At 44.4% G+C, this 63,647-nt stretch overlaps 3 protein-coding genes across 8 annotated transcripts; 1 reads left to right on the top strand and 2 right to left on the bottom strand.

Annotated features, from left to right (window-relative positions):
* Window positions 1-6,836: 6,836 nt before the first annotated feature.
* On the bottom strand, window positions 6,837-10,095 carry TNFRSF9 (TNF receptor superfamily member 9). 2 transcript variants are annotated; one of them, XM_074892604.1, is made up of 7 exons: window positions 9,818-10,083; window positions 9,624-9,740; window positions 9,196-9,333; window positions 8,619-8,685; window positions 8,377-8,513; window positions 8,021-8,155; window positions 6,837-7,145 (listed from the first exon to the last, which is right to left on the bottom strand). In XM_074892604.1, the coding sequence occupies exons 1-7, from the start codon at window positions 9,930-9,932 to the stop codon at window positions 7,018-7,020; spliced, it is 837 nt and encodes a 278-aa protein (XP_074748705.1). In that variant the 5' UTR covers window positions 9,933-10,083; the 3' UTR covers window positions 6,837-7,017. The 2 variants fall into 2 exon arrangements, with proteins under 2 accessions (XP_074748705.1, XP_074748706.1); XM_074892605.1 differs by lacking the exon at window positions 8,021-8,155 and having other exon boundaries at window positions 9,818-10,095.
* Window positions 9,613-20,072, top strand: PARK7 (Parkinsonism associated deglycase). 4 transcript variants are annotated; one of them, XM_074892608.1, is made up of 7 exons: window positions 9,613-9,736; window positions 13,164-13,298; window positions 15,234-15,335; window positions 15,999-16,058; window positions 16,904-16,973; window positions 18,622-18,708; window positions 19,609-20,072. In XM_074892608.1, the coding sequence occupies exons 2-7, from the start codon at window positions 13,209-13,211 to the stop codon at window positions 19,767-19,769; spliced, it is 570 nt and encodes a 189-aa protein (XP_074748709.1). In that variant the 5' UTR covers window positions 9,613-9,736; window positions 13,164-13,208; the 3' UTR covers window positions 19,770-20,072. The 4 variants fall into 4 exon arrangements, with proteins under 4 accessions (XP_074748709.1, XP_074748708.1, XP_074748710.1 ...); XM_074892607.1 differs by lacking the exon at window positions 9,613-9,736 and adding an exon at window positions 10,400-10,799; XM_074892609.1 differs by lacking the exon at window positions 9,613-9,736 and adding an exon at window positions 10,845-10,967.
* A 13,445-nt stretch (window positions 20,073-33,517) lies between these two features.
* Window positions 33,518-44,000, bottom strand: ERRFI1 (ERBB receptor feedback inhibitor 1). Of its 2 annotated transcripts, none has more exons than XM_074892830.1 (4): window positions 43,897-44,000; window positions 36,881-37,069; window positions 36,686-36,762; window positions 33,518-36,084 (listed from the first exon to the last, which is right to left on the bottom strand). In XM_074892830.1, the coding sequence occupies exons 2-4, from the start codon at window positions 37,000-37,002 to the stop codon at window positions 34,886-34,888; spliced, it is 1,398 nt and encodes a 465-aa protein (XP_074748931.1). In that variant the 5' UTR covers window positions 37,003-37,069; window positions 43,897-44,000; the 3' UTR covers window positions 33,518-34,885. The 2 variants fall into 2 exon arrangements, with proteins under 2 accessions (XP_074748931.1, XP_074748932.1); XM_074892831.1 differs by lacking the exon at window positions 43,897-44,000 and adding an exon at window positions 43,294-43,380.
* Between the last annotated feature and the right edge of the window lie 19,647 nt (window positions 44,001-63,647).

The following is a 63,647-nucleotide window of genomic DNA, read 5'->3' as shown; positions in this document are numbered from 1 at the left end:
TTTTGTAAATGAATGCATGTTTCTTGGCAGTCAGCCACACAGAATCTTCCCTTCACTGTTTTAAGAGATGGGTTCCAGTTTATCACATAATTCCTGCTACAAGCATTAACTGATTTTCTCTGGTGACTGACTGATGTTCTGACTGATCTTGACTAGAGTGGAAAGCTGTCCCTGGGGATGGGAGTATCAAGAGGAGTAGGAATCAACAAAGGTGAAGGAAGCAGATATCAGATCTTTGTCTTCTGATTTGGCAAGTTGAATATTTCTTGCTACACTGGAACTAAGTAATGGGAGTGAAATCCTCTTCCCTGCAAGAATTCCCAAGGCAGATTTACGATAGAAGAGAATTCTGGAGAGCAGTCATTATTTAGCCTGTTACTCCTATTCCTTTGCTATGTATGCATTTTTTATGAGTAAGGCTTGTAACAGACAGGATCAACTGATTACTTCTCTTCCGCAGACTCTGCTCAGATATGGAAATAGGAAAAAAATCACCTGTGCATGGAAGCATATGGTTTCCATGCTTGGAAGAGTGGGATTAGGACCTGTATCACAAGGGAAGGATGTATATGGGATGTGCTCATTCTAGCATGGTCCTGTCTTTTCTCTCATGGTCTTTCTGCCACCTGTGTAGCTCCTTTCTTCTAATGTCCAGAAGAACCATCTGGTTAAAAAGAACTCTCATACAGCAGGAGGTGAAGGATACATAAGACGAGGAGAGGAAATGCTGCAGAGCTTTGCAAAGAACAACACTCGAACTAGCTTTTAGATGCCATTTATGATGATCCTAAAGGGTTTTTCCAACCTAAATGATTCTATGATTCTACGATTCGTGCTCTCATTCCATCCATTTCTCCACTAGTCCTTGTGACCATCCTCCTTCCTCAAGCTGGAGAGGGTGATGGGGAGGTATCTCTGGCTGTTTGTGACTGCTCAGCTGTGTTCTTGGCCTTTTCAGCTGAGGAAGTGGGTTGCTTTACAAAGCCTAGAGCATGCATATAGTATCCCATCCCAGCACCAGTGTGGCTTTTCTAAAAATCCTCTACAAGACAAGCAGGTTTTATACTTAGAAGGAAATATTCCATTGACAACCACTGTCTGTGGAAATAGATTAGTGTGGGAAGCCTCTAAAGCCGCCTTCGTTTACTAATTTCTGCCACCATACTAATGTTCTATTTACGTGATGATCTCTTTCTGTGTCATTAGGAATGACTGGAAGAAGGTGCAGGAACAGTTACATCGGGTAGGATAATAAGTACTGTCACAGCACAGTAAATCCTTTTCTTGTTCTGTAATTCCCTGAGGCATATTTAATCACTCTTGAAAAGCACATAAATGTTACGTGTTAAAGCCTCACTGTTCCATGTGAGAAGGATTCTGACCATAGCCTACCCTACTGATGAGTGCAGACATAGTGAAATGCAATGACAAGAGAATATGTTCCTGTCACATCCGCTGGCTTCTTGAGTAGAGTGCCTGTTCAGATTTCTAAATCCTTCAACTCTCAAATTAAAGAAAAAAACAGCAGCTTCCTTTTCTCTTATTAGAACTCATAAGTTTGAGGGAACCATCGAGCATTTTCTGTGGTTACACCTCTACTTCTGTAAGGTAATACACTTATTGAGATGTACCACACCAAGTCAAAAAGATGCATTATTAAGGGTGGCTGTAACACTGATAATGTAAATCAGGGCAAAAAAAAATCTCTTTGGCCTTCTGATGAGACTGTAGCTTGATAAGACAATCGTGGTGCTGAACTGCAATGTTGCAGTTCCTCTGGCGTCAGTAATGTTTCTTCCCACCACCCCTTTCATATACCTGTTCGCTGTATTTGTGATTCTAGTTTAAGAAAAATATATTATGCTTCAGATGCTTCCATAAATTTTGCTTTAGGCATGTATGTACTTTTTCTTTAGAATTGTGTTCTACGCTTTCAAAGTTTCTCTACAATTTGTATAAAGGTGCCCTGAGTAAAAGTATTGTGATACCTTTTTTCTTCTGGGGTTTTTTTTGCCTGCTTACAGGCCTGTATGGTGTTTTCTTCAAGTTAAATGGTTTATACTTGTTCTAAATGGAAAGTATCAAAGTATCAATGCTGTGAATATTAGAAGGACTTTTTTTTTAATATAAATGTTTCTCAGGTCTTTAGTGTTGTAGCTGAAGGCAAGGTGTCTCGTTCACTTCTCCATCCACCACCTTCTTTTTTTCCAGAATTGCGTTTGTTCTAAACCTGCTGAAATGCTTGTGTAGAGGAGAAAAGTGAGCTAATGTAACCTAAGATTTGGTTTAAAACTGACTTAAATGGATAACTCAGACATTTTATTTCAGTTTTGAAATGGCTTGTTTCAGTTTGGATTATGTAAACTGAGAGTAGATTTAACAGGTTTAAGATATACTATGATAAGTCATCCTTAAATCAAAGTAGGTGTCTTTGGGGTTTTGCACTTGGTAAATCAAATAAAGCCTGATTTATTTTCGTCATGCAAACAGGTTGGACAAACAGGGGAGATCTTCCCTGATTTCAGCAGGTGTTCAGCTGTTGGGTTTTTTTTTTTTCATTCAAATACAATCCAGTTTGCTTCAGAGTATCACAGGAATTGTCTGCTGCTTTAACTGGCAGGCACCCAGGATCTAGAAGGTGAAAGGAAACGCAGTAGGTGATATCATAACAAACTCTTGCCAAATTGAGGTTAGAGGGAATTTCCATTTTCTTTGTAGATGGTATTAAAAGTTCTTATTTACAGTGAGGGCAATGACTGTATCCAACAGCCTTTTTTGTGCTGGTTCCAGGGATAGAAGGATGCTCAGCCATCTGTTCTGACGCACAGCAAACACAAAACCTGTGGATGGAGAACCTCCCTTGACAGGCTCTGAAGGAAGCCTTGTATCAGGGAAGGCCTGTTTGTAGCTGAGAGAGGAACTGAGGTAACGCTTGGTGATAGAATAAGACTTTCTATAATTTTAACAGTGAAACTTACCTTGACTTTTTATCGCCTGTTAAAATGCAAGCAGAGTGGTACGAGCTGCCTGTTTAATGCTATTTCCTGTGTGTTAAGTCTCTTCAGAGTGGACCATCTCCTTTGGAGGTTTTCGCATCATCAGTGTTAGTCTCAGAATGATGTCAGAGAAGACTATGCTTCTATCCTATGAAAGATGCGATAGGAGGTCTGAAAATAAGAAAGCATATTCTGCTTTTAAAACATGATATGATGATTATATGTTTGAGGGGGGTTATTACAGTTTCAGAATTTCCATCATCCAGAAGTATCAGGCCCAGAAACGCACAAGTGTGCCTGTAGAAGAGAAGGAGGTGAGAAACAGAAAACCTTTTGCTATGAACCTTTTGCTTTCCTTAGCCACACAACTCTTGCAAGAAATTACGAAGCCAAGACATGTGACAAACAGTTTTAATTACTGATGCCAGTTAACTATGCCAGGAAATGGTGCTGGTTCTGGAAGCAATAAAAAAGCAGCAGGCTCCCCTGCTTAAACTTATCTTCAGAGAGGATTTGTCTCCTTTTTCCATGACTTTAGAATGCCTGACATCACCCAGTCCTCCACACGCAGTCTGGCTAAAAGGTCCCTTTCTGACTTCCAAGATAAACAAATGGAAATGCAAAAAGCTTGCACCTGGCCTGTTACCTCATCCTTGGCCACCTGGGCTGCTTGAGAGTCATCAGGGCATTCCCTGTTCCCTTTTACTTGCTACATAATAAAGACTGTTGAGAAAAGAGACATTCACAGAAAGCAGGCAACACTTAGACCTCAAAGAGTTAGAAGGACTGAGCTGCGCTATTTCTACCTGAACTGGTAAGTTTCTTCAGGTATTAAAGAATCTGTATGCTCAATAAAAGCTCCCTGTGAAGCCAAAATGCACATGATCTATCAATTATTTGTCATCACCAAAAAATACTTCTTTCCACAGCCCTGGTTCTGAATTACAGACAGTCAGGCTTTACTCCTTCCTTCTGCCTCAATTACCAATAATAAAAGATAGGTAGTGTGGTCTTTTCCCCCTCACCCGTGCTGGACGAAGGATTTCACAGTGCTCAACCTGCACGCAGGAAGTCTGTCATCCGCTGTGTTACGAAACAGATTCAGCTACAAATGCTGTTCAGGAAAGCTAGTAGAAGCTTAATTCTGATGACAGTGTTTCTTTTTATTTAGTTATTAATGATCCCTAAATCTTACTGTTCAACATTTTAACAAAAGCTTGAGAGAACAAAACATTAAAAAATTTGCATGTGGCATCCTGAATGATTTAGGTCAGATGCCTGCACGATTTCTGCTTCTGTGACTTGTATAGTTGCCACTTGTCAACTACCAATCTGCATGTTACCTAGCTTTGACTGAAGTCTTATTAGCTGCCCTGGGTTTTTTTCAGGAGACAAAGGAATAATTTAAAAAGGAAAAAAGGAAGTTACAACTCTGTGGCTTTTTTGCAGATCCAAACTTCTGAGCAAACTGACTTGATGATTCTGGCCATTGCATTTCCAAAGCATATTGCCAGAAGTGGGTTTACAGCTGTCTGCTACATGTAAAATGAAAAGGAGGATTTAAACAAGTTCTTTAGTACTTTTACATAAAAATATCTATTTATGGGGGGGTTAGAACAGGAACAAGCTTCTTAATGCATTTGTTCTATGTGATCACTGTGAAGACAAATTACACAACATTCAAGAAGGAATGATGTTCAAGGAAGTGCATGATTCACAGAATCACAGACTGGTTTGGGTTGGACCCTAACCCTAACCTTCCACTAGCCCAGGTTGCTCAAAGCCCCGTCCAACCTGGCCTTGAACCCTTCCAGGGAGGGGGCAGCCACAGCTTCTCTGGGCAACCTGTGCCAGGGCCTCCCCACCCTCACAAGGAGGAATTTCTTCCTTAGATCTCATCTAAATCTCGTCTCTTTCAGTTTAAAACTGTTACCCCTCGTCCTATCCCTACACCCCTGATCAAGAGTCCCTCCCCCCTTTCCTGTAGCCCCTTTCAGTCCTGGAGGCTGCTCTAAGGTCTCCCCAGAGCCTCCTCTTCTCCAGCTGAACCCCCCCAACTCTCTCAGCCTGTCCTCACAGGGGGGTGCTCCAGCCCCCCGAGCATCTTCGTGGCCTCCTCTGGCCCCACTCAAGCAGGTCCGTGTCCTTCTGCTGTTGATGCCCCCAGAGCTGGACCCAGCACTGCAGGGGGGTCTCCCAGAGCGGAGCAGAGGGGGAGAATCCCAACCTTGCCCTGCTGCCCACACTGCTCTGGGTGCAGCCCAGCACACGGGCGGCTTTCTGGGCTGCCAGCGCACGTTGCTGGCTCACAGGCAGTTTTCCACCCACTAACACCCCCAAGTCCTTCTCCTCAGGGCTGCTCCCCAGCCACTCCTCACCTGGATTTGTGCTTGGGATGTAAAAACGCAAAATTAAAAAAAAAAAAAATTCCGACTGTTACCTCTTTTTGCCAAGGAGAAAACAGTAGATCTTTTGAGTTTTTACAGGATGTGTACATTAATTCTCATACCTTATATGTGGATTAGAAACTAATGACGAGCAGAACTATTTTATCCTGTTGTAAGATATCGTCTGCTGGTGCAAAGGTTGCTCTCTTTGATTTATAAATAGACTGGTGGCTTTTCATGTGTCCTGTTCAGGTCTTTAAGTTTGTGAACTGGACATAATAGTCACTTAGTACTCATGGTTGAAAGTACTAATAGAGAGGAGAGGAGACTTGGGCTAGGGATAAAAAGAAAGATTTATCTAAATATACTTAACTTCACAGTTCAGGCTTTGGTATGACATTTTCTCACATACTGTTTTATATTTCCTTGTATACAAGTTTATCAAAATACATGTAAGTGTGGTTTGAAAATAATTTGCTATCATAATCTTCTGCTGAATGGAGAGACGGGCTGTCATTCTTCAAACACAAGAATTCTCAGTTGAAATCACTTTGAGGGGAAAATCACCCTTTACATGAAATATTGGCAGGTATTCAATTTTTTGAATAACATTTAGTGAAGAAATTAAATGTTTTGTAAAAGGTTAAAAACTATGTTGTGAATTCCATGACTCAAACACGCGGTTTTTTTTTTTTTTTAAGACCAAAGTAACAGTAATTGATCAAAGAGACAGATACAGTGTTTGATGTGAAAACTTTCCAACCTCAGAGTTACAAAAATAGTACAAGCAATGTATCACATCTACATATACCCCATCTGCAATGTACAGAATGTTTACATCACCTAAAAGATCAGTTTAATGATGTAGGACTGAAGGTGGTGCAGTCCAGCTGCACAGTAACATCTATTTCTAAGATGAAGTCAACCACAGCTTTTCTCAGTGTTTCCACTGCCTCTCTTAAGCCAATCAGTGTCATACAACAGCAGATGAGAGCTATTAAGAAACACTTTGCAGCTCTAGATTTTTATGGCTTCCTCTCTCCTACGTATAAGGAGGTGCGCAATGGTCAGGCCAGGTATCTGTTTCCAGGGCTGACGAGATCTGAAATGAGGTCTATCTATATTTGCACACAAAACCCAAGACTGTTAGGTTTGAGCCAGACTTTAAGAGGAGCTGCAGCTCTAGACTCAAGAGGACAGCTGGAAATGCAACAGAGACCGTGAGCGTCACACGTGGCTCTACTGCATTCTACAGAGCTCCTTCTCAGCGCCAGATGCTTTCAGACTGCTCATAAGTTATGGCTCAGGCACCGTTTCGAAGAGGGACCAGAAAGCCATTCTGCCTTTCTATTACTGCTTTTAATTGCAGTACTACGTTCTACACGTAGATCTAGCACCACTTCTTAGAAATATGATTCCTAGTCCTAGAGGAAGAAAATCTGCAAACTTGATCTTTTAATTTAATTATTTATTTTTATTTTTTAAGTGATAGAAAAGATGCACTTTTTACTCGGTGGCTGGGCTATTTAGCACTCTGGAATTCAGAGATTCTGATACCCTCTCTATTAATGTAACAGGCTCTTCTTGTGTTCCAAGAGGGAATTCAAATGCAGTTGACCTGGACAGTCCAATTCCTAGTTCACCAAAAGATCTCTGAATTCTGTGGATTTGCCACGGTCCTGATATTCACCTTGTTCTTCCTCAGGAAAGCGGCAGCTGCAGGCATCATCTTCCTGAATTGACTGTTCAGGTGTGGTATGCACTAAAGAAAAAGATCAAACGTTCACTTTCTGTTGTATTTACTCAGCCATCTTAGTTCACCCTTCTTCAGTCATAAGTGCAGGAAGTCAGCAAGAAAAACTCTTCCAAAGGATTCAGTAATCTGAACTTATTCCTCTACAGCATGTACATCTGATAAAACTAAATTATCATAGTTTGTTTTCCCTAGTGCAACAGGGACTGCTAGTGCTCTGTTTGCCATCGGAATGGAAGGAAGACCAACACGGAGTTGTTAGACTTTTGGAGTAATGCTATCGTCTCCTGTATTCAGAATTACACTAGAAGATCAAGCCCTTATCTCCAGGAAAGGGAAGAGAAAACCCCAAATAAACAAAAATCCTAACTATAAAGTATGTTGGATGCAATTCCACCTCATCTTTGTGCTGAACTCTTGAGCTTCCCCATGGCTTATTAGCTCTCAGAGGGCAGCGCCGGACCGTGGGTGCAGCAGCACTTCCTGACCGACACCCCCTCTGCTGCCAGCGTTCAGAGGTGCTCGCTCCAGGCCATGCATACAGAACTGGAAAGTGCTACTGCCACGCGTGCCGAGGACGTAATAAACTGAACCGACCCTCAACCAGACCAGCAAAGTTCAGCTGAGCTTCTTCACCTCCCATGAAAGCTTCACTTCTATAGATACGCACGTAATTAACCCGCAGCGTTGACAAAACACCCACAGGTAATTAAGCACTTTCTGCAATAAAAACTCCCAAACTGTTCTCCTTTCAGTTGTTGTTTCTGACCTACAAGGCCAAAAATGAAGCTATCTGCAACTACCTTTGAAAGACACTTAAAAACCTGGGTTCCTGATTTCTGTCTAGTTTCAAGGAGAAAAACTGAAGAGCGTATCAATCTTACTTTTCTTGAAAACAGCATGTAGTTTCTTTTTCTGCCAGATACTGAAGCATATGCATGAAGGCAGCAGAAACACTATGCACAACAGCCCAGCTACAGTAAGAGAAATTCTGATAATGTCCTCCTGGAGGTCCTTCCCTACGAAGAAACGACATTCTGTAAGAAGTGTTACAGAGCAAAATTCTACCGCCCTTGAATTAGCTGGAAACTTTGTCTCCAACTCTGCGTTTGGATAAGTGTGCAACACTGTAAATGGACAGAAGAAAGGACTCTTGCTTTAAATGGTGAGCGAGCTATAGTACATTTCAAAGTCAGTCGTGATTCTTTAGCTCTATAAGCAATATTATACAATGGCTCACCTGGCACAGTGATAGAAACTGGAATTGCAGGAGACATGGTAGGTAGAGTAGCGACTAAAGTAGGATTATGTGAAGCGGGTTTGCAGATGACATCTTTTGCTGCAGTTCCAGGCTCCAGGACCTGGTTTGCAGAGCACCTGAAAGACATTCAAAGCAAAACAGAAAAAAACCAACAAGCAACATGGGAAAAAAAAAATCTAGTCAAGTGTAATAGCTGTAGCGTTTACTTTTCAGTTACTTACTTTGTCCAGTTTTTACAGGAACCGTTGGGCTGATCATTAAAGGTTCCATAGCGGCAAGTTTGGCAACCTTCAACAGACAAGGACAGGAAAATTTGTACAAGATGAGCATTTAAAACAACATGGGAAACATTGTTTATGCCTGCTTCTACAATGACTATGGTCCACATTCATAGAATTACTATTTCCTAAGCTGCCCTGAGTATACGAGACAAGTCTTTCCCTGTGAGCTATGGACCAGCACAGTCCTTGGATCCAGAGCCAGTTTGTTTGGCACTAGATGCTGCAAATCACGTCTAACTCCAGAGCTCCCACCTCAGTTTCCCACACGCTGGTGACAAAAGAGCTGCCATGCAAAGGGAACTAATAAGTGCAGGACTAGAGCTCAGGGATCTCAAGAGTCGGGCGGGTTTGTCTGCTGCCATACTTGCTCCACGCACCGTGCAAACAGTTCAGCAGCAGCGGCAGCTTCGATCTTGCAAGGCCCTTACTCTAGTTGTTCCCGCGCTGCGCAAGAGGCAGAAGGCGTCTGGTGCAGTGAGCGCAGGAAGTTTAAGCTGGTGGGCAAAGGTGACCTTACCGCTCCCGCTGTTCTCCTGGCCCACGCCGCAGCTGCGGTCGCAGCGGGAGCAGCCGTCGCCACTGCAGCGATACCCCTCCTTGCAGGTGCATTCAGCATCGCTTTTTGAGGAACACTCTTTTAAATACCTGAATCTTCCTGGAACGTGGAAAGGAGTCTCATGTTACACGGGCGCGCAGGCACGTCCAGCGCAGCGCGTCAAAAGCTCGGGACCTCTGCTCGCCCCAGAACCGGGCCGGTGGCTCCAGCGAGAAGCCCCGCAGACGCGTTCTTCAGCCAGTGCCGTTCGCGGGCGCAGCGGCACCACAAGCGAACGCGCCGTCCCTCACCCGCGCGGTAACAAGGGGGCTGCGAGCGGCCGCCGCTCCCCCCGACCCCGCAGCTCCCCCCGACCCCGCAGCTCCCCCCCCGGCCCCGCCGCCCGCTACCTTCGCACTTCCGGCAGAGCGTGCAGCCGCGGAGTCCCGCCGCGCTGGAGAAGGTGTCGGGCGGGCACTGCCGACACGCCGCGCCCAGCCCGCAGCCGGCGCCCACCACGAAGGTACCTGCGGGCCGAGACAGAGGGTGGGCGGCTGCCGCGGGGCCGCGCCCGGCGCCCCTCGCCCCTCGCCCCGGCCCTCACCCGCCGGGCAGTCGGCGCCGCACGGCAGCGCGGCCGCGGGGCGCGGGCCCAGCACCAGCGCCAGCAGCGCGGCCGGCAGGAGCGCCCGGCCCGCCCGCGCTGCCGCCGGTCCCATGGGGTCGGTGCGCGGCGGTGCGGCCCGCCGGAGTGCGCGCGGGGCGGCGGGCGCCGGCCCTTAGGGGCCGCCCCCGCAGGGCCGGGCTGCGTCAGCCCGGGGGCGGCGGGGAAACCCCGGCCCGGCGGGGCTTTCCGGCCCGCGACCCCCGGCCCTGCCGGGCAGCGCCCGCCGCCGGGGCTTCCCGGTGAGTCCTACGCGCACGCGGAATCCCCGCGGCGGCCCGGCCCGGCCGCACCGGGGGGGGGTGTGTGTGTGTGTGTGTGTCTGTGTGCGTGTCTGTGTAGCGGGGATGCGGCGCTGGGCCGGGCACCGCCCGGGGGAGGGGGGCTGCCCGGCTGGGGTCCGGCCGCGCGGCCCCGGCCACGCCCCCTGCGGCTCCCCGCGGCCAATCCCCGCCGCTGCTGCGCGGGCGCGTGGCCGCGGGTGGTGCCAGCGCCGGCCCGCGCCCCGTGAGGCGGGAACGGGCGGGACGACGTGGAGCGCGTGGGAGCGCGCGCCTTGCCCGTGGCCCCGAGCGCCGGCCCCCGCCAGGAGCGCCCCGCGCAGCCCTTCCCGGGGACTCGCTGCGCGACCGGGACCCGAGCGGCTCCGGCAGAGCCCTCGGGAGCGCGACCCGGGGGCCTGGGCCGCGGGCCGACACCACAGGGCCCGCCTTCGGCCCTCACCGGCCCCGGCAGCCGCGCCGCCTGTCGCAGTATCGAAACGCCCCCTTGAAACTGGGGAGAGCGCCTTGCCCCCGAGCCACGGGCGTTCCCCGCGTACCGGTCTGTGGGCGGACGCGTCGGGCAGGGCCCGCAGGCGCAGAGCGGCGGGGGCAGCGCTCCGCGGCCCGAGGGAAAGCGGCAGCGGCGGCTCGCTCGGAACGTACGTACGGCGGGGGGCTCCGGCGCGCGGCTGCGCTCGGGGGGAACGTGCAGAAAGCCGCTCGTTTCGGAAACGGAAAAGGTCGGGCGACTGTGGCGGGGGGCGGGGGCGGCCGGGCGGGGGCGGGGCTGCCCAGAGCCGCCCAGAGCCGCCCGCGCCTCGGCTGAGGTGAGTCGCCGTCGCTCCCGCCGCCCCCGCGGGCTGCGTCGCGCCCCGGCCCGCTGGGCCCGATCGGAGGAGCCTCCCCTCAGGGCGGACGGGGGCCGGGTCGCTGCTTGCAGGGGCCGGGGGCCTGCCGGGCCCGCACAGCCTCAGCGGTCGCCGTGGTGGCTGCGCCGAGCGCCCAGCGGCGGCCGCGGGCAGGGCGGGCAGGCCGCTCGTTTCTCTGCCGGGGACCGCCCCCCCCCCGGCCGCGCGCCGAGCCGCGACGGGCTCTGCAGCCTCGCCCTGCGCCGCTTCGGAAACCCCTGCCGCGTCGAATGGTGCCGTGCCCTAAATAAACACATGGATATGTGGGGACGGGCCTTTCATCTGGGCTGGCTGAGCTGATGACCCTTAGAACTTCCCCTGTCTGCGGTAGCTGTTTGGTCGGGGCATTGATGGGTGTGATTTTTTTTTAAAGGCAGCCTTCCTAGAGTTTCTGGTTTAGCCATCTGCCAGAAGTCACCATGTCGAGCAACATGCACGTCCCCACGTCAGAGAATACGTTTAGCTTAAAGGTTTGAGGCAGCCCGTGCATATGCTGGCACTGAGGAGCACGGGGAAAGCAAATGCATAGTTGTGAAGTGGCTGCTGGGTCCACGTAACTTGGTTCTGCCTTCTCAAAAAACGGCCTTGCCCTGGTAGCATTTACAGCATGCCAGCTATTTACATACGCACCCGCCTGAAGAGCAGTACTAATGCTCAAGGATTGGCCAGTGTGTTAGATAAATGCTTGAGGACAGTAGGGAGATACTGCATTTTGCTAGATTAGGGGAAAGAGAAAACTTTTCAGGATCAGGTGCCTATTTGCATCTAAAGAACTAATGAGAGGGATACAAACTATGATCTAGAGTATTTTTCTACAGTAAGAAGCAAATGCAGTATTTCTGCATTGTGGCTATTCAGGTAGTCTGTTACTAGTTAGTCAAATTCATATAGAAGTTAATTTTGCAGAATCAATGTATACCTTTGAGATGAATTATTAAGAAGCTCCAGGTTATCCTGAACTTAGTGTTAATACCTGTGGTTTGAGTGTACTTGTTCAGCTGGCCTTGTGTTGACAGTACATGAAGCTGCCCTAAAAGTAGCATTTGACACACTGGATTAGGCTGCTTAGGCTGCTTCTGCGTGCTGCAGGACGTATATCACCGTAATACTGTATATTACCGCATTCTAGAAATAGCATCTTTCTAAATGGAACTAACAGTAGAGAACAAACCTGAAAATAGATGAAGTTGAAGCAGGATGAGCGGATGGGGTTTTTTTATGCAGGCAACTAAACGTGCATCTCATTTTATGAAGAGCTCCCAGGCGCTATGTGCATTTCTGGATGGAAAGCCCCTACATAGGAAAAAAATCCCTGTCTCAGAGAGTGGATGACCTGTGAAATGCCTTCTCACACCACAGATGCTTTCACAGACTTCTGTCAGACCAGTGAGTTAGTGTGTATTCTACATGATGTAAAGTTACTTTAACTTAACCTTCAAATGGAAATTTGGCCCTTCACCTCAACTTGAATTTAGGAGCCAGAAAAAAAAGTCTTGAGCCTAGTTTGTTCCATTTGCTAAATTCTGTGGTCTGCTCCCCCATCACACGTGTGCACACACATTTCTCCCCCACAACATTGTGAAATACCCAGAAAATCTGTTGCTGAGGTTTTGCAGGGGCACTGGTCGAGTCATTATAAGTCACAGGAAACTCTTCATGAAGCGTGCTATGTGGAAACTAAATACCAGACATGAGGTCAAAGCTCATGCAAGCCCTTTTTATAAATGCTGACCTGGGTAGGAGTCAGTAGTCTGGGTATGAGTGAGGGCGTGCAAATTGAAAACAGCTCTGCCACCCACCTTGAACCCCTTTCTCTGGCAGACTCACGTCACGTAAAGTCTTGATTAGGCCAAGCTTCTTCCTGTTCCGGTGCTGATGCTGTGCCTCCCACTGCACAAATGTCTTAATCCCTTAATATCATAATGTGCTCTTTGTAAGAAGCTATTTAGTTAAATTGCTATGAATATTAATTAAAGCTAGAGGACCATTCTGAGGTGGCTTAAATGAAAGATAATGCAAAAATGCAAATTACTCACTGTTAAACTTTACGGTTAGGAAGGATTTGTACTAAGGGATTTGCCATCTAACTACACTGTCTCTTTCTGCCCCCCTCAGCCCCTCCCTTCACAACCATCTCACCTAATAGCAACCCCTCAAGATATGGCCTCAAAAAGAGCATTGGTGATTCTCGCAAAAGGGGCAGAGGAAATGGAAACTGTAATCCCCACTGATGTTATGAGGAGAGCTGGGGTGAGTATGCGGACAGTGAAAAATCTTTTTGTGCGTGCTTGGTCAAGGGAAAACCTTTGCCTCAAGTTAATGTTCACTGCTAGGAGTTCAAGGCGTAGTCTGTTGTACGAGGTGAAAATTTACCCGTGCCTTCTTACTGGTTAGCAAATATTTGTGCCATGCCCCAAATAAGCATGCATGACAACTGACATTTGTGCAGAAGATAACCTTTTAAAATACAAGCCTAATGTAGACTAGAGCAGATGTTTCGAGTAAATCTCTCCCTGTCAGAAAACATGGCTACTCCCATGCACAGAAGCGGGAAGTGCTTTTTTTGTAGGGGTCTGAACAGCTCAGTACATTACAGCTCATGACGTTACGTAGCTTTTCTTGAGCTACTTCTAAACTTCTGTTATTAACTACAAGTCTGTCTGGTGGGATTCCTCATGCTGTTTATTACTTTTGCAACCGTAGCGGTACACAGTGTTATCTGATTAGGTATGAAAATAAGTTTTTAAATAAATACACCAACTTCATGTGTATAGAAATGACTAAAATAAAAATTAACTTCTCCCACCACCTTTGTCATTCTATTAATGTACTCCCCATTTTGGCTGCCGTAAGAAGCATAAGCTTGTCTGCTTATTCAGTGAACGTGAGCTGTGCCATTGTTTTGCTGATTAAGGATACCAATTAAACTCAGACACCAGAGTGAAAAGAGTAGGTGGATTTTACTGGTGATAACTAAATAATGTAACAGAGTAATACAGAAAACGTGCAGTAAGAAAAGGCAGAATAATGCACTTAAAGCAAACAACTAGGACAATACAGGGTAATGCATCAGATCATTACTACATGAGAGAGAGAATAGTGATTAAGAAAGATCCATCACCACTTGCACCCGTTACCATCATCCAGACCTGCAGGCGCTGGGCAGCCCCGGTTACAGCGAGGATTTGCAGAGCCTGTCCTGGCAAGTGGGAAGTCCTACGCGGTGCATCCACCCGTAGGTGAGGCATCCAAAGTTGGTGTGAGCGGGTCCAGCCTTATATACCCCAAATCAGCAAGCCAGAATAGCTGGCACCTTTGTTTTGAGCGGAAACATCTGGTTTCATTCTCCTGTTGGATTCCACCCAAAGCCTGGCCAGGGCTTCGGGGGGGGAACCAAGGGAGTTTACAACAAGGCCAAATACCTGAGTTCTCAGCCTTGAACAAGGCTCAGAAAGGAAAATTGGATACATTCTCTCAGCATTGCATCCTCACTACTGATTTTATTCTGTCTAAGCTTCATCTTTCACTAGTGAGTTTACATACTTTGTTAATGACTACATGCTAAGTTAGCAGCTTCAACTCGGGGCCTGTTGTTCAGGCTTCAGTATTTCAACACTTTAGCACTTTTTACATCAGCATAAGTGGTTGTTACAACTTAGTACAATACCTACTAGCACAATGGTTATCAGGTGTAAAACATACAGGATTCATCTATAGGTCAACTCTGGCTTGGGCCTGTTGTCCAAGCCTTAGCACTTCAGCCATGCACATCTGTGATACTATGTCTGGGCATCTAAAAGCCAAGGGAGAGAATTGAACATGCCATAAGTGTGTTTGAGAATGGCTTAAGCCTGCAGAGAGACTTTAATTCATTATCTGAGCCGCTTAGTCCGGCTCTCCTGAGTTATATTGTTTTGTTTTGTTTAAAATCTGTGGGATCAGATATTCTCTAAATGTCCTGTTTGAAAAGTTGAACTATTAGAGGTATTTGTTAATCTCTAGGTGAATATCACTGCTTACCTTGTGTGTTAGGACTTAATCGTGGTTTGGGGAAGCTTAAGTGTTGTGCTGTTCTTGACAGCTTTCAGTAGTGCTTCACTCATTCTGTGTACTGCTTAAGAACTAACATATAAGAAGAATGCCCTAAATTCTTGAATTGTAATGATATATATATTCTTCTGTTAGATCAAGGTGACTGTTGCAGGCCTAACAGGAAAAGAACCAGTGCAGTGCAGTCGAGATGTTTTCATTTGTCCAGATGCCAGCCTTGAAGATGCCAGAAAAGAGGTTGGTCATCACCCTGGTCTGATATAATGGCCAACACGGCCTTTCTCACAGTTTCAGAGGTGAATTTGGAAGGCTTATGCATTACTTTTAGAAATACGTTGCATCTAATGTCAGCTCTGTGCAGTAGTGAATCACAGAACTGCATGTCCCAGAGTGCTCCCCTTCAGTGTTGTCCCGCTTCATAGCATGCTAGGATCAGACGCATTTCTTAATTCTGCACAGGTATTTGTTTTTGCAAAGCATCAGACATAGAGCTTTATTTTGCCTGTTAGCTGGCCCAACAAAATACCGTGATTTGGAACAACTGAAAAGTTCTGATGGGAAGCTAAACAATGCTGTGGTTAGACCTGTACAGTAAGGCTGGAGCAAAACCACTTTTCCTTCCAATGCAAGAGCTGCCATTTGCTTGCTGAAGCTCTTAAACGCACTAGGCTTAAAAGTTAGTTCTGTGACAGACTTTATCGATAATTGGCTTTTCCTGGAATAGGAAACAGTCTTTTGTTCCATAATTGGAACTGGTTCTGTGATCATAAAGTGGTGTTCAGTGGAAGAAAAGGTAGATCCCTTTCCTTCTCACTCAGCTGGGCTGTAGTGGCCTTAAAACAGTGTAATGTGTGTACCAGCCTCTGTTCAGCAGAACAGTTTTATCTTTTGTTTGTTTAGGGGCCTTACGATGTCGTGGTCCTGCCTGGCGGTAATCTTGGAGCTCAAAACTTGTCGGAGGTAAAGTTCTGGTATCTTAAAGAGTCATGGGCATCCTCATGAGTAGTGAGTGGGTGGTCTACACTTGCTTACTAATCCTGCAAATTTAGTTCAGCATCTGAAAATTGTCTTCTGAATGAATCTGTCTTAATCCTTCTTGTGAATATACAGGTGGGACAACTGAGTAAATTGTTGGACTTGAGTACCTAGTTAAGCAGAATAAAAATGGAAGGGTGCTTTGTATTATGGGAAAATCTCTGTTCATAATCATATGAAGATTAAACAGTTGCAAATTAAGATTTAATTCAATGGAATATAAAACAGGCTGAACCCACAGGACTCTGTTCCTTTGCTCAGGGATTCTGTCTCTGGTGTCTCTGTCTCTGTTGTAGTGGTGGTATAAAGGCCTTGTGGAAGGCAGGCAGACAAACAAGTCGATCTATCAGATAGGATTTAGATGGTATCACACGGTTTGTAAGCCCTAGAATATGAGACAAATATCCCATATAAATCTTCTTAAGAATGATAGAGACTGTCTGGAGGTATCTCATGAATACTCTTTCCTCTTTGTCTTGTGAAGTTTTCGAACAACAGCTTTCTGTGGCTGTGGATTAACCAGCTTTTATGTGGGCCAAGTACTTCCTTGCAGTTCCTTCTAATTTCCTTGCTCTTTCCTTATGGGACAAATATTTATTGGTTTCAGCTTTTCTCCTTCTTAGTGTTTTCATTGTCCTCTGTCCTGAGGCAGGGTGGAGAGTTGTCAGCCAGTTTTCTTTGTGAAACTTGTTTATGAATTTGCAGTGGAAAATGTTTCAACTATGCTTCAGATAAAGTGAAGTGACTTGTGATATGGTTTCTTCATACAGTCTCCTGCTGTGAAAGACATTCTGAAGGACCAGGAAAGCAGAAAAGGCTTGATTGCTGCTATATGTGCAGGTGGGTTAACAAGGTGTCTTGCTTTGTAAAGCGTTTGGATATTTTGAAGGGGTGGGCAGAGTTTCCTGTCTTAGAAATCTGTATTCTTGTATTTTAGTAGCAAGGATTTGTACTATACGTGCACCCATCAGCATTTGAATTTTTTGTAAATTTAATAGTACATACAGGAATCTCTAAAATACCGTGAACACTTCTCCTGCAAGTTCTGCTTGGTACCCGGTTCTTTCCAATCAGTTGTGTTACTGTCTTTGAAATAAAAAGTGAAAGGTAACGTGCTAAGATTTTTTATAAAATATTTGCTTATTCTGGTGACCTTTCTGCAAGGACACAGTGCTGGCAGAACATTATTGCTATAAATTTATCTCACATGTCCTCTCCTGCCCTTTAGCTCCAGAAGGGAGGCTGTAAATATAGAATTACAGGCTCACCCTTCCTCATCTGAGTGGTAGCAAAAGGTGGAATTACTCTGAGGAAAGGGTTGTCTGCTTACGTAGTCCGCACAGCTAGGTATCCAGTTCATTCCTTTGTAAGATTTGTATGTAAAAAAGCCAGATGAACAATTGTGAATACTCCCAGCTGAACTGAGAGGCTGGCCTAGGTACCTGTAGCTGAGAATGAGAGTAGCAGTGAGTGTGTAAAAGACAGTCTAACAGTGTGCTTGTGGAGTGTATTTTCACTTTTGTTTTCTGGGACGTTGCTGGAGTTTCTTTGCTTTCATTCTTCAGTTAGGTGATATGCATACAGAGTTGTGAACATTCTTGAGCTTGGCAGTGGCGGTCTTCTTCTCTGTCTGTATCTCTTGCAGAATAATCACAGATTCACGGTTGCTCAGTAAAGGCCTTTGCTTGTAATCAGGACGGTTCATTTACTGAGGTACAATGATCCTTAGAGCTGATTCCAACTGAACACAAGGAAGGTTATTTCCTGGACTATATCTGAAATGAATCAAATGTACAGAAATGAAACTCACATTAGGCAAATTCTGCCTTCAGTTTCTTTTGGAATTCCCATAAGGGTTTTCTGTCAGATGATCTAAGACTTTTTGACACAAACTCCTTCCTCAGTTCAGGCCAAGGAGGAAGTATGAAAAGAAAAGAGAAAGACTTAAACCCAACAACTTAGCAGTTAGCCTGTGATCTGTCCAAAATGCTGACTGGCACATGATGGCAACATGTAAAGACTTGCTCAAATGAAATTTTATGTGTTAATAGGTCCCTAAATTCAAGGCTTACCAAGGCAGTGAAGTAATTGTACCTGGTCAATGTTCAGATTGAAATGCAGATGTTTTGTTACTCAGTTTGAAGCAGTTTTAAATAAAATGTATTATCTGGAAGTGAAATGACAGTTGTTCTCGACTCCTTCAAAGGCAGCACAATCATTGGTAGGACAGCTGCGTGAACCGGGTGTTTTCTAAACCTTCTCTTTTCTTCATCTGTTTCTCTGCAAGAGGCACTTTGTGTAATAGAATGGGAGAGATTATACAGCTATGTTCTTTTTGAGGCTTTTTGCTTCAGAGATAGGGCTGGCGTCAGTTTTATAAAAAGTCTGTCCACAGTGAGCCTTGAGGACCCAGTGCCGGAATGTGTGTTCTTAAAAGTGTTTGTAGCAGAAACAAGTTCCTCACTGGTGCAACTTTGTGTCGTTACAGGTCCTACTGCCCTTCTGGCACATGGGATAGGGTTTGGAAGCAAAGTCACGACACATCCTTTGGCCAAAGATAAAATGATGAATGGAGGTATGTGATGACTTTTGCAAGTTTCTTGCTAAACCCTTCTCAGAATTTATTTTTTTAGCTGAACCCTTGATTTGAAGAAAGGAAAATAGCTTTTATATCTTATTTTGTATCTCTGAATTTCCTTAATGCTTTCCTGAATGTAATCAAATTTCAACTGCATATGCTAAGACTGTATTTCTAAGTCTGTTTAACCTGAAAATACAGGGCTGTATTAACATTCTCTTTCTTGGGGAAAATACACTGCTGCTGTCGTACTAGAAGCATTTTTTCCCCCATCCTCTTGAGGCTGAGCCATCTCTTACCCTTCTGGTTCTTTGCCTCAAAGCCCAGCAGCACCTTTCCTGTTTTCCCATGAGTAGTGCTTTTGGTGCTATGAGCAGCTGATGGGTCCACACTTCTTTCTCATACCTAAAGGAAGTGGTGGTGAAGCACTATTAAGAAGTCATTCTGTGAACAGGAATGAGTTTGAAGGTGAGCAGGAGATGGCAGAGTTCATCCAGTTTCCTCTGCATGCAATTGGAAAAAAGAGAGCTGTGAACAGCTACACAAAAGCAGTCCGACTTCCAAAAGTGACCTCATGGGAACTGACAGGCACAGCGAGCACTTCTTGATGGGCTTGTAGAATCAGAGGTGCATTCCCATACCATGTGGATAAGCTGCCAGAGCTCCCCGCGGGCCCTTTTCTTCCCTGAGGACCGCAGGCAGTGATGAGCTGCTGGTTCCAGAGGGGCAGGGGTGCAGAGCCCGAGGCAAGCGGGGCCGCGCAGGTGGCTGAAGTGCCTTCTGCCCTCCTCGGGGGCAGCGGGCGGCAGTGCCCTGTGGCAGGCAGGGCAGTGCTCTGTGGCAGCGGTGGGCACTGTGCTGGAGACTGACCCTCTTTCTGCTGTCTGTCCCCCCAAGCACACTACTGCTACTCCGAGAGCCGTGTGGAGAAAGATGGGAATATCCTCACCAGCCGCGGCCCTGGCACCAGCTTTGAATTTGGGTTGGCCATTGTTGAAACGCTGATGGGCAAGGAAGTGGCCGAACAGGTGAAGGCTCCCCTAATACTGAAAGAGTGAAATCCTGGTGTGGGACAGGGAGCAGGATAATTTTGGGTGGAGAGTCTTGTCCTTCCTAGAATAACTGTAAGATGCATTGTTGTAAATACAATTTAATTGCGGGTGAAATTAGCCACTGTACTTACCTAAACTGGGATACCTTAACAAACCAATGGTCTTTATTTCTGGAAAAAGATCCTGTTAGCAAAAAGCTTCATCACGAAATGGCAGCCAGCATCTAATAATCTTAGTTTAGCTCTTGAATGGCATTTAAAAATCACATGGGAAAATGTTTGCTGAGTAAATAAAAATGAAGCAACCCTGCTTGTGCATTGTTCCTTTGTGTGTTTTCTCCAAGTCCAAACCGTTTTACCGCAATGGCTAGCAATGTGCTATTCAAAACAACTTCTGTCTAGAATCTCACACAGTTCTCCTGAAGTATGGTCAAGCACTGGAACAAGCTTCCTAGGGAAGTGGTCATGGCTCCAAGCCTGTCCATGTTCAAGAAGCATTTGGGCAGCGCTCTTAGATACATGGTTTAATTTTTCAGGTTGCCCTGTGAGGAGTCAGGAGTTGGACTTGATGACCCTCGTGGGTCTCTTCCAACTCAGGATATTCTGTGATTCTGTGGCTTATTTTATTAAGTTGTAACTCCGAATTTGTTAGGACAGTATTTAGTTTCCTGTATTCAAATAAGGCCAATAACTAGTATTAATTCTAAGACAGGATGGAACTAAGTTAAAAGTGGGAATGTTCTTACCTTGTCAAGCATCTTAGAGTTCCTACGGCTAGCAGGTTGTCCATGATACCGCTGGAATTTGTCTTCTACCTTAAATGATTGCAGATCCATTGAGCTATTTAGGCAGCTAATAATTGGCATAAAGCAGGAAGTTTGGACTTAGTAGCTTGCCACCAGTAGCAGCGCTTGTTTCTACTTACTATAAATCGGAACTTGTTACAAACCTGGCTTAAGTGAGCATATGTCACTTTAGAGGTAGTGCTGGACAGGTCTCTGGAGGAAGTAGTGGAGCTGTATTCCCATGAGAGGTAAGAATTTGGGATCAATTTCTGTCTTTGCTACGTTTCTTTTACCAAATAACTACTGTTACCTGGCTCTGTCAGCAGTCACGCTTACAGGATGGCACCTCACTGGACTCTGAAGTTACCACAGCATCTGGAGACCTGGTTCTGCATACATCTGAAATGTACAGTCTGAACTTAAGAAAACGACTGCATAGGTGCCTTTATGATGGCTTATTTTAATGGGAAACAAGTTCATTCTTAATTACTGCATTTTGGTAATGAAATACATAGGTACTTTTGCAAATTTAGAATTAAGAAATGTCTCTACACTGTTAGTATTTACTGGAAGAACTGCTTTAGCTGTATGCTCTGCCTCTAATTTGTTTAGGAAATCTTTCATATGTTTCTCTAGCTTTGAAATACGCTCAAGATATGCAAAAAGATGTAATGTAATCTATGTAAGATTGGACATGTTTGTTCGTTAAATCTGCACGTCTAACTGGTATTGCCATGCAAACATAAACCAAATGATGGAAAGAATCTTTGTCCTAGAATCTGGAATAATCACTTGGTTTGTAAATGGGCATGATTCAGCCTACAGGAAAAGCTGTGCATTCCTGGTCTGTAGTACTACTTTATAGCATTAGAAGGAAAATATTTCCATGCTTGTATTATCTTTAGGCTTCCAGAAACCTTTTAATATAAAGCATTAATGAAGTGGCCAGAAATTTCATTATACATTTTTATTTTTTAGTCTAAGGCTGAGAGTGTTCACGTTATAGAAATGAGATTTTCAATGTATACATTTGGGCTTTTTGACCCCTGTTAAAGTAGTAATAGGAAAAGCACTCGGTAAAATGAGCATACGGCCCATTAATGTATCTGGTTAACTTGCAGATGATTTCACTGCATTCAGCAAAAAGGACTTGGTTAATGAGATGTGGTAATGCTGCTTGCATCACAGTTTCCTTCATAAAGCTGACCCTGTTCTCAACCTTTTACATTGCAGATGTCCAGCAAACCTGAATTTACATGGATTCTCTGTTTTTGCCAAGGTGTCATTAGCTCAGTCTTTAAGTTAGGGGAGGTGTATGAACTAGGATTAGGCTAATTTTCCTCTTAGGGGAAGTGTTAATGAACTTGCTGATTCGAGGGGAAAAAAATTGCCTTCCAATTTGTGAAATGCTTTTTTCTTTTCTCCTTATCCATTTCATAGAGAGGTTTCCTAGCTGTTACACAGCTCTTTTCCTAAAATCCCCTTTATCTGCTGCTGAAAGATGAGATGAGGTACTTTTTCTGCTCAGTATTTCATGGACGCTAGAAACTTTGTGCCTTTTTATTATTGGCAGTAATAGAAAGCTTGTGGTAATTGGGTATTTGCTGCACAGAACTTTGCTTAAAATGAAGAGAGGGCATCCACTCTTCTCTAGCTTGCATTTACCATTTCGTTCTCTGACAGTTGGAGGATTTGGGGGATGGTTTGTTTTCCTGCTGAGAAGGTAGTCAGTTATAGATCTGCTGTATGCCCCGCATCATCTCTTAAGAATAGTGTGTTTCTTTCTCTTCATTCTGGTTGTTGTGTAGGCTTGAATGCATAATTGGGAGTGAGCTCTTATTGAGAAGTATTATATGACTTAGGAACAGGAATGTACACAAGATGGCAGAGATGCTACTGCCAGCAGTGAATACTTGCAATGCTGAGAATTATTTTCCTTCAGAATGAAGGAGCTTGGAAATGAAGAAGCAGCTCTGAACCAGAAGAAACAAAGAACATGTGGAGAGTGAGCAATCTGGTTTTTGCTGCAGTTCTTTGGCAAGTTTCTTTCCCAAAAGGGAAAGCAAAGCACACAGCACTGTACTGTAAGCAGGTGCAAAGCCTAACCTGGGAATATGTCCCTTGGAGCAACGCAGAAAGGATGCTCTTCTAGAGAGAGAAAGGCATTACTTTTAAAATAGGTGGAGACAAACACAACCATAACAGATGCAAAACAGCCTGCATACTAGTACTTAGAGCTGTAAAAGTACATAAGGGAATAGGCTTCATCCAGTAATTATAAGCCTTGGACAGCTTGCTAGCCATTTTGAATATGCCTGCTGTTTGGTATGACCTAACTACAAGGCGTGAAACCCACAGTGACTGTCAGAGCAAAGAATGGTTACTTATCAGCTTATTTTATTTGTTCTTTCAACAAAAAGATGCATTGTGATGCAAGATATAAAATGATCCGAAAATTATAAAAGACAGCTGTCTTCCAGCAGCCTGGATGACGTGTGCCTTGGTTGGAAAGATAAGCATGTAACAGAGAAGTAGGAAGGTGCCGACCACAGAAATAATGATGAGCACTGCATCCATACCATCATTCGTGTTCACGTACTGCACCTCCAGAAAAAAGGATGCATTGCTGTTCTACAGAGACCATGTTTTAGTAGGACGTGGGATGCAATGTTTGAAGTTTGAAAAATATGCAACAAAATACTGAGTGATTGAATAAATTGTTACCCAAAATTTTAAATAAGTTCAGCCTGTTTAGAACGTGGTCTTGCGTGTGGTACGTCTGTGTGAAATACAGTATGGAAAGAAAGCAGAATATGTCGGATGAGAGCCGAGCAGGCCCCAGCACAGACGTGTCTATGTGGTGCCCTGATCTGTCAGCTGAACGGCTTACTCCGCTAACGTTTCCTAGCTCTGAACTCTCTGGAGATGCTGTAGTTCTTGCAGCATCGTCACATGGCAGGAAGTGAAAGGTTTCTCGGAAGAACAGCAGAAGGGGACCAGCTGCCCCTGCTGGAACAGTTTGTCTGGCCTTCAGCCTCTTCCCTGCCACCTCCAGAAACGTCCGAGGGAGGGAATAGGCTGGGAGCAGGTTGTGTGAAGAGCTGGAGCAGGTGCCACCTGGGCGCTGGCCCAGCTCCTTCAGCGAGCAGACATCCCAAGGCAGACCTCACCCTTCCAGAACCGTCGCGCCTGCTGTACGGAAATCCTCTGTGCCTAGCAGCACCCGCCTTTCTGCATACGTGGACACTCGGCAGACCTGCGTGCAGAGCAGGCCCAGTCACGCAACCCAGAAGTGAGGGAATTCAATCCACGTCTCCTGTATTCTCACTACTCTAACCAGTAGATTACTAATAAGGGACTAAGCAGCATTACTGGTTTGTCATTTTCTGGCCATGCTTCGGGAAACAGGGCTGACATAGGTGATAGGCTCCAGAAGCAGGTTCAGGCTTTTAAAACCCAGTATCCTATTTTTTCAGCAATTAATTCCTGTGTTGCCTCAGTGCATTGAGGGCTCCACTGGGTGGCACAGCAGTTAGGTATGGCAGTGCTCGGTCTGTTTAGCGGCTCTAGAGCCTTTGTGCTTTCTAAAAATTGTTCTGTGTGCTAGAAGGCGTCACTGATTGAGAGGCAAGCTTTTATACTCGGGCTTGTTCTTTTGCTTAACTTCATTCAACAGCTTCTAATTACACCCTTTGTACAACCTTAAATAATTCCTTACTATGTAGGGTTTACAGCCCTTTGAGTCTTGTAGATACTTACATACCTTTAACAATTTAATTCAAGGCCATTCCACTAACGGTAGAGGGAGGAAGAAGTAAAGTTGTCTGAGGATCTCATGCAAGCACTCGTATTCTAAAGAGCAGACTTATGTCTAGAGAGACTTGTATAACAGTGGTGACACTGAAGTCTTCCTCAGCTGCTGTATTTTCCCAGCAGGACTAGGGACATAATGATTTTCTGAGCAAATCTTTCTGATTTCTAAATATCGATGGTGTAACTTTTTACAGTTTACACTGGCAACAACTCTGAGCCAGAACTTGACTGCAGTTCAGGTGCGTACTCAGTTTAGTAACAGCTCTAAAGCCTGGAACCATCCTCTCCTCGTTGATGGTTATGGCAGAATTTCCTTTGGGATTCTCAGTGTTAATTGCAGTCTTGTAGAGCTGCTGTTCTGAATCAACGGAATCCCCTGAATGCAAACAAGAGTGTTTCTGCAGGTGTTTCTCCAATGAAAATTTTGTCTGCTCTGTGTTGAACAGAGGATTTCTTCTGCTGTTAACTGTGCAGTTTGACTCTGACTGATCTTTATTTTTCAACAGAGCATACATTTATAGTGGAATTTTGTGACTTAATTGTTCTAGTCTAGTAGCAAATTGAATTTTCCTTAATTCTGCATTTTTATGTGCTGTTTGGCACTTAGTGAAAAGATAATTCCTTTCTAAAGCATCGGTGAAGTTCCCCACTGATAGTTGTCCGAATCGATGTCTCCTGTATTCTGACCAGGAATGCCCAGTCAGTTTTCAGGGTTTTGGTAAGAACTTTTAAGTCATGTGCATTACAGCACCGTATGCTTGAGACAGGCTGATTTCTACTTCAGGACACCCAAAGTATTGGCTTAAATTCACTGCTAGTTCCTAAAAATGAACATTTTCTTGAACGGTGACCATCATTATTTCAAACAGCTTGGAAACAGTTTTTTCCAGAGTTGAGCAGCAGCTGTGGGCACTGAGAGCCCATCATGGCCCTGACCAGCCTCACCTGGGCTCTCTCAGCACCCTCCACCTGTGGCCCAGGAGCTCCATATAAGCTGAGGCTTGGGCCCAGCTCCAATTTTTGCTGAGCCTGACTTGCTGAGGGGGCTTCCTGGGTTGACGTTAGACCTGCCTCTTTGCTTCAGCACTGCTGGATGAGCAATCACTGGAACCGCTGGCTGGAGCTGTTGCTTCCACAGGCTCAAGTAGGGTGCGGCTGTGCCCCTCGCCGGTGTAGGGTGCTGCTCTGGCCGCCATCGCCACTGCTTTTGGCTCCGTTTGCGGTTGTGGAGAAGCTGGTGCTGTTGCTCTCTGCCAGTCAGTAGTGCTGTGTTTGCTCTTTGAGAAGACAGGATTTGGTGCTGGGCAATACAGCGTCATTTGCTGTCTCTAAACCTGGCAACCTGCTCTGTAGTTGGAAGCACTTCAGTTCTTAAAAGACTCTGTTCATGGATTTTGCTTCCAGAATGTAGGAATTTCTGAACTGTTCTACCCTTAAGAGGTGTATTTCTAGCAAGGTTTTTGCAGTTACAGCTCTTCTTTAAACTAGGTGTTGGTTTCTCCGTGCTGTTAAGTTTCAAGGAGTTATTTTGGGAGACTGGTCTCTATGTAGTTTCAAAACCACTTTTTAAATGGCACGTGTTGCACTGTAAATACAGTCAACTCTGGGAGCTGCCTACTTTTGTACATTGAAACATTTCCAAGTTATAATGAGTTCTCCTAAGAAAGCCTTGCTTCCTTCCGCATACATGCAGCTCTAGTCTCAGACTCCTGCTTTCTTCTGTATTATTTTGTGTATGAATTGGAAAAAGCCCGCTCACACTGAAGTCACCGGCTGGTCCAGATAGTGGCTGGCAGCTAGGAAGCCAGCTGCCTTGAGCAGTGATGAATCTGACCGCTGGTGGGCACAGCACCGTCATTTGCATTTTTAACAGGAAATCTGTCGCTGGGTGGGGAATTGCTGTCTCTGAGAGAACGGGGGACAGGAGATGCATTTGTCTGTGCTGATGTCTCCCATTGCCACGTCTGACGTGTCAATTGGTTGCTCTTCCGCTGTGTTTTGCGAAGGAGTTACTTTCTGTTCCTTTTGGTTGTGGAGAAGGGAAATGAGCGCTTGTACTAGGGAGCTCTAGGAATAATGCAGCTCTAGGCTCCTGGATGGGTTTACAAAGGCATAGGCTTTGCCATCAGCTTTCAAATAAATCCCTGGGAGGAAAAATAAGAGGTGGGGTTTTTTTCGCCTTCTTCCTCGGAGAACTACAGAGCATTCACACTCTTAACATAATTTTAAAAAGAAAAAAAGAGAAACGAGTTGCTGCCAAGCCCCGAGGGTGGAGTGCCTCGGCAGGCGGGTGCCGGTAACGGCTCCGTTCCGATCGCCCGTGGCGAGGAGAAACGGCCCCGGTAGGAACAGACCGGCAGCGCCAGCGCGCCCCCGCGCGGGACCTGCGCGCCTCCGCGGCCGCCCTCCCCTCCCCTCCCCTCCCCTCCCCTCCCCTCCCTCCCCCCGCACAGCGTAGGCCGAGCTCGTAGGACAGGGCGTTACTGCCGTGGGTCACCCAGAGGAGCCGGTGGCTTTGCCTCTAGCTCTGGCTGGGAGGCCGCTTTGCACAGAGCCCGCATGGGGGGAGTATTCAGCCTGGCTGAATTCTCCAGGGCGTAGCCAGCAGGACTCTGCATCCTGTCCCATTGCTTGAGAAAGCCAGGGCACAGTCACTCCCTCGTGCATGACTGAATGTCCCAGTGTAAAGCTCGGGCGTGAAATTGTGAACTGGACTCCTTTTACGACGGCTGCCTTTCTCATTGTGCTGCTCCAGGGCATGCAATAGCGCTCTGTGTTATCATGGAGACTACTTTTCATCAAGCTGGTCTGATTAAGCTCAGATGACAGGAGAAGCGTGGCCTGGGAGAGGCAGTATGTCCGGAGCACCCTGCAATGGCCTGCTCGGTTATTAGCGGCCCGAGAGGCTGAGCAATCTTGAGCGAGCTCCTGTGCACCATGTTGTGTTACCTAAAGCTAGGACGGGACTGCTGCCTGTGCCCGCTGTCCCAGCGCAGCAGCAGTCTGCTCCTCCGGGGAAAGGCTGTATGGAGAGTGCGGGGGTCCTTCTCTATTCGGACGGAACAGTACTATGGTGTGTTGCATCCAGCACAGGGCATCACGTGACTGATAAAACCTACAGAAGAAAATGCCCTAACATGGTCTCCTCACCCCTAAAACACGTGTGTTTAGACTGCTGGTCTTTAACAAAGCACTAACATTAAACCATTTAACTTGAAGCTAGGCACTAAACAGTTCATCCTTCCTTCAGGTCAGCCTTTCATCTCCAGAGCCCTATGCCAGTTTTCCATCAGGCTCGGTATAAGGCAGGAGATCACTGGGTCTTGCCTCGCTGCCATCCATTTTTGGAGTGTGTCTCAGACAGGACTGCGTGGCTGTCCCTGTGGCTTTTGAGGAAGTGACCAGTTCAGTGGGTTTTTTCAGCATGAGAAGATACTCTGTGAAAAGACAGCCCTCCCTCCTGTCGGTAAGAGCAGTCCAGGCTATTTTAATCCCATGAGCAGCTGAATGTGTCAGGGTGTGCGCTCTAATCTCCTTCCCACCCTGAGTTGTTGGAGACCTCAGCGTTGCCACGTGCCTATCGCTGTGCTGGAGCGATGTCAATTCTGCATCGTAAGAGGACAATCCCAATTCAAATTGCTTAAGCTCTAAATGCAGGGGCGTGCAACCAGGACGCAGGAAAACTTTTCTTGAATAACTTGTCAACATATGATAGATGGCAAATGAAGTCACCAAGTGCAACCTAATATGGTTGGAGCCTTGGGTTTCCTCTGGACCTTGCTTAACAGCTAGTAAATGACAACACAGAGGATTGCAAGGCAAAGAGTAACCTTGCAAGGGTCCACTTGCTGTTCCCTTGTGTCTCCTTGCACCCTGCCATGCAACAGTTGGACTCAATGTGGCATGAACTGATGTGGTTCTTCGTGTGAACTTCCCCAGAGCTGGTGAGTTCCCTGAGAACTTTACACCTAAAGACTGCCAAGTGTAGAGGGCTGGTTATATGTTCCAGTTGCCCTCCAGAAGGGCACTCAGTAGTGCTGACCCTGTCCTTGAAGTTGTTGTGAGCATAATAAACACATTAATAAAGATAAAATAAATACTTTGGGTAACAGGATCATGCCTCTGTCACCTGGGTAGGTGGTGAGCAGGAGATCATTTGCCTGGGTCAGGCCTGATGATCCTATGCTTAGTCCAGAAACTTTGTGTGTGGAGGGCCTCTTAGTATTTTGTCACAAAGGCTCAATGTGCAGTGGTTAGCATCCTTGAGCAGATTCAGGGTGGTGATGATGGGATAATGTGGCATGTTTTTTTTCTCTGGTGTTTCATGGCAGTATATTTGCACTTAGGATCTTCCTTTGTGGCTTTCACATGCTAACAATTTGTGGACGACAGTTTTAATCTTCAGCAAGAAGCTGCAGGTTTTAAACATAGAAGCATCTCTTCCTCTGAATCACTTTGTAAGGAAATGAATAGCAGTAATGGTTCCCATGTTTCAGTGGCATGCCACTTAAAATTTGGAATAGCTAACACCTTTTCCAAAATTAACCACAACTAGGATCAAGGTGCACACCAATATATAAGTAATATAGCAACAGTCTATGAGCAATCACGGGTGTGGCTTCCATATATGATTCAGAAAAACTAATGAGCTGTGTGGATGAAAATAGGCATTTGGGCGGGGATTATGCAAGGCCTGAATTACAACGCAGGATGGGTGGGGGTAACACCTCTTTCAGCTTACAAATGCTAATCACAAGCTTAGCAGCCAGAAATCTCTGCAGTGCTATTTAACAAATATTAATAAGTATAATTAAACTTAGTGCGCTAGATTTTCAGTGCCAAGGAGCCATGAGAAACAGAAAATTTTCTGCATGTTTTCAGTTTAAAATGAATATAACCTGCTTTGGAAAGCAAGCTATCAAGAAAATAAAAGGTTGGGCTATTAAAAAAAAAAAATTAAAAAGTTTACCCCAGGAACACTCAACACATACACACACACACACACACACAAATCCGTAGATTACCTAACTGCAGAGACCCTCCAAGCAGATAAAATGATGCATCTTGTTACCTCCGTCTCAAATTTCCTCCTTGACAGTAATCTGGAGAGTATGTCTTTAACATACAGCTTGTAATACTATTAAAAGTGTTTATAAGGGCCACAGTCTGTAATCATGAGTTTGAAGGGTGGGAATTCCACCATGACTGATCTGGTCATCATCTTAACCCTGAATTCCTGACTTGGTTTGAACACCATCAGCAACTACTCCCTACCGTAATAACTGCCCTTGCAAAATTGGTGTCTTTGTCCTGGACTAGATGGATGCTTTCCTTTATCATGTCAGACCTACCACTTCACTCAGACTGTTTAAAAACAAAACCAAGGCTGGAGCAGGAGGAAATGCAATCTCAGTGAGAGCTCTTTTGCAGTTTCAGTACAGTAGCGATTGTGCCTATTGGAATCTGGGAGTGAATGGAAAACAAATAGTGACAGCAACAACAATGATCAGTAATTTTAAATGACTGCAGAATTTAATTATGTTGTCAATCAGCATGCTTCCAAATCAGGTTTATTTTCTGTTTTGATTTATCTCTTATGATGCAAGAGAAACTGACAATTGAGAGGTTTTAAAATGACCTCCCACTACAGCTGTGTGTTATATCCTGACATTATCTGTTTAAGAGCAAGGTAACGTGGTGGACAAGTTAAGCTAATGGGTTTTTCAAGTCACCAGGTACTAACACAGCCTCCTCCTTTCAGAAGAAGGTATATTGAGATGAACATCCTATCCTTTAGTTACCAGACAGACTCAGGTCCTCTGGGTTGATTTGCTAGTCTGAAACTCACCAAGTGAGGGGTGTTCAGAGCAGCTAAACTACCCTAGGCAACGCTGACCCTTACGCAGGGTTGATATGACAGATGCTTCTTGCTGCCACTGGTTACCTAGAGTGTGCTTTTGCTTGTGCTATCAAGAGTTTTGAGCCTGGGGGAGAGATCACCCCCCCCACCCTTCTCATGAACTTTGCTGCCAGCCACATCTCTCTGAGGTCTGCTCAGTGATTGTCACGGGACTGCTCTGGATCCAGCCCTCTGGAGTTTGTGCGGTGCAACTCCCTTTGCCCCAGCACAGCTGCCTCCTGGGACCTGTGGGTCCTCACTGAGGTGGCTGGGTGGGCGCAGCAGCACTACTGAGGCAAGGAGGAGACTGCTGGGGGGAGTGTGAGCAGTATGCATAGCCCCCCACTTCTTGAATGAGGAGCCTGTGGGAAGTGTTGCCTTTCTCTAGACGCACACCTTTCTTTCCTGCTTTAACACAAATTCCTTGACTCTTCAGACTTCAGTGTATCAAGTCATAACTGCTTTGAAGTGTGATTATTCCAGTCAAATCTGTCTGGCAAGGGGCTTCCTCCTCAGAGGCAAGCTGTCAGGCCTTGCCCAGGTGAGCCCAAGCTCTGAATATTCAAACATGTGATCAGGCTGTTGCAAGAGCATGTTGTGTCCTGACAAGTCTTATCATGTGCCAGGGGATGAGCAGAGAAATATCTTCTGGCCAGAACTTGCAAAGCTTCCTCCACAGCTCTACATCCTTAATTACTTACTTGGAAAATGGAATACAATTTTTGGATCATGCAAACTTTGTCCCCCAAAGCACAGGAATCTGGTGTCTAAGAATATACAAGCAAGTCTTCCACCTGCCTTTGTCAGTGATCCCCTCACCATCACCCAGAGGGAACCACTGAACTTGGACCAAGTCCTCAGTGGAACCTTTCTACTTCAGATTTTTGAAGGGAAAATGGCCAAGCTACTTAAATACTCTAAAACTTGCCTCTAAATTAATTTCCTCATACTGAAGAGGCACGTGAGCTGTAACCTGCTTGAATGTCTTGCCATAACCAAGCAGTTCCAGTCACTATTTTCAATTCAGGTTTAGTCTGTTTTACTTCAGTTACAGTTGCACTAAGCTTATGTTCATCATTTAACTTCTGAAATGAGACTTAACACAATGCTGTTATTCAGCTGACACACAGTGGGAAAGATAGCATCACTACAGAGCAATTTATTTTTTTTAATACTTGGGACTTGAGTAGACAATACCAGTACTTTCAGGAAAGGAGTGTACAATTACCTTTTTTTTTTTTTTTTTTCCTTCCCCTAGGAGAAAAACTGTAATGGAGGTTAGGTTGAAAGTCTTACACTTTTCTGGAATTTTAGAAAAGGTTATGTAAGACCATTCAAAAGCACAAATTTTATAAAGTTTTTAAGCTTTTTAGCACTGAAATATGAGAATTAGTTTGTACTCAGAAGTAGATCTTATTCTGAGGAAGTAAAAAAATGTCTTGCTGCTGCATGAGCAGAAAAGGTTTTAGCCCAGTGACTAGGGAACTTCCACTGCTGACAGAAGTGAAAGTAAGTGCAGGATTGTGGGGCTGGGGAAATTGTAACGTTTTATACCAAAGACATGTTCAGCTGTTAGTCACTTTAGAAGTCTCTTTAGCTTGCCTTGTGCAAATACGAAGCTTTAGCATCAGGCCGGTGTGAAGTGCTGAGTTAGGACAGAAAGCTTCTCCCATCACTGCATTCACAAAGCGAACAGTGAATGAGACCTGGCAAGTGCGATGGCTCAGACTCGAGTTTTACTTCATCCAAATGCAGTCCCTTACACATCCAGTAACTCGGAGTGCCTGGGCTGGCCTCCCCGTCAGGGGGTTCATTGCTCGGTGTATACACTAGCCATGTAGCTTTTCCCCACATGCTTTAAGCCAAAACAATCCCACTGAAGGCAGGGAAGATGCTTACTATGGGGTATCTGGATGGGGAAGCTTTTTTATTTTTCCCATCCAAGAGTGGCTTTGCTATTGAGTAAATGCTATTGTGGGCAGAACTGCGACGAGGCTTTTGGGAATTCAAGTGCTTCCAGGTAAGGGGAAAAGAGCAGTGTGTTCAAGCACAGGAACCTAGGCTGAAAAGGGGGGTTCCAAGTATCAGGAACAGAGTGGGACTCAGGCAAAAACAGGAAGAGATTTACAGGGCAGTTGCTTGGGTTTAGACTGAGTTCTACTGTAATGACAACTACTGAGTCTGCACTAGGTCTCACCATCAACAAGGAATGAGCTGCAGCTTAGCAGTGCTGATCTGTTTGCTGCAGCAGATTGTGTAACAGGAGTGTTCTTTTGGGGTCCTACAGTTAAAGCTGCTCAGATATAAGGGGAAGGTTGTAAGTACCAATTTGACTTCTTCCACCTTAGAAAAACCTAGGGGTTGGGGGGAAGCAGAGCTTTCAGTAGTATAAATATTACAGTCAACAGCCTTGCATAGGATTAGATAACTTGTTTATGTTCTGGGGGCCAATCTGCGTGGGTTCTTAGCAGTGTTACGGCACAGCAGTAGGTTTTTAAGCACCTACATAAATGAAGCTTAGCAATCTCCCCAGCTATAAAGGCCAAGTAATTAGGCATTAGTGAAAAACTACATCTGACATTCTTTCCATCGAGCATAATTCCAAGGATGGTAAACCTGCTTTATTCTGAAATAAGCTCATTCACAGAAAATGTGAAGACTTCAGACTGCCAGATCAAGGCAATTATTTATCTGCATACACAGGTAAAAGATTAAAGTAGTGTGATGCTTCATATCTTCAGTAACCTCATCTGTGGCTCACATGCTACAGTTAAACATCCTTGCTTTGTGATGAGCATTTGTGATTTCTTTCTCCTCGTAACAAATTACCATGCTATGTTCCAGCTTTTTTCATCCTCAGAATAGGAGTAGCTCCTCTTCAGTCACCCTTGATGTTCACTTTAGTTCTTTAACAGGTGAGAAACTGAAGCTGAAACATCAATGCCCTCTTTTCTGTCTGATGGTGCCTAACGTGCTATGGGTGACTAGAAATAACAGAGGTTATTAATGATGATAGGATGTTTTACTGTCAGCACAAAACTATAGACACCATGCCACCACGTAGTAAGGAGGAATTAAAATTAATGGTGTGCAGTGTGTGTTATTGAATACTTCTGCAGAAATCTTGATTTTTATTTAAATGCAAGCTGAATTCAACATTTGCTGCACATTTAACATTATTCACTTTGAACTTTCCAGTAAATGCAGAACTCAAATGTGCAATTGCATACCCTATTCAATAAAGCAAAAACCAAAATGTATCATAAATAAGTATCTCATAACTTTATTAAACTCAAGACATGACAATATTCAAAATACAAACTGAATTATTTTTTATTCAATACTGTACACGATGCAGAAATATCAGTGCATTTCTATAGCATGTATTTCACCTTCATTTAGTTTGTACTAAAACAAATAAAAAGTAAGCTTTAAAATAGCTCAAACATCTCATTCAGCAGTTTAAACTGTAAACAGCTTGTTTATTTCTGTTAGGAGGAGCACATTCATCTTCTGTACCTCCGGTAACGAGCACCCTTTCTCTTGTGCTTATCTGTAAGAGGATAATCGTAATCAAAATGAGCATGAGAAACTGCTAATGCACAAGTGTGGCACCTCAGTGAACTTTAGTGGATCGCTGAGGCACAATGAGGAAAAATTATAAACAGCAAGAAGCAGCATCTGAAGCAGCAAGAGATGGGACTGACACTGTTCATAAATGGAATCATGTTTTCTCCTCATACCCTCCCTCCTCTCCTAAAATAGTGAACAGAAACCAAAACACAAGACCAGCTTGTGCTGTGTTTCTGTATTTAATACAGTCAGAATTTCAGACTCTAGGTGAGCAGGTAAGTGTCACTGCCTACCTAACAGCAACTGTAGAGCTGCTCATATCCGCTGCCATTTCCAGGACACTTTCACATGTTTCTAGGATCCAACAGGAGCAGAGCAGCAGCAGAGGCTTAGTAAGAGCTGGTCCAAGTCTCTCCTAGGAAAAACTGCAAAACTGAGCCAAGTGTGTCTAGTAACTGAAAGAATTCACAAAAGCTAACTCACTTTAAAAGTCTGTTAGTGTCAAATTAAATTGTAAAATAGGTTCATTTTTCCAAAAGCACTTCCAATATGCCTGCCAAGTCTTGAAGTATCAGATCTTGCAGTTACCTTCTTACCAGGTTGGCAGAACCTAGTCAAAGAGGATAGAGTCTGTTCTCAGCAGAGTTACTGTGTGAAATTTTGGAAATGCCTGATACAAAAACTGTACCCCATTATCTGCTCTGTTGTCAGCTTTAGAAGTGACTCATAAGCAAAGCTAGACTTACTTTATTTTTTTTGATAACGTGACTACCAAATATGTTCATCTAGGTAGCATATAACTGGCCAACTGTGACTACTATCCCTCTGTATGTTTCTATGGAATCTTTGTAGGTTTTCAGCTATACATACCAAGACAAAAAACAGTCTTAAACATATCAGAGATACGCAGCATAAGAGGACTTCACAATCCACTTTCCAGTTCTCAGAGGACAAACTGCTCCTACTTCATTATCTGAGAACCTCAAGAACTTTGTAACATGATAAAGTTCAGCTCCATCCTGAACAACTGAGCCGAGACTGTGCTCCTAGAGCCTATGGGGAAACCACGTAAGACAGGTGTTTTCGTTTCAGATGACCAGCTATGTCCACTCTAGGTTTTGTGTCCAGTTTTGCTGGGGCTGAAGTGGCTGTGCAGTCACCAGACCAGGACTGAACCTCTGTGCTAGAGCTACTTTCTTCTGCTTCTCTGAAGAATTTCTCATACTTGTCCAAATATGGAGGCCTTTCAGGCAGCAGATAGTAGTGCGTTGAACTGGCTTTCTTACCATTTTCGATAATTGGAAGAATGCAAGGGACCCTGTTGGAAGATCCTTCACTATTTTGTCTTTGTAGAGCTTTGCTGCTGACATACTTAGGATCAGGTGCAAAACTCTGGGTGGGGGGCATGACCCCATTGAGGTATGATGGCAGGCTTTTGGGACTTGGCGTACGGGAATTGCTGCGTGACAAAGGTTCTCTTGGAGGCACTTTCGGAGGCCTGTCTTCATCACTGTATGCACTAGAAGCAACTTCTGCTGACCACCTTCTGTAATCTGGTTTAAGAGCCCTTGGAGGTATGGGAACCCTTGGCGGAATCTCTGGTTTATCTTCATCAGAGTTTGGAGAAGACCTGCTTAAGTGTCCAGATAGTCTTACTACTGGTTTATTAAGAGATCCGGCTGGCCCAGAATGGGACCTTCGCAAGCGTCGATGCAGCTGCTGTGGAGGAGGATAAATACTGGATATGTATCCACTTAGGCTCTGCGTAGGGTTGGCATCTTCTGGTTTTGGTCCTGTTGGAGTATCAAAGTATGCATAGTTGATTTGTCCACAGCCCCTAAAGCTCCGCCGGCTTGGAGCACTGGATTTAAAAGGAGTAAGTTCATAATCTTCTAACAAAAAGTCAGTATCTGAGCTAGTCAGGAATTCCACCTCTTTGTCAACCTCATCTGGAGAAAGGTCTTCAGAAATAGGCAGAGGGGGTAGTGGCCTGGAGCCACGGTCATTGCAAGATGCAGACAGAAACTGAATTGGCCCGGTTTTTATTGGCATGTGAGGAGGTGTTTCTTCAGAAACACAGCCCATGGTTAGTGACAGTTTACTAAAGCCAGGAACAAGATGGTCTTCATATCTTGAAACCAGCTGTTCATTTTGAGGACTTAAAGGAGGTGGACTGGATTTCTGAGATGGGACTTGGATGCAACTTTCAGCAAAGCTGTGGTCATTCATGGAAGCATGGCTGGAAGAATGCCCTGAAAAGATGAGAAAGTCTTAAACACTTTTCTAAGTAACACTCTAGTGCATGACTTTGCTGCTGCATGTTTAACTATTTAATTCCTTCTAATGCAACAATAAGTAATATCTGCTTAATGACTCCAGCAGCAAAACATAGATGTTCTAGATCTTTTCTGGTCGTGGATTTATGTGTTTAGTTAAGAGAGCAGCTGATTATCTTGTTGTTTTAGGCCAGTGCTCCAGTTTAATGAGGTAGTTCAAGAGACCTGAAGCATAAGCAACAGAACAGAGCTACAGCTGCAAAGTTCCCAGCAAAGGACTACAACAGAACAAGTACTCTTTTACTAAATGGCTTTTCTGTCAGAAGTGTAATGGCAGCTCGGAGACCATTAAGTACAGGGAAAAAGATTTTGTTTGTTTTAACTTGATCATGTTACTTAAAATGTGGGGTTTTTTTTTTCTATTGGCTTGAATAGTAGTATTTTCTTGAAATGTTTCCATTCTGTCACCAGAGGGCAGCCTTATATCTAGAATGAAAAAAACATTTACTGCCTTAGTGAAGACTTGAGAATTTTTTTTTCACTACCTAAATACATGTGTGTTAGTCTTTATACTTACCAATGGATGGTAAATGTTGCTCTGTTGAGGGATTCAAATTATATGCCACTGCTATAGGGTCCACATTAAAGAAAGTACTAAAAAAAAAAAAAGCCTTAGCTGTAAATAAACCATAGGTCGGTACTGGTACAAGTATTCTTAACGCTCATCTCATATACTTCAAGGTGCAATAGATCAAATTTTAGCCTCACTCACTTTTCAAATCCACTGTGGCTACCCCAGCAGGTTTTCAGACTCCCCATGCCTTGACTAGTGTGAAGAAATCCAGTTTTTAACGGGACTCTCATCTCCTGAGCAGCAACTCCTGCAGTTGACATTATCTCTGGTTATGGCTCACAACCCTAGAAATTCAGTCCTTGACAGGTTTCCTGCAGTTTTCATTCCCTTCAAAAGAGAGAAGGACATAAATATCAGAAATGCAAACCTGAATAGTTCATCTCTCATCTGAAATGTCAGTATTTCAAGGAATTAAACACCTCTGTAGAAAGGGCCTTATGTCCTAATACTTGCCAATAGGAAGACTTTACCAAACTTGTTAGTTTGTGTCTGACTGAAAAACTGAAGTACAAAATAGGTAAGTTCTCTTACAAAATTAAACTGTATAGAAAAAAGTAAAATATGTTCAGTAAAGCTATTGATATATAGCAACTGTGCATCAACAACTTCAGTTCTTGTACATAAACTGCTAGTTATTCAGGCAAAATTAAGTTTTCCAGAACAATCTCTAAGTTTCTAGAAGGCATCTATCTTTAGTTGTATCTTTTTGGTAATGAGTTTATGGTCTCCAGTGTAGCCAACATGTAACAGCTTAGTCTGGTTTTAAGTATTACCTTCAATAGCCTTTGCACCAATAAACAGAATTACTGACTACTTAAATAAGAATTCCAAAACTTCTTTTATATAAAGCAGTTGCTATATCATTAACAAACTTAAGCATTATGATACCTTAAATCAGTCTAAGTCTTCTAGTTATTTCAAACAAACTGGAAATCTAGTGATTTGAAATAATCTCATCTTAAACTGCCCTGCAATATTCTAATTTATTTTGAATGTGTGAACAATGCTTTATCTGGCCCATTTACAACAGAAAAAATGTGTTGGCAATTGCTTTATATTGAATAAGTAATCATAGTCTAAGGAACAAGTTGACTCACAGGGCTTTGTTTAGGAAATTCAAAATGGATTATGGGGGGGGGGCAACAGTGTAAAATTAGTCAACGTTCTGAAGGCAGGATAAATTAAGTCCAAGACTGTAAGCAAAGATGTTCTCTTGGTCTGTGCTTCATCTACACAAATAACCTAAATTCAGCAAGTACAATATGGTGTATATGGCTGTTTAAAAAAAAAAAAAAAATCACAACCAAAACACCCCCCCCAAAACTTAAAAAAAAAAAAAAGACAAACCAAAAACAAACCCCACCAAACCAGTTTAATTTGTATCTCGCTTAAGAATCAAGAATATGACCAGTTTCTTAACACACACTTACTTCCTCCTCCCCCAAAAGCAAAAATTCCATCTAAAGAAAAGGCAACCAACAACTGAAGGCCAGCTACATCAGTCCAGTATACACCTCAAGAAAACCCCTTCACAGTACATTACTGCAAGAAAATGGGGTACAGAAACAAGTAATAGTTTATGCTTATGGTAAATCCGTTCAAAAACTGGCATTCTATGCAGATGTGTAATCTTCCTTTTCCTTTAAGAGGAAAGATCCATTATATTTATTTGCAACATGAGGAATCGGCAGACTCCTAAGCAGGACTGTAAACCAGCTGCCCCAGGATTAATTTGCAATCTAACACCACTATTTGCCTTTTATAAGCAATTGTTTGAGAAAGAACAACTCTGCTATGCTTTTCCAAATTTGAACTGGGTCCAGTATTGATCATCCAAGCAAACAATATATGCAAAATAGCTTCTGACTTGTACGTATGTTTATAATGTGGGAGACCTAACCACATTCTCTTAAAGAGTGTGATGGTCGTCTTGATCATAACTACCAGGGATCACCCGTATGTCAACAGAAGTGGGATTTTTTTTTTATTCACTACCAGATACCCAGTGTATTTTAGCCAGGCATTTCAAAAGAACTCTAGACAGGAGACTATTAGCTTTAATAGAAGTGAACAAGGGCCAAACCAGTGTTCTGTCTGCTGCAGCAGAGGGTTAGTCTTTATCCTACTTACTTTAACCCTCCTGATTTTAGTGAAGACTATGTTCTTCCTTCTCAGACAATGTCCTTAAAAGCTAGCTTAACCCTGGAAATTTTTGCCTTACACAGTCAAGTTGGACCCTTCCCAGTAATGGAAACTGCAGATTTTCATAGTGAAATTGAAGATAAACATACAGCCCCAGGAAGCAGTAACATAGCTCTGATGAGCAAATGAGTTGAAAATCTCTAGTAGTCCTGTAAAGTTCTTCCTTCCAGTTCTGTAAGTGCAAGCAGAACCACTGTCTAGCCGGGAGCAGAAGACTGGAGAAATCCATTTGTCAAAAAGACTTAAGCAGCACAGTACAAGTATAGCACCAATTCTAAAATTACTTTCTATTAACACAGTTCACAAAATATCCATCACATCAGTTCACACTGTATTGAGCAGTGATTTTTTTTGTGCCTCACAGATCCTATCCTATTATCAATGAATCTGCAAAAGAAATGAAGGAGAATGAGTTAGTGAACTTAAAGCTAATACCTATGGAGGAGTTTGCTCTTCCATTTCAGTATTTTCTGAAGTCAAATGCAAGTCATGAGTTGAAAAATCACTGATACAGAACACTGATTAGTCAGCAAATGATAGTACTCCACCTCAGCATGCATACAAGATCTGACAAGACCATGAGCAAGACATTGATTATGATATAAAAAATGAGACAGGAAGCAGGGGGTGGCATGGCTGTAGTTTGAGAGCACATGCAATGTGCTTGCTATGATAACACACAACCCTTGCAGGGCTTGTTAAGAAGCCCAACCTCCATCAGATCCCACGCCAAAACCACTGCTAGTACTTACTGTGTCAGCTTTCTGAATGCTGTCTAAATCTCAGCTCTCAAGACTGATAGTTGCACAATTGCCTCTCTGAAATACCTCTGGAATGCTAAGCTCAACTTCTAAAATGGGCTTAAATATTTATATACTCTAGGAAATGGTAATTTTCACTTGATTCAATCAACTCTTTATTTTTTAAAAATAAGGCACAGACAAATTTTGCAGCCATAAAACTTGCTTAACAATAACCTGTGAATTCACAGAAGGTGACTTGCCTCGACATTTCACTGGAGAGTTGTGAGTGGACAGAGTTATGAAACTGTCCTCCATGCCTCAAGCTAGGAGTATCAAGAGAGGTAAGGCATGTGCCCACTAAATCACCTAGTTACTTTTTCAGTGGATTCTAGAGAGATGGTACTTACATTTTAAAATATGCATTAGCTTGTTTGAAGAAACAGTATCTCAAGAAGGGACCATGAGGACATGTAATTGAGGAGTACAAACTGTATTTTATACAGTGTGATCTTACTAAAGCTAAGCAGTATGTATTTCATGAGGCTGCTATTTTTTAGTAATTGGCTTTTAAAACAAATTACATTTACAAAAGTCAGTCATGAAGATATAAACAACAGTTTCCACTCCGTTGGCCCAATCCTGCCTCCCTAAAGACTTAAGGATCTAAACTTAACCATAAAATAAATCAAACCACATTTGCTAAAGAAAATGGACACTGCAGTAACAACGCGTTCTGGATCTCTCCCTTGTTTGCTCATTTGCACAGAATGGGTTTCCAGTTAGTCTGCCTGTCTGGCCTAGTTATGCATAGATTATGGCACTTAGAAAGATCGAAGCACTTTGAGCACTTCTGAAGATGTTACAGTTTCAGTGTTACTCAAAAGAAACTGAGTTAGTTCAAACTAGAAATATAGGTAGTAATTACCACAGGGCAGATTCAAAGGTTTGTCAGTGCATTAGGAAGCTATCAACACCATCCACTGTAAAGCAAGGTAATCTGCAAAGGAGATACTTTTTAATCATTCATGCCTGCTCATGTTAACAAATACATATTATCCTAAATATCAGAGATGAGACTGAGGTGGGGTTTTTTTTGGTTTTTTTTTTTTTTTTTTTTTTTACAAGGCCAAATACACCTTCGGACTTGAACTGATGAGCAACGAATAATAGGATGAATATGTGTAAACTGAAAATGGTCAGATGTGTCCATAAACAGTAGGGTATCTACACAGTGAGGAACGTATATAGGAATATATCAGAAAATTTTTGTGAGGCAAAGTTGAGTTACATAAGACATCCCAAATACACAGTTTTCATATAGATATAGATCACTAAGTACTTGTGTTATAGCAACAATAATCTTCTATTTAGAAACTAAGATGCATTTGCATATATTTTAGGTCAACACCTATCACTGATCACAGAGGGAACCTTGTTACTCTGTTCCCCACTCTACCAGCCCCAGTGCAATCAAATATTTGAGGTGAGTCAGGTTCATAATAAAGAAAACCTTTCTGGTATGCACAACAGACCAAACCATGCTCTAGAATGTTTCACTTAATGGGTACAGAATACAATAATTTGCCGTACAGATTTTTGAATGCCTGCACAAATTTTGGACAGATTTTATAAAGGCAACACTCTTGAGAAGCAGCTTATATACTTCTTGTAAGAAATGGGGAGAGAAAAAAAGACCTACTTGCCACTTTTGGGAGGGGAAGAATGTGGCTACCTTAAATCCACAACCTATTTTTGCTCACCTTGCCACCAGGTATCTTTAACAAATCTCAGAAGCAATTCACAGGAGGAGGGGCACATTTTTGCACTACAAGTCATCCACTCCAGCTAGCTGTTCCTTATTTGACAATGTGATGTAATTCCCTTTTTTTCCTTTGACTTTCTATTTAATGTAAGTATCTGAGATAGAGCCACCCCTTTTAATATTTAAGTATTTCAGACTTCTAATTGGACTTTAAAAAGCCAAAGAGCTGTTAGTATACTTTCTGGAACTCCATATACTTCAAAATAAGTAAATAAAAAATCCTGGTTCTCTAGTGGTCATATCATCCCTTAAGTGCTTTTGTCTTTGCAACTATATGAATGCCCAGTAACCCACACTTAGCAGAAACAGCCTCATGAAAAGGTTAGTTTAAATCTACTAATTTAATAAATAATTAGATCTTATTTACTATGCACCAAACCTCCACAGTGAAGTTTCAGTATTCCTCGGAGTCACAAGCCAAATCATGCTCAGGTACAGGCCTCAGAAGATTTTTTCCATTTATAGGAATTATATTATTTACAGTTATTACATAAATGAGGCATATTCTTAGCTTTCAGAGATTTTTCTACACATTCTGCCAACCAGAAATGGAACATTCTGTGGTTGAAAACTTAAGACTGATCACTTAGTAAGGATGGATAAAAATGCTGCTCGAATCACAGGAGGTTGCAAATAAAATTAATTCTACAGGTATACCCCAGATGATGATGAGAATAAATCAACCAAAGAGCAGACAATGTATGTAGGTTATAATAATCAGTTATTTTGGAATATATTCAAAGAACTGCAGCTCATCAAGGAGTTTTAAGTTCAGTTAAAATTTGGGCTACCATTTCATGGTCCTACACAGCAACTGGGAGGAACCTGTAAATTGCCAGCAGAAAACTAATAATTAAATAGCAAGACAATTGCCCTGCCTCTGCTTGTCAGATTTCAGATGCATGCTTAAGGTATGGTACTTCACTCTCCTGAAAATTTTAATGTGAATATAGCCAGCTTACATTCAGGAAATAAAAATTCCTTTATAGCTGACTCAGAGTCATAACCATAGTGTTAGACACGCTGTGATAAGTTTTAATTGTTTTCCACTACAGAGAAGTGGAACTGTTTTCCTCTGAAATAATTCCTGTATTGCAGAGGATGGCAGACAAAGGGCTTCACCAAGAACCTACACCCCCTCAAAAGATAGGTTTCGATTTAAAAAAAAGTTGTCCCATATAGGTATATTGCTAAAGAAAGAAAACTAGGTTTGTGCGCAAAGTAACACGGGTGAATTGAGCAGTTTGGTTTCCTCTTTTAAAGTTTTACTAGCTTATAAATGCAGTTCACAAATGAGCTTGTGATGCAGAGGCATCGTTCACCTGTCATTCCAGTAGGACAATGCTTCAAGTGTCCCCAAACTGACCGAAGAGACCTTGCCCCCAGAGCCTTTCCCATCCAGTTCATCAATATGTAATTAAGTACTGTTATCTTTAGATCAAGCATAACAAGTTTTTTGCTTATTGCTTCAGCAATACTGCATAGGGTTCTTGGTCTGTACGCTAGTCAAAGTCTCAGAGTCGCTCTGGGCTGCTTGCTGTGTGTAACCAACACAGCGCGTGTCCACAGCAGGCAGACGTGCTCGAGAGATTCACTCTAAATACTTGAAGCGGACAGCGGCGTCTCCAGATTTAAACGCTACAGACTTGCTATTTCGGAAGATCGAGGATAAGCGCGTACTGGGGTATTAAGTCATGAAGAAATGTTTATTCTAAATTAAGCCATCTTAAATTAGAGTGTGAAGTGCGGAGCCTGAGCCCACAATGCGATCTCTGTTTACTCACAGAAGCGAGAGGAGCAGCTCGGAGGCGAGTGCGAGGGAACGCTGATACTGTTTCTGCTCCCAAGAAAACGCACGGCATGCCACGCTGCCTTCCAAGAACGTGCCTGCGGGCTCCGCTGGCCCCGGCGGGACTTCTGCCGCCTGAGCGCTTCCGCTCCGCGGCGAGCAGAGCGGGTACCGCGCCCGAGACTCCTCCCGCCAGACCCCGCAGGTAAGCGACGCAGCGGCGGGTCTGGGCCTCTGGCGGCGCCCCCCCCCCCCCCCGCCCCGCGCCGGCTCCTCCCCGCCGCGCCTCCCGGGCCGCGGCCCGCCGCCATCTCCCCCCCCCGCCGGCGTGGGCCGCGCCGCGCCGGGACCGCGGCACCGTGCCAGGGGCCCGACCAGATCTGGCGCCGCGTTCCGGCCGAGCCCGGGCGACCCGTAGGTGCCGCCGGTCCCCGTTCCTCTCCCCGGTGGCGAGGCCCGGGGCCGCCACGGGCCGCGGCCAAGCCCAGCCGGGCGGCTCAGGTGTGCGGCGGGCGAGAGCGGCCTGGCAGGCCGCGGCAGCGGGGGGCGCCCCGCCGCCATGGCAACGGGCGGCAGCGCCGCGGGGGCCCTCACTCACCCTGACAGCGCCGCGCAGCTCCGCATGTCCCCGCGCGGCCGCCAGCGCCACACGCATGCGCCGCGCAGCCACAGCCCCCAGCACTGCCGCACCGCGCGCCGACCGCCGCTCTTATGGCGGGGGGCGGAGCCGCCGGGGAGACCCGCCCCGCCGGGGAGACCCGCCCGCCGGCCGCGCCCCTCTGCGCGTCGAGCGCTCGCCGGGAAGAGCCTTAAAGGGACGACGGCCGCCGGCGGGCGGCGGAGGTGCTGGAGCGGGGGCTGCGGTGGGCGCTGTCCGCCGCTCCGGGAGCGGCTGCCGGTGCACCCTCCGGGCACGGCACCGCCCCCGCCTCGGCACCCCCACCCCGGGCCTGCAGGGCCGGTGCCTCCGGCCTGAGCCAGAGGCGCGTTCGCCGAGCGCGCTGCGGGAGGGAGCGGCCGGGGCGAGTGAGGGCTCGTGGGGGATGGCGGCCGGCGGCGGCTCGCGCGCGGTCCCCTCAGAGCGCCGTGCTCAGCGGAGGCCGTGGGGCAGCACCCTCCCCGCGGCGGCTGGCTTCACCGAGCAGGCGCCCGGTTCGCTGGCGCTCGGCGTACTTCTCTGCCCCGGTCACCTCCGTGAGTTTCCCCGGCCGGTGCGCTGATCCTTCAGGGGCACTGCCCGCCGCCCCCCGCTCCAGCGTCCTTCCGTGTGTCACCGGCTCTCCGTTTCCCGGGGGATGATGGCGGCTGCTCCTTCCGCTGGCCCCGGCCCGTCCGGGTCGCTTTCCCGACGCTGCCAGGGCCGGTCGCCCCTCTCATCTGCCGCGCGGGGCCGGCCCGCAGTTCTCCCGCTCCGCGGGGCCGGCCTGCGCGCCTCGCCGTACCGGGCGGGCCGGGAGAGGCAGCGGAGGCGCCCCGGCATGCTGCTCTCCCCCGCCCCCCCCGCCCCCCCCCCCCCCCGCCCCCCCCCCCCCCCCGCCGCCGCCAGGGGGCGCTGTCTGCCCTGCGCGCCCGCCCGGGGCGCTCCCCGCGGCCTGGCGCGAGGCGGGGCCGGGCCTTGCCCCGCGCACTTGGCGACCGGGCCCGCTGCGGCCACGGGCGACGCTTGTCCGCCGGTATCGCCAGCAGGAAAAACACAGCGACGCGCTCACCTTTGTAGGAGTTGGTACTCGGAACGTCCGTTTTCCTGAACTCTGGCTTGAAATAAATCCATCTGCACGTGTAATGATTTCTTGGGCATCTCGAGTAATTAATCCTATGTGGGTTATCACAGATTTGACAGAGTAGTTTGTGTGTAGACTTAGCATTTGTGATGGTAAAACGTATTTCTCCATGAAAGCAGAATGTAAAGACTTTTGTAAGCCTTCGCCGGTGATACTGCTTATTATGGCTTAAACAATGCAACCCTGGTTTTTGATCAGTTTTGCTGTACAGGACAATCATTTCTTTGTTGGACAAAGAGACACCACTGGGCGACTCTAAAACTCCCAGCACTGACAGTGGCTACCAAGAGGATTAACAAAATGTGTCTGCTCTACGCTTTAGGCTAGAATAGTTATTAATATTGCAAAGAAGGAAGAATGCTTGATTTCATTGCTCGATGTGGTGCATGTCTGCAGTTGACTTCTGCTTTCTCTCTTGGGGTTTCCGTTGACCTCTGGTGAAAGTCCCCCATCTGCCTGTGTTCTTAGGGACAGTAAGATCTCCTAATGCACATTTGTATCTTAAAAACTGCTGTATTGCTATACAAATGAAGGGGATGGCAGAAGAAAGAGGAGGAATATAAACTAGGAGAGATTTTTGGTGAGTGGTTTTTTCTTGGATGTGAGAAATGATGAAGAGGTCCTCTGAAGTTGGCTGAATATGTTATGCAGATGAAAGTGAAAAGAATATAAGGGGGATGGAAGTCATCAAAAGAAAGGAAAGCAGACAGGTGAGGTTCTGATGAATTAGGGTACACGGTGTTAATGGTGAGACTGCACTGTGTTGTGTTCTGGACACATGCTTAGAGGGGGTAGCAACTAGTGGTGATGGCTTGTGCTGAACTGTACGTGCTCAAAGACTTCTTCCAAATGCTTTGCTGTACTTCTGTTGCTCTGGACTTGAAGACTGCGGCTAATTGTTTCTGTGGATGAACTGTGCATGCAACATGAGTTATTTTAAGTTTACATTGTCCTGCTTGCATACATGCATCAAGGAGAAAGTAGTCTTTTTAAAAAAAAAATAATTCTGGTATGTCGATGTACGTACTTGCTGATGGTGCAGATAGCCCCAAATGTTATTACGACTGGACACAAAGGACAAACTTGTTTTTAAAAGGTGTTTCAGAGTGTTGACGTGACTTCGGTAGGACAAACTCCTGCAGTGCCTCCATGGTGGAACATGAGGAATAAGAGATGTTTGGCTTTTTAACTTGTTAGTGCCTGAGAATCTTTGGTCCAGGAAAAGGTCATTCTGGCTTTCCCTGCAGATGTTACCCTATGGCCTCTGTACTTCTCTCAGCAGGCCTGGTTTTACTCTGTCAGATAATTTAGGAGTTGGTTCATGTGCACGTAATGGTATGGAATTTTCGTCTCTTACTGTTAAATGACTTTACCTATGACCTTTATTCATTAAAACCCCACTGCCTTACATTTCTGATTGTTCTAGTGAATAAAAATGTTAAGTAATGGTGTCACTTGTAATAGTTTCTATGCTGACTTGTGCACAGAGGATATTGAATTCTGTACCAATAGTTATATTCTCATTTCTCTCCCCCCTTTGCAATATGAAGTTATTTCAGGACTCTTAAACCATCTCACAGTTCTGTAGGCATGTATAAACCATTCTTTGAAATTTGCTGCTTGCCTTAAAGACTAACTTCTAAGTAATCTTGGACATCCTGGTTGGTTAATACTGGTCAATAACAAATCTGCTAAAAAAACAGCTCTTTTGTACCCTCTTTTGGAGATGGATAGTAGACTTGCCTGTATTTAATAAATGAAATGTCTGAATTCTGTGAAAAAATAATATCATGGACTTTCATTCATGATGTTCCTTTCATTCTGTATCACCCTGTGTTACTGGATGTTCTTTGATCAGAGTTGTCCTATTTGTAGCTTGCCTTGCAGCGTATGCCTCTTCAATTATCTCAGTTCCCTTGATATTTCCCATCTTCAACACTTGAAATTTTTGGTTGCTGTTTCTGTTTGTCTTGAGAGGAGAAAGGCGCAAATGTGTAAGCAGCACCTGGAGAAGCGAAAGGCAAAATCTCTTTAGGAAGTTAGGAAATTATGAAAGTAAAATTTCATATTGAAAGACTAACATGGGAAGTAATAGATACATATTTTTAATATAGCATGTCAGATATGGCTCTTGTATGGTCATTCTGTAGATTGTCATGATTTTTTTGGTGAACCAACTCCTATAAACAATAACTTTCTTTTACAGTAGCTGCTGCTGTATTATTGCTTAATCCTACTTATTTGTGGCAGCTGCTCTTGAGCAGGAAGCTTGGGGGTTTTTTTTCCATGTTTTATGGTAAGCGTGCCTCCAGTCTGGTTACCTGAAAGGGAATGAGTAGCTTAAACACTCTTTCTTTTCTGTTTTGTTAATGACTAGAAAAGGTAATTGTGGTAAGTCATCAGAGAGGAAAAGCTTTTCTGAAGAGAGGAAAACAAAGTGTAAGTTGGATGCTGTGGTGCTAGTTTTTGCATGACTAGTTTTGTGAATGAGCGTGGTGTAGATACACTTCTACAGCACCTCGAGAGTTGCTTCTGCAGAGCCGAGACCATCTGCCACTTTAGAGATTTCAGATGTTTTGCCTTTATGCACCCTTTAGTAAGGGTTTGCTTGGGAAAAGCAAACCTAGCAAAAAACAATGCAGAAGGTGCTCTTTGAGTAAATCTTTCCATCGTGAGAAGGCCTGAATTCTATCATTATTTGTTAGATTAAAATTCAATACATTGGCCTTGGATACTGACTTCCAAAATGAACGAGTTGTCATGTCACTCTTATCTCTTTCTTAAAAATCATAGCCTTACCTCAAGCAGAATCAAGATGTGCACAGTAGAACTTAAAACTGCGTGTGATCGTTACATAGTTTCATTTCATAGGTCTTATTCAGGTCCTTACCTTCTGTTTTGTGGTAGTCTGACAGAGTTGATCTACATATGAAGATTGAGGTTCAGGAGTCTGTGTGGTACTGTCTTCAGAGATGCATGCATTATGGCAATGTAAACAAAGAACACAGGTAATAAAATTCTTAGTTACCTAAGTTTTGAAGATCTATCACCCTGAAGTGAGGGAAGTCAACCTGAGCATCTGTTAATTCGAGAGAAAGAACAATACTATAGGACACGTTAGAATTGCTGTGTCTCACTGAACTGATAGCAAGTCGGAGACTGTGGTGCAGCAGTGGTCAACGCGTGTGCTGGTACGTGAGTGGAGAAATCAAATTGCCCAAATTACAAGCAGTAAAACTTTATACTTCTCACTGTATGGGGGATGCTGTATGGTGTACTGTGGTACTTACTGTGGGATAGAAAAAGATGTGTAGGTGTGCAAGGAAGGGGCAGAGACAATGAGTTAGAGCATAACTCAGGCATTGCAAGGGTAACAGTACAGTACTGTGCAGACCTGACACTGAAAGTCAGCCCCTTATGGGGGGGGGGGCATTGCTCAGGTGTTGTATGAATTCACGAATTCACCCTATACAAGACTTTAAAGCAATTGGATAACGCTAAATTGCCTCTTAAGTCATCTGCAGAAACTGACACAGATAGCAAATCTTTTATGCTTCAGGCATATGGAAGTGGTTTGTGATGCAAACATACTATCTAAAGTGGAAGTACAGTGTGGCTTTTGTGAGCTCTCATCTGTGTACCTTGATTACATCTCTTACTGAATGCTGCAGATGCCAGAAGCTTTACATGGCTTCAAAAACTAGGTACAGAGAGCCCGATGAAAGAAAAATCCATTGAGGCTGTAGAGAAAGTGCCTTGTATCAGACTGCTGGGAATTGGGGAGCGGATGTTGCCTACTGCCCTAAATGTCTCTTATTTCCTTTTTTCCACATGCTAGGGCAATATTGGGTTATCTGGACCTTGGGATTTGAGGCAGTATGGCTGCTGTTAGGATCCATCTGTATTTTGCTCTCTTTCATATTTCAGTTGGACGGTTCCATCGTTTTCTGCCTACGTAACTGGGTACACAATGATTTAATTCTGCTTACAAGATTCAGCTCAGGACCTTGTCTCTGCAGATGTGTCCTGAATCCTTCCAGGAAAGGACTGCACTCTTCTTTGAGTTTGGAGACAGCTGAGAAGAGAGCAGGATGAGGAGAGCACTACAAAACTTTTTCAGTGTAAGGATTCATCATTGCTGTGAATGAGGAACATGTGCTTACTTCACTGGTCAGAGTTGTATGAATGCAGTTACACCAGGCAGGTATAGGACAGAATGAGTGTTGCATTTCCAGTTTAGCCAGAAGACCCACAGAAGGGAGGAAACTCATGGGTCAGTAAAGGAGGGCTAAATTAGAGGTTAGCATATTCAAGTGTCTAGACAGCAAGTACAGACATACTGCAAAAGTCAGTCTGTCAGGGAGTGGAGAGTCTAGATTAAAAAGCCATTTCAAAGGCATGTTGCCTGGATGGGGTAATCATGTGCTCAGACTTTTTCAGTACATAAGCATAAGCTGAGCGAGGGAAGAGATCAAAAAAGGACAAAAAGATTGACACAGGTTCTGTAGCAGCTTAGACTGGAATGGAACTTGATAAATTAAAAATAGCTGGTTGTTCACACTTGTTTCCCAGAAATGGCCACAGCCACATCTGTTTTTTACCATCCATTCTGTAATATTTGAATGCCTTGCAGAAATGTGACATCCATCCTGCTGCATTGTTATACAGTCCTACCAGGCTGAGTTCATTCTTGCTCTCAGGCATGTAAACTGGTCATCAGGAAGCCAAGTTCTAGTCTGGTAAGAGGTGAAATACGCAGAGCTCACTTAATCCATTAGGTTGGATACTTTTAGAGCAGTGTTGAGAGACATTCCACTGCAGGATGCTGGGCGGATCAGCAGAAACAGAGAAGCTGACTCAAATCCTAGTCTAACTGCCCTGTTGCATCTCATCTGCTTCCTTACAGAGCCAGAGGGCTTGCTGTCAGCTGACTGGCTCAGCTATGTTTTTATGCCCTTTAGGCACAGTGTTTCACCCAAGTGTCCTGTTATGCATAATGACAGTTCAGGGGAAGCTCCTGGAATCTACCCCTGTGCAGTGTTTGGGGTCTGCAGCACCACTGAGGTTCCTTTTCATCCTTCCCAAGAATGTGTTGTATTCTGTTACCTTTCTCTATTAAGCTATTTCTTTTTCGTTGTGCTTTTTCTGCCATGGTCATCTCACTACATAGGTAGATGTTGTCTTTGTGGCGAAGCTAAAAACGATAGGATGCATTCACAGAGTATTTTGCAGGTAGAGGTGTCTGTGGTGGCTGTTCTTCAAAACAACTGGAAGCTACTTGAATAGTGGCACAGCGCTCAGCTTGGGCTGTTATACCCTACCTCGTATGTTGGCTTTGATAAACGGCCAGAGTGAGCTTGCATGTGAAAACTGCAAAATGCTCTGTGTGTGTGTGTGTGTGTGTGTAGTGTTTCTTAGCCCTGCCAGGGAAGGATTTATGTCTCTCTGCTCCAAGAGATCTCCACTGGTTTGCCCACTGCAAGGAGCGTATCTGATGCAGGGGCCTCTGAACTGGTCCTTGCACAAGGTGAACTTTATTAATTACTCTGTCAAAGACACCAAGGTAAGGGACATAAATTAGATCTGGTAGGCTGTCTGTGGAAGGAGCCAGTCCTGGGTCATCTGGTGCACTGCAGCATGTGCTGCTGAGGCCCTATGTCCACTGAGTTGATGGCCAGGCATACCATGTTGCATTGCCCAGCATGAGATGCGTGAATTGCTGTGGCCAGACCTTTGTTTGTCAAGGCCAAGCAGGAACTCTTGAAGAATAACTAAATATTGTCAGCACCTATAGCTGTTGGGTATTTTGTATTGGCAAGCCTAGAAGTCATTAGTCTTTTACAGTCATAATTGGGCAGTAGGCTTCTCTGAGATTGGAAAGAATAGTAGCAGTCAGCTCTTTGCTTTCTTTGTGCCTTTTCTGGTGGCTTGTTCTATCCTTTTTACCTATTAAAGGCAATTCCATAGTCTGTGCTTTTGATAAAATCGTTCATTTATAGAGTATCATGAATAGGTGTGGCTTACGATCTGTACAAAATAAATAGTATGCAAAACTGACAGCCTAGAAGTATAGCATGCCATTAAAAACATAACCCAGGGAAGCTTGGGATGCGTTATGTGTCAGGTGGGTATTTGTGAGACCTCTGAAAGCAGGGGAAGATTTCACAGATTTTACAAGATGTGAAGGTGGAATAGTCTGTGGCTTTGGAGAGCCAGGGAGGTAAGAGCAGGTTGAGCAGGAAGGACAGTGGGGGTAAAGCTCAGCTGGTTCTCATTCTGAACCAGTAATTTCAGTTGAAAAGCTATATATATAGAAATGGTATTTGGAAACAGTTCTAAGTGTATCATTGTAGAAATTAATAGTTCAGTAACTTGATTCCCAAATAGTGTAAAGTTAATTTTATTCATATTTCAGATTCTGCCTATATAGGGCATGTGGAAGGGGACATAACAGTCGGCTGAGCATTTATATTTTGAGATGCGTGCTTGTATCTGCACTACTGATCCCTTGCTACAGGCAACCCCAACAAAGTGGATTTTTGTCATGTCAAAATCTGACATATGTTTTTAATATCTATTTATGAAAGACATCTTTAATTCCAGAGCCTAGCACTTGCTTACCTGAGTGCATCTTTGTGCCTACTAATAAAGCACCTGTTTTCTGAGAAGCCGAGCGCTACAGGACCTAATGATTTTGCCGGAAAAAAGAGTAATCTACATCTCTGAATTTCAGCTCTTACTTATGTCTACACATGGAATTAAATAGCTGATCTTTAAAATATTTATTTAGAAGCATTCTTAAATGGTGGTGTCTATATATGTGATCTCAATAACCTTTGTGAGGTTTAGAGAAAAAACTAAGGTCATGCCTTTAAGATCAGATCACCTCAAAATGTTTCCAATGAGGCATCTCAGAAATTGAGGCATGAGAATAGCTTTTAACTCTTAAATGTATATATCATGAATGTGTACATATATATATGCATTTGTGTGTACAAGACAGGTCTTAACTGCACTTGTGCATTGCAGCATTGCCTGCAACCAGATATGAAGGGGAAAAAGCTGGTGTGATCACAAGGATTCTCAAAAAACTTTTTGTACAACATTTTGCAATCTCCTTTTACCTCCCAACTTGTCTCCCCCTTCTTTTCTAAGTGTTTGATTTACTAACTTCATTCACCAGCCTCATGTATTTGGGCAGAAAATGAGATTCCTCTTGTGCTTGCTCCCGATGCCCACACAGTTCTTGTTTCAGTGCACTGAGAAATATTGCAGAGCGAACTCCTGTGTTTGGTTCGTACTTCTGAACCTTGTGACAGTTGTTGGAATTTCCAGCTGTTGCAAGTTGGTGGGAAAAGCAAAGCTGGGGTTGACAGTAGAAATCCTGATAGACAGATACCTTTGCACATAATTGCATTAAAATAAGCTACTTGATTTCTTACTTTCTTATGAGAGCATTTCTACATGATGTGCTCTTTATATTTTATGTATATTGGCACTACTGTGAAGTCTGGGGGGGGAAAAAAAAGATTCCAAGGTGAACCAGAATTTATTAACACTGTAGGAATAATAATCTGCTTTTAGCAGTGAGAAACATGACCTTTTGAGGGTCTTGGTCTGCTGTTCAGTATCTTCACGCTTCACATTAAACATGGATAGAATTATAAAAATACACATTAAGGGAATAACCTGATTCTGTGTGTTTCCCTGCTCCCCCCACCTCCAAAAAAACTAGAGAAATACTTTGTGCTCCTTTAGTATACCACACTGAAATATATCAAGCACTTTTTCAAACTCTGAATTTAATTTGCTTCTGTGTTCAAATTTAAGAAATTTACAAGGGATAATTCATTTATGCAATTTGTTTTTAAGTACGTTGCAGAAAAATTCATGGGAAATATTTCACACTTGATTTGAGGGGTGAATGATGGTGGAGTTTTTCTGAGCAACTAAATAGCTTGAGTTTTTAGCACATCTTTGATTTTAACTACTTAAGTGATATGATGCTTGTTCTGTCATAAGCATAATTTTCTAAGTGTTAATCAAAATGTTGTGAGTACCATAGTCAAATATATAGCCTTTAGTCAGTTTGGAGGCATCTGAGTTTTATATTTTTAGTGTAGATTTGTGGTAATGAGACAGAGCTGTTGAAAGTAGATGTGAAGAGTAAAGTATGATTGAACTGAATTTGCTGTTGAGCTTAAAATACGTGGAGGAAAGAAGTATTCCTGTTGTGTGGCTGGAAGTAGCTCTGTGGGCAGAGCAGTGGGACGAGGTCTGGGTGGTGAGGGCCTGCGGCCCCGCCAAACCCAGCATCCACGAGTCCAGAATTCGCTGTCATCTTGAGACCGCACTCTCTTCCTTCATCCGCAGGTTTGGGAACTAGCATTTAATTGTGGAAACGTCGTCTTTTCCTCCCGGGATCTGCTGATGTCCTCACACGCTCGGGGCAGAGAGGCCCGTCCCAGTGACAGCTCGTGTGACCCATGGGCCCGGCCTGCAGCAGGCCCAGACTTTGCCGGGGCCAGGAGACGGTGGAGCCGGCCTTTGCATGGAAACTCCTCTCTCATCCCGTTCCTGGATCAGTACGTGTTTTGTTCTCCCTCTGTCGCCTGCGCTTCCTCTTTGCCGTTCCTACGTGCTCGTGAACACAGGAAAAATAATTTTCATTGTAATTTAGCAAATGAGAATCCTATCTCAGATAAACATTAACATTTCCAGGAAGTCATAGGTACTTCTCTTTAAAACATAATGAGCTTGTCTTTGTTTTCTCCTTCTCTAATTGGCACTTTCCATTCTAATAAACCAACACCCACAAACTATGCAGCCACATGATCTTTTCAGTTAATACAAATCATCATTTCCAGTCCAATAGACTCAGTTAATTGTGCAAACCTACAACACACCCATAAAGTGGCTATCTAGTTTGTTATGCAACGATGAGTCATGAAGGAAATGTGGAGTGTAATTAGAGTGATGCAAAGATAGTAGTATGAAGCCAAAATCAAAGTATATGTGATAATCATCTGTATTAAATGTATGTTTCTGCATGTTGTTTTCAGAAATTACTTAAATGATAAGTTATCTGGCTGCTGCACACATGCCTGGCATATGTTTTGACAAGTTAAAAAATGACCTGCAAACCTGTAAATAAGTCGAACCAAGTCTGCTATCAAAATAGTCTTTTGGGGAAGGAAAGGTATGTGGCTCAATCTCAGACTTGGCATGCAGACATTTTCTAATTCTGGTATGATCTTCCAAGTTTTCTGGTCTTGCTGGAAGCAGTAGTTTCAGAGTAAAGCAATGAAGTTTCCGCTGTGAAGTGATTTCTAGTATTACAGGCCTTATCTCCAAGTTACTTTGGTATCTCCTCACTCGAGCAGGGAAAGATGCTGTCTGTACATTGATGGAGAACCTTGGACTTACGCAGAGGACAGGTTTTCTGACAATGGGTTAATGATTTCTCTTAAATTCTCTTTTTATAACTTTGAGAATAAGCTTTACACACAGAAATGCACACCTGCAGAGGAGTGGCTGCACAGTGCTCTGCAAATACATTATTTTTCTCTTTCCCAAGCTGCTCACTGTATATGAGAGTATTTGCTTATTTGCTTGTCTTCCACACACAACAAACACTGGTGATAACCTCTGGCATGTTCATGGTAAACACGTTAAGAATTGTTTTCTTTGTCTGTCAGATGGTATTGTATTCCAGTGCAGCAGCTGACAGCAGTTCAGGAGCATTGTCTCCTGAAGTCAGCTGGCTGTCTTCCAAAAGACATCCCATATTTCAATGGAAAAGAAAGATAATCCAGAAGTATGTGTAATGAAAGTTAACATCCGTTCAGGATCCTGTGTCTGTGTGTGAATATCGAGACAGTGCACAGACTGAAGTTCTGAATCTGAATCTTCTGTTTGGCTGTGGATCCAACTAAAGCCGAGAGATTTGTGCGTGGGAATTAAAATAACATGAGAAATGCCCTGACGGGTCAGACCAATGGTCCGTCCAGACCAGTAGTTGGACTTCTGTGGGAGCAATAGAAAAGGCTGCTTTGGGGAAAGCTTGCAAGCCTAGGCAATTTTGTGGTCTAGTCCTCCTGCACTCTCCCAGAAGCCACAGCTGTTGCAGCTGTGTTACATCCCTGCCTTGTCCTGAATTTTCTCATTACAGATCACTTTTCCATGCATTTATCTGATCCCACTTTGAACCTACTGAGTGTGGCTGCCTCCACAGCCACTGGTGGTAGCAGGCTCTGGGAGTTCCCTGCTCACAATGTAAAGAAGTGTTTTCTTTTATCTGCTCTAACCCAGTCTGCTGCCAGCTTATGCAGGAGCTCCCCACTTCTAAAGTTACAGGGTCTGGCAAATAACTACGCATGGTGAGAGCTGCACATTCAGTTTGTTTACTGCCTTTATGGGTTTTGTTAATCTGGACTCTAATCCTTCCAGTCGCCTGTACCCTTTTCCCCTCCAGATGGAAATCCCGGTCCCGTTGGTCTCTCCTCATGAGCCTCTGTTCGTTTCATCGTTGTAGTTACCTTTCCCTCTGCATCACCCTCAGTGTAGAGATGAGAGCCACATGGGGGACAGATGCTCTGTCTGATTGGCTGTATCCTTATACTTTTGTTGTCTGTTTTTGGCAGCTGCCCCAGTTTGAGCTGCTGATTATGGAGGTCTGTTGTGCATGGCTTGGCGGTCTCTTTTCTGAGTTGTAACTGCCAGTTCTGTGTTCAGCGTTGCGTAGGCCTGGCTTACGTTGATTTTCCCTAGATGCATTACCTTGTGTTACCTGCACTGAAGTTCCTCTGCTTCCTAAAGCAAGTAGAGGCCGTAGGAGTTACTTTCTCTGCAATGTATGGGTAATGGCTTTGAACTCCTATCAAGCTGGTGTACTTAAATAGTTTTGGTGTACTTACACACTTTTGCTTTTACAGAAGTTTCTCTGAGAAATGGCAACAGCCTTTGCTTGTTTGTGATTACTGTGTTACTGGTTGGAGGGAAGAAAGATTAATTTATTTACTTTTTTATTCCTCTCCTTCAAGCATTTTCAGTGTTAAAAGAGATTGCTGAGGAGTAGAAGTGGATGCTTGTGTTAGTGGGAGCAGCCAGCTAATTAGTTTGTACAGTAGTTGAATGCTGTTCCATCCGCTGGGCTGGGGGCACCACTGCTACTTGAGTGCTAAGTGGGCTAGCAGATTGCAGTTGTCAGCATGGCAGCTGTTTTGGGGCTTTTTAGTTTGCTTTCTGGGCATTTTCCCAGGAGTTGTTGGAGGGTATGCTTTATGTTTTAAGGCTTGGAGTTCTTAAATCAGTCGTAGCATGAGTTGGCTATGGGCTATTTTAGAACAAACACACGGTGTGAGGAACAGGTGGCTTTAAGCAGCCTGTGTTCCAGTACAGTCACCAGCAAAGGTGCCCCTTCAGGGCAGGGTGAGCTCATGGTGGCTCTGAAGGGTGGGTCCAGCGTGCCCCGTGTGTCGGCATCCAAGGAAGGAAGAGGAGGGCCTGGAGCAGGTAGCCAGCCATCAGCCTATCATCTGTGACATGTCACTAGAGCTGACTGATGAATCCCTAACGGGTAGTGGACAGCAGATGAAGGTTCCTCTGCCCCATTTCTAACATGTTTTACTTCCATGTTTGCTAGTGAGTTCTGTCAGAGGCAGTACACAGGGATGGAGTTGAATAAAGTGTTATGTATTATGTAAAGCAAATCATGTTTGGTGTAAAACAAAATTTACAGTACAGCATTGGAACACATTGCCAGGTGGGAATAAAACAGTTCTTGAGTAGGCAACTCCACCGTAGGGTGCTTGAGGAGAAGGATATTGGCAAATGTCCCAGGGATAGTGCCTTCCCTACCTGTATGCTTGCTGAGGAATTGCTGTGTGATACCTGACACGCTTTCTAGTGCCCTTCAATACATGCTTTGAAATTGTCATGGATAGTAGGATAAATTAGACTCAGCCTGGATAAGGGAGATTATTTTAAGCTTTCCCTTTTCCTCTTCAAGGTTGCATGAAGAGCCAAAGTCTCCATCTGTATCCGTAAGGCTGGCTGGCCTGTAATTCACTTCAGTGCCAGGTGACTGGGCCAGACTAGATAGCAGGGCTTTGTATCTTGCCTCAAAGCCCCAGGATGCCTGTGATTCTCCAGGGTATTTTTGCTATATGGCATTTTCAGAGGCCACTTTGCTTCTTTTAAAATGGAGATGCCTAAGAGTATTCTATGCCATAAAAGTTATGTTAAGTGTATTTAATCACTTGAATTTACAGTTTCTGGAAAATTGCTTAAACTGTACCATTGCTGTCCATACTTGAGAGAAGCTGGAGCAGCTTGCTTGTACATCAAGTTCTGGTAGCTGGTGTTTATTTTGTAAAGAAGATATCAACAATGTTATTTGGCAAGCAAGTGAACAGGAAGAAATGTCACGAGAGTCATTGTTTCTTGGTGTCAAAGTGAAAGGGTTGGCTTGATAATTTGTCCTGATAGCTGAGTAATCCTGAGTCACCTGAAGTAAGACTTGACTGCTGAAGTCAGATTTAAGGTAGCTGGGATATCCCAGTCTGTAATCTTTTGTTGTTGTTGTTGTAAAGTTGAAATCCTTTTCCCCTTGGGTGGGGGTGGGGAAGCAGTCTGTCAGCATTTTCCATACATTACTATGAATTCACCTGGAATTCACCAGCCATTCTTTCAGGGGTGGCTTGCACAGTTGGGCTACATCTCTCACTTGCCTGAAGTTCTGTAGAAATTAGTACATGCCATGGGAGTCGTGATACTGTTGCCTCACGTTAGAAGTTGTGGCTTCATCTTTACTGCTTGTCCATAGTCTCCAGGGCAGGAGCTGAAAACAAGGTAGTTGCTGTTCATGGTGTCTGCTTATGAGAGATTTTTTTTGTGACACCCTGAGGAATGTTGCAGAGGAGAGGAAGGAAAGACTCCAGTGCTACTTGTGGATGCAGTTACCTGCAGAGTGGAAAAGTTGTGGGCATCCTTCATCTTGCACCGAGGTATTCAAGCAGAAAAGGTGACATGGGATCTTTCTTTGCAGGGACCTACAGGTATCCTTGGAGCTGAGAAGATGTAAGGAGTAAACTGAGGAGAGAATGAGAGCAAGAAATCCCAGGAGGGTTTCTAAGCAAAAAGCAGCAAGCTGTTTTAAGTGTAGGGGATGGTGTGGTGAAGGTGAGAAGTCAAAGGCGAGCAAAAGAAATGAGGAGACAAGTAGGAGCTAGATGAGAGCAGAGGTTTGAGAAGATGAGTATGCTGCTATGAAAGTTAGGAAACTAAAGGAGGAAACTGTCAGAAGAAAAAATTTCTGTGGTTGAAAAGACTGTTTTGTCATCTGCAGCTGGGTGTAAGGGGGAACTTCCTCACAGAGAAGCAGTCCAGCATTGGCATGGGTTGCTCAGCAGGGTTGTGCAGTCTCTGTCCCTGGAGGGTTTCAAGACCAGACTGAATCCAGTCCTGAGCAACCTGGTCTGACCTAATGACAGATGATCCTTCCTGGAGAAGGAGGTTGGACTAGAGACCTCCTGAGGTCTCTCCCACCCTAAACTGTCATATGATCCAATTTGTACTAAGCCCAGGAAAACGGAAAGCTTCAGGAGTGCCTTTGTCCAGCTTGCTTGAATTTAATTTTTCCAGATGACCTTGCCCAGAATATATGTGCATTGTTTGCTTTCACAATACTTAAAACCAACACAGCGATTAACTGTTGAAAAGTTCTCTTCTAAAAATGCTAGACTGAGGGATTACATGTATTAGTGTAAGGGGTTTTTTTATGGTGAGTAAAGCCCTCTTACAATTCCAGAAGACTACATCTTCCCCAATAAGGAGCTAAGGACAGAAACTCCTGAATGACTGCTGTGTTTAAAGACAGTGAGTTTCACGACTGCCAGACCCAGCTGCTGGTGTCCTGATGTCCCAGGAATTTGTTTGACCACTTCGTTTAACTTTTTTAGTCAGCTAGCTGTGGCATGGCTAAAGAAACGTTTGTAAACCTCTCAAGTTACATGAAGTTGCAGGATTCTCTGTCTGAAAGTTAAGTCTGTGGAAAGAACCTGGATTCTCTGTGTGTAGAAGCCTACAGACTTATTTGGACCAAACAGTAAGAGAGGAAGGGACATTGCTCACTTGGCTGTTCCTTGAGGTTGAGTCAGGAGGGGTGGAACAGAGCAAGCAGTTGGCCAAAGGTGAGGGTGCTGCTGAGCTCCTCCCCGAGACGGGCTGGAGGCACTTGGAGCAGCAGCCTCTGGCCCTGGGGACACTGGGGAGACTGAACGCTGTCAAGACACAGCCTAGCATCTGACTCAGAGTTTGGCAGGGGCGGTATTGATTGCAGTTGCTGCCGAGCAGTGCATTAGGCATGCTCAATTGGAAAGAGAAATAAAAAGCTGTGTATGAAATCATCTGTGTTGCTAAGATGTCAAAATAGCTGAAATGCATTCTGGCAGTGTGGGAGGGAAAAGGTTAAGCAAAGGTACTGCATGTAGTGTCACAGTTACAGCCTCACCTGGGCCTCTGGCCAACAAAGCCAGTATTTCAGGTTGGATAGGATTCAGAAGAGGCGAGCCCTCCTCTTAAGTATGTTAGATCTGGCTGCTGTCTCTGAAGAAACTAGGCTGAAAAACAAAAACGGGAGAGAAGCTGAGCCCAAGTGCCACCTTCAGTGCCGCTTTTCTGTGGAAAAAGGGAAAATGCAATTGTGCTTCATCTGTGTACAACTGAGCAAGAAAGATCATGCCACACACATTCTTCAGGGCTGCTGCAGGCTTGACTTAGGTAGGTCCCAGGGCACTGCCAGCCTTCAGAGTTCCTTGATGGCTCCTGGGAGCTGCCAGTTGTGTCAGAGGGGACAGTTCACAAGTGCTTTGTGTTGGTAGCAACACTGAGCAGTCTGCCCGCAGTCCTTCGCAAAGGATGACTGACTTTTATTTGGCTAGGCTCTTGCAGTAGTTTGTATTTAAAGCACCATTATAACTAGTCAGCAGAGTTCCTAAAGAAATTCTCTTCAGAACAGGTAAACCCTCGTGGATAGGAGGGCAGCTTGCTGAGCCATGTGCAACCCCGGTTGTATCTTACCTGCAGTTGAGAGAGGCAGTTATCTAAAACCCACATTAGAGAATTTCTGAAGTACTGGTGTTTCCACCTATGATCGATCCTGTCTCACCAGTGGTCCCCTCCTGTTGTTGTCTGCTGATTGTCCTTGTCGAAGGATTAATTTTCTGCAGTCAGAAAACTACTAGCTTGGACATTTGCCAAGGTAATGAAGTGGGAACTGGACCTTTAAGAGGCTCTGACCTGAGTCTGTTGGTGGTGATTTTTCCACATCAGAAGTATTGGAGCCAGGAGGATCACTTAGAGTACAGTAGGTGTTGTTGGCCTTTTTGGCTCAAAGTGATGGGGCATTGCACAAAGGAAACTCGATAACCAGGTTAGCTCTTTCTCTGTGAGGAAAGCTCTTACCTGTAGGGCTTTTTTTTTACATCCTGCTTTCAGGAAGTTGGTATTGGCAACTCTCTCAAGCAAGTCACAGAATTAGATGGTTCCCTTTTTTTTGGTCCAGAATATCTATTCCTTTATTGCTACTATCAGTGGAGAGATTACCTCTGTCTGTGCTTATGCAATGACTGCCATTATTCATCACAGTGCTGTGAGGAAGTTAGAGCAGTTATTTGCATTGGGCTCAGCACACAACCTCTGGAGTCGTCACAGCAGGCAGCTCGAGTTTGCTTTGCAGCTTCCCCTTGCTGCGACGTTCCTCACCTCGTGGCCTCTCTTGTAGTTAGTCTTTCATAGAACCAGTAAGGCGATTTCCGTGGCTCCAGCCTCTGCTTGCCTAACTCAGATGTTTCTTAAGCAATACCAAAACATGTGCGGTGCTTGCCATGTGTAAACTTATGTGTGTGTTAATCAGAGGAAAAGGAAAAAACCCTTTGTGGCTGATTCCTCTGCTTGGAATGCTGAGAGGGAAAGCTGGAATGCTTACTGAGTCACCAGTGGTTCTGGGGACAAACCATTTCTGCTTCTTACTGACCAAAGAGACTAAGGGAACGGAGAAGTTCTGTAAGGTATAGTCAGTGTGAGGTTAATGTGTCATCTGTTGTTTTGTTGAAAGTTGGCAAGGTATACTTTTAATATCTGCCTCCTCCAACCCTTTCTAAAATGTTCTTGTGCCCATCAAGGACCAGTAGCGCAAAGGTCCTGAGCTGATTTTTATGAAGCTGAAACCCTGTCAGGCTAATTATGAGCATCCTTAAGGATAAGAAAATGGAAGTCCACAAAGCTGCTGGTGAGGAAGAGAAATCGATTTACATGAATACAAAGCAAAAATTGGAGATGATTGATCTCCAGTGATGGAGAGCGTAGAGTTCTCTGAGGTGGGGGACGATGCATATAGCCCAGTGTGTACTGATCAGAGGGGAGCTCATTGCTCAGCTGTTTGCCAATTCCCCCTTGTTAGTCTGCTTCCACAGCCTTGTTGCAAACACTGGATATCAGGGCTGTGCAGAAGCTGCAGCTTCACTCACGTCACTCAGAGGATATTGGGAACCACTTACGTATCAGCCAGATGTCACTGCCTGTCTGCAAAGAGCACATGCGGTTAGTGAGGATACTTTATTCAGTAGTGTAAGAAACTGCTTGCTGGGGGTCCAAGATTTTTACCTGTTAATGTTTGTCCTCTTTTCATTTAAGCTTATTTACCACTCTGACTTAACTGTATGAACTGTAGAGGCTAGAGAAGCATTAACCCAGTTCTGCTGTCCAAATATGCACACAAATTCCCAGCTGCATAGATAACAGCAGATTCTTTTTCTTAATTGAACATACTATTTCCTTTTCTTTCCACCTCAGATTTATGAGATCTGAGCCTGTGTTTCTGAGAAGGTAGCTCTCCAGGCTTACTGAAGCTGGTGGGTAAAACACTGCAGCTTGCCTTGCATCCTGGCCTTGCCAGCTTTCAAGTATTTAGCCTTAAAGTAAATAAATACATGTTTATGTTAGAATTTGGCAAATACTAAGGTTTTCCTGCCAGGCATCTTTTATCAAAGCTGTTTGGAATCTTGAGTTAAATTTTTAGTAATCAGACGTTAAAATCTTCATGTTTTATATGGAGAAGAAAAGTGGGGTATTCTTGAGTACCACAGAAGGCTTTTCTGTTTCGTCAGACTAACCATGACCTGGAGCAGCAAAAGGATAATTCTCCATGTCAAAGTGTAAGGGGGAAGTCACTGGCCTTCTGCAACATACCTTGAATTCCTACATTCAGTTTAGAGCTGGGGCTGGGTGGGAAAAATAATTGGAAAGAAAGAAGCTAGGGATGGAATTAACTGTTCTTTTCTTACATTTCTGTCTTTGAAGCAATGGTAGAAGCAGCTTCAGCTTCTGCTTTCACAGTAAAGGTTCTCTAAATATCCTTTAGGAAGTGGAGTTTCAGTTCTTTACTAGATTCCTGCATGGAATAATGCATTTCCCTTTTCTGCTTTCATTGTTCTGTGCATCTCCAGTGAATGGTTACAAAGCGATGTATATGAATCTCATTATTGCAAGTAAAGTATGATTAGTATTGTTGGTGTATGTTGGTGCAAGAGAGCAGCTGTAGCTCCTAGACACAGAGATGGACATTCCCTCAGCAGTGTGTCCAGGTACATGACAGTATCACAAAGTGTAATGGGAAATTCTTACATAATGCCAGCAGCTACCATGGATTTGGGAGGACACAAGGGAGTTAATTTTGCAAAGAATCAGTTGTTTGAAATGCAGATCACATAGCCAAGGGTTCTGCTTGCCTTGATGATACACTTAATGTTCTTCTCTGTTCTGCTTTTTTCATAAGAGCTTCTTGCACAGAGTTTCCTTGCATATACTTGCCTGCTGAGACTGTTGTGAGACTGCTGCAGTTTCAGTCTTTTTGTTGTCTTAATGATCTATGCAGAGTAATACAACATCAGAAAACCAGGCAGGATGGTAGAGTAAACCTTGGCTTTTGTGTAGAGAGAGGAAGTTTTATTGAATTAGTTGTCATTTTAGTAGCTATAAATTCTCGTGCGTGTCCATTGAGATGATATATCTGTAGTGACTGAGACAAATACCATCTTGAACAGTGCTGCATTGGCAGGAAGTAAACATCTATTCTAGCTGGCATTCTTTGTCTGTTTTGGAGATGTTAACTCTCTCGTGCTCAACTCCTGAACCAGTTCTGACTTTGGTTTGGGCTTTGTTTTCTTTTTTTTAAATAAACTGACCCCACCTTTTCAGACCTTACCAGTGATACATTCATCTAAACATTGACTGAATCCATTTTAGTCTGCCATTAAATACAAGGGGTGATCCTGCCTTATGTTTCTTAAAACTATTAATATTATGTAACTGTAGCATACATCCTGCATTTCTAGAGGCCCTGCCTTCCTGGACACTGGCAGAAGTCTCTAGACTGTGTTTAGTGCTTATTTTAAGTGAATTAGAAGCTTTCCAAAGGTTCAGTTGGCAATTCCTGCAGGGAAAGACCTGTAGGAGACAGGTGGGATGGGTGGATGTTTGGCCTTGACAAATATCCAGATGTTTTGAG

The sequence above is a fragment of the Strix uralensis genome, chromosome 23 (genome assembly GCF_047716275.1).
Source record: "Strix uralensis isolate ZFMK-TIS-50842 chromosome 23, bStrUra1, whole genome shotgun sequence".
In the NCBI taxonomy this organism is placed as follows: Eukaryota; Metazoa; Chordata; class Aves; order Strigiformes; family Strigidae; genus Strix; species Strix uralensis.
Note: the sequence above shows the minus strand (reverse complement) of the source record. Positions and strands in the feature narration are given on the sequence as shown.

What these genes read in the sequence shown, in the direction of transcription:
- PARK7 (XM_074892606.1), top strand. Translation starts at nt 12,408, where the DNA reads ATGCTTTCACAGACTTCTGTCAGACCA. An exon ending in CACAGACTTCTGTCAGACCA is followed by an intron (nt 12,435 to 13,163) that starts GTGAGTTAGTGT and finishes TGCCCCCCTCAG; the next exon opens with CCCCTCCCTTCACAACCATC. An exon ending in ATGTTATGAGGAGAGCTGGG is followed by an intron (nt 13,299 to 15,233) that starts GTGAGTATGCGG and finishes TTCTTCTGTTAG; the next exon opens with ATCAAGGTGACTGTTGCAGG.
- ERRFI1 (XM_074892830.1), bottom strand. Translation starts at nt 37,002, where the DNA reads ATGTCAACTGCAGGAGTTGCTGCTCAGGAGATGAGAGTCCCGTTAAAA. An exon ending in AGCCACAGTGGATTTGAAAA is followed by an intron (nt 36,763 to 36,880) that starts GTGAGTGAGGCT and finishes TTTTTTTTTTAG; the next exon opens with TACTTTCTTTAATGTGGACC. An exon ending in GCAACATTTACCATCCATTG is followed by an intron (nt 36,085 to 36,685) that starts GTAAGTATAAAG and finishes TCATCTTTTCAG; the next exon opens with GGCATTCTTCCAGCCATGCT.
- TNFRSF9 (XM_074892604.1), bottom strand. Translation starts at nt 9,932, where the DNA reads ATGGGACCGGCGGCAGCGCGGGCGGGCCGGGCGCTCCTGCCGGCCGCG. An exon ending in CGGCGCCGACTGCCCGGCGG is followed by an intron (nt 9,741 to 9,817) that starts GTGAGGGCCGGG and finishes CTCGGCCCGCAG; the next exon opens with GTACCTTCGTGGTGGGCGCC. An exon ending in TCCTGTAAAAACTGGACAAA is followed by an intron (nt 8,514 to 8,618) that starts GTAAGTAACTGA and finishes AATGTCTTTCAG; the next exon opens with GTGCTCTGCAAACCAGGTCC.